This window comes from Pempheris klunzingeri, chromosome 3, assembly GCF_042242105.1.
Source record: "Pempheris klunzingeri isolate RE-2024b chromosome 3, fPemKlu1.hap1, whole genome shotgun sequence".
NCBI lineage: Eukaryota > Metazoa > Chordata > Actinopteri > Acropomatiformes > Pempheridae > Pempheris > Pempheris klunzingeri.
The window spans coordinates 4,588,818-4,643,307 of NC_092014.1; the positions used below are offsets into that span (position 1 = coordinate 4,588,818).

At 41.6% G+C, this 54,490-nt stretch overlaps 3 protein-coding genes across 8 annotated transcripts; 2 read left to right on the forward strand and 1 right to left on the reverse strand.

The window, feature by feature from the left end:
• Window positions 1–2,909: 2,909 nt before the first annotated feature.
• ift27 (intraflagellar transport 27 homolog (Chlamydomonas)) lies at window positions 2,910–10,269 on the reverse strand. Of its 2 annotated transcripts, XM_070828250.1 has the most exons (7): window positions 10,129–10,269; window positions 9,640–9,719; window positions 4,452–4,511; window positions 4,079–4,138; window positions 3,699–3,816; window positions 3,406–3,515; window positions 2,910–3,261 (listed from the first exon to the last, which is right to left on the reverse strand). In XM_070828250.1, the coding sequence occupies exons 1-7, from the start codon at window positions 10,160–10,162 to the stop codon at window positions 3,106–3,108; spliced, it is 618 nt and encodes a 205-aa protein (XP_070684351.1). In that variant the 5' UTR covers window positions 10,163–10,269; the 3' UTR covers window positions 2,910–3,105. The 2 variants fall into 2 exon arrangements, with proteins under 2 accessions (XP_070684351.1, XP_070684352.1); XM_070828251.1 differs by lacking the exon at window positions 4,079–4,138.
• An 841-nt stretch (window positions 10,270–11,110) lies between these two features.
• On the forward strand, window positions 11,111–30,723 carry LOC139225789 (synaptogyrin-1-like). 2 transcript variants are annotated; one of them, XM_070856642.1, is made up of 4 exons: window positions 11,111–11,535; window positions 25,219–25,456; window positions 27,144–27,289; window positions 30,504–30,723. In XM_070856642.1, the coding sequence occupies exons 1-4, from the start codon at window positions 11,434–11,436 to the stop codon at window positions 30,717–30,719; spliced, it is 702 nt and encodes a 233-aa protein (XP_070712743.1). In that variant the 5' UTR covers window positions 11,111–11,433; the 3' UTR covers window positions 30,720–30,723. The 2 variants fall into 2 exon arrangements, with proteins under 2 accessions (XP_070712743.1, XP_070683551.1); XM_070827450.1 differs by lacking the exon at window positions 30,504–30,723 and adding an exon at window positions 27,527–27,766.
• A 2,869-nt stretch (window positions 30,724–33,592) lies between these two features.
• On the forward strand, window positions 33,593–49,354 carry tab1 (TGF-beta activated kinase 1/MAP3K7 binding protein 1). Of its 4 annotated transcripts, none has more exons than XM_070856638.1 (11): window positions 33,593–33,643; window positions 34,898–35,028; window positions 35,485–35,638; window positions 37,227–37,322; window positions 38,111–38,249; window positions 41,531–41,647; window positions 42,746–42,857; window positions 44,582–44,726; window positions 45,372–45,585; window positions 46,218–46,371; window positions 48,474–49,354. In XM_070856638.1, the coding sequence occupies exons 1-11, from the start codon at window positions 33,611–33,613 to the stop codon at window positions 48,697–48,699; spliced, it is 1,521 nt and encodes a 506-aa protein (XP_070712739.1). In that variant the 5' UTR covers window positions 33,593–33,610; the 3' UTR covers window positions 48,700–49,354. The 4 variants fall into 4 exon arrangements, with proteins under 4 accessions (XP_070712739.1, XP_070712740.1, XP_070712741.1 ...); XM_070856639.1 differs by having other exon boundaries at window positions 48,477–49,354; XM_070856640.1 differs by having other exon boundaries at window positions 45,372–45,564.
• The last annotated feature ends 5,136 nt before the right edge of the window (window positions 49,355–54,490 follow it).

The following is a 54,490-nucleotide window of genomic DNA, read 5'->3' on the forward strand; positions in this document are numbered from 1 at the left end:
TCACTGCAGCAGCTCAGGTTCTGCTTTCAGGCTAATTTATTAAAACAGTTTTAATTTATGATAATTGCCTAAGAATTTCTCCACTTGTGAGAACTGACCTGTCAACACCACATGAATGACGATTTATATTTCAAGGCTCTGCAGTAGGTATCTGCAGACGCTCGCCTGGCTCACAGATACTGGGACGCACCGTTCCCAAAGTGAACTGCACCAACGGGGACACACCATCAATGCACAGATTCATAATCCCTCCATACAGAACTCCTTTACACATTTTCACTACGCTAACAAGTATTTTTAAAAGCATGCTATGAGACGACTCATTATAATAATCTAGAACACTACATGACCTGTTTTTATGAAGCTGAATTACATGCATGACTTCTTTATTTACGCCAATCTTCCAAAAGCCTGGATATCCCCATGGTAACAATCAAAGTATGACCAGACAAGCTGCTGTATCTTCCTGCTGTATTGCTGCAGCACGTATTGTTAACACAGTAAGACAGCAGCAACAAAGACAATATACTCCTGCTGGACAGAGACCCCTCCATCACTCGCTTTAACAGACACAATGCTGATTTATTTGCTTGTGAGCTGCAGCAAAAATATAATGGAAAGTTTGAAGGTTTTTGATGTACGTCACATGATATCACTGCACAGTCCTAACTTTATTCCTAGTACGTAGAGTTTGTCGGTGCTAGATATTGCTGGTTCAGCTCTACTGCTTTCTCACCAGTGTCCGTGTTTCAAATACATAAACCTTGTGTACTTTTAGCATGGCATGTGTTGAAGTAGCTCTGAGCCCACTGGGGCCATGGCTGATCAAATGCAAGCACTTATGGTATGGTTTAAATAAAGCACTCACCTAATGGCACATGTAAGCATTAATATGTAAAGCATGAACAGGTTTGAAATATTCATCAGTGGTCTGCTGAGTACTGCAAAAAGACTGCATTAATTACTGCGTATCACAAGATTATCTTTAGCTCTACATGGTTATAATCAAAACTAACCCACATCTCCAATATGTATTCAACCAAACTATGGAGAGAAAAGTGGTTGTGGTCTGCATCGCTGAGTTTGACTGACATGTAAAGCATTTGATTCAGTATTAATTTTATCCTGACACACAGTAAGTGCAGCACCAGACCAGTGTCTGGCCATCCTACTGTCAGAAACACCACAAAGCTGACCTCTGTGAACCACTACAGACCTCTCAGCTTTGAATGGGAGTGGCAGCGACCACTTTTGCCCTCTCTTGTGGCTAAAAGGTGAACAGCAGTCGCTCCTGCTGTGCTATAGGTCTGCGCCAAGGGAGCAAACCTGTGTGGAATACTAATTATTGAGAGTGAACGACTGTGTTTAGCAGAGATAGACGACGGAGCACGCTGGATTTAGTACAAAGCCACCGAAACAGGCTTGCCTCAATGTTTCTATGATTGCTGACCGACCGTTTCAACATCTGAGGAAATGAAGTCTCTCCCAAAGCAATAAGCAACAGCCCACACTCCATCCTGAGATGTTAATAAGTGATATTCCCACGACATGATGCTCCATTTAAAATGAATAGAAGACAGGCTGCAGGATGCTGTAGAGTGATTTTGCAGGATGGTCAAGAGCTTGTGTTACACATTTACAAGAGTCTGTGTACAATAATGGCTCACCTCTGAGTCAGAGCTCCAGGAAACCACTGCAGTTGGCAATGCTGCACATATTACACACATTTATTTGCACAATGGTGGGCACAAATAAAGGGAACAGATGTATAATATACATGCTGGTGCACAAAACAGACTAATGTGACAGACTATTATTTGGATTTTGTACCCATATGCTTGGGGAAAAAAAAAAACAAGAACAACCAAACATAAATCACAAGCAGACACCCGAAGACACACAAACATACACACAAAAGACACAAAAACAACAAGGACAGAAAGAAAGAGAGGGAGAAAGATCATAATTGCTATAATTATGATCACCCACTCAAGGAGTACGAAAACACTGTGCTGCGATATCAATTACAAGCTGTTAAACACAAATTGTGTAAAGAGCCTCATTACAAATTAGTTTTCATTTTACAAGCTTCCCAAAAGTTTCCCAATGAGTTCTTTTATGCATTATAGTAGTGAGCCAATAAGTTTGTGAATAAAGACTTTTCAAATGTCATACACACCTCAACAAATACCAAAACAAAGCTGGTATGGAGGTCATAAATCGAATTCGGTGATTCGAGTCTGGTGATTATTACACACTGCAGTCACTTTCAATGTAGCACGTAATGAGAGAAAAACCATTGTGTCTGGCTGGAACCAAGTGCGCCCTCGTTTGAATGGTGGCAGCTGGTCTGAGAGGCAGGCAGAGAACAAGGACATGGCTTTGACCTGGTTTGAAAGGGAGACCGCTAATTAGAACGGTGATTACTGGTTGTTAGCGCCGCACCGGGGACATGTCTGAAATGATGGGAGAGGGCTGCAGCTGGGGAGTTAACACAAGAGAGAGAGAGAGAGAGAGGGGAAGAGATAGGACTGGAAAGAGAGGAGACAGCAAGCAGGAAGGACGAGTTTTAAAAAAAGCAACAAAACATTTTTTTTTTTTTTTAAACTGACGTGGAGAGAGATAACGGAAAGAAGGCAGACAAGAGGAAGATGAGGCCACGAACGAAATGACATTGAGATTACAAGAAAATAAAAAGAGGAGAGGACAGGAGGCAATAAATAAGGGTGAGCTGGACCGTTTGTCCTGCCTAAAATCAGGAAGAGACATCTATGCAGATGAGAGGAGGAGAGGTACAGGCTGTGCTCTTTCTGCCTTATTGTAGATTTGGCAGTGACCCAAGCATCACTGTGATAGTAAACCCTGCTATCTGTGAATAGGGATGGAATGAGGAGATAAGAGGCAACAGCTAGCTGCTGATTATCATAGGAAAACAACTTTATTCATGGTCACATCAAAATATCATTCAGAACAAGCCATTCTCCGCTGGGCCTGCAGTGTGGGTTGTACAAAAGAACACAGGGTTTCTTTGAATCTCCACAAATCCTCACATGGATTATCCATAAAGCTTGGAAATGGATGAATGCAAATCCTGTGTCTGTTATCCTACGAGTGAAAAGTCAAGGTGTGTGTGTCTGTGTGTGAGAGACCGGGGTGGGAGCCTGGACTCAGGTTCTGGATGGTCTCAAGACGTTCTTGGTAAAGAGAGTGGAAGGTCCGAGCTAAGCTGAGGAGCGGTGCGTCGCAGTTGTCCATCTCCTTCTGCGAGAGACAAACATGAACACACAGTGATGTGGGTGATGTTGGTCTTTACGCAAACATGAATACGGGACAACACATTTGCTGCACTTAACCCACAAAGCCAAACAAGAACACAGTATAGTGTCCATTTTTAAACGCACTTACAGCCGATGTCTCGTGGTACTCCAACCCCTGGCTCTGGGCCCATTCCTGGGCCACGGACGCCTGGACCTCCCTTCTCGCAGACAGGTCAGACTTGTTGCCTACCAGGGCACCTGAGACACACACACACACACACACACAAAAAAAATACAAATACCAAATGTTTAAAGATTGCTATTGCATTAATTTCAGCCTGTGGGTGTTCAAACTTTACAAAGACGATGAACATTTGATTCTATTAATGTCCATCCATTCATCCATAACTCCATAATTCTTTCGGTCTGCCAGACTGTTACCTGGCACGTGGAGACCGTGGCAGTGGGCTCGAACTCTCTCCACCCATTGGCCGCAGTTGGCAAAAGACTGCTCACTGGTCAGGTCGAAAACCAGGCACATCAACGACAGCTCACCCCACTGTGAAAGGGAAAGAGGCGACAGGTGATAAGGTGGGAAGGTGTAGGTGTCACGTGGAGGGAATGAGGAGAGGAGGACAGACAGTGACGGAGACAGAGCCAGCATCACATCGGTTTACCTTTTTCTACATCTGTGACAAACTAAATAACACTTCAGCAGCTCCCTTGGGTTTGTACTTTATGTGATGTGGGATGTGGCACCCTGGATGGTGACTCTCTCTAGTTTCATGCAAATGGAGAAAACTTGTGAGAAGCAGCCTCACCATTTTCTCACAGGCTTCCACTAATGTCTCTTTCCCTGCAGAGTCTATGATGTAGAGCTCCTGGAGGGGGAAGGTGAGAAGATAAAGGAAGGGAAGAGGTGTTGGACATACAGATTACGTCAAATTACATGGGTTAAACTTCCTATTTTCTCTAGCAAGAGCATTAATGTTCTTCCTGCTATGCTGTCCTATTCACTACTGAGTACAGATGAGAAACTAACAATATTAAATGTGTGGGAAAGCTTCTTCCACACTGAGTGACACATTCCTATTCTCACCACCCACCTTCAGTGATTTAGCGACTTTTATAACAAAAAGAAGGCCAAAACGTTATAGCCAACATGGCGGACATAGAGAGACCGGCTGGACTCACCACGCTGTCGTTGGTGTCTGGGATGTTGACACATTTCATCAGCAGCTCCACTCCAGTTGTCTATCAAACAAATAAAACCAAGATATCAGTTAAAATGCTGTTTATGTAATGTAAAAGACCTTATCGAGCCTGTACTTCATGTCTCCTCTGTGTGATGAACAACAAATCTGTCAATGTGATTGGAAAAAACATCTGCTATTTGCTGTGTTTTTGTACGATACACCTCGCAGTAATGAGGGCATTTTTTGGCCACATTTTCTTTTGAGTAATTGTTTTTTTAATCCTTCAGTTTTCTTCAAAAGCTGCGTTTACTCCAAGCAGATCATAACTGTTTACGTCAACATTTTAAAGCTCCTGCAGAAGAGAAGAGAAGAGAAGAGAAGAGAAGAGACACTTGGCTGTCACACAGTTGACACTATGCACAGTAGCACAACAAACTGTCTGGTTTGATTTATTGTTAATGTCTAAACATAAGCATCTCTAATTAGCAGCTTGGCTTTGCTTGAAAGCAGCTTCGCCGCTCTGATGTTCAAATCCTGACCACGTCTCCTGTGTCTCCATTTCTCTGAGTCTTATCGTTCTTAATGTCTCAATAAAGAAAAATGCCTTGAGGGAGAGGACCAGCTTTGTTTAAGTTTAAGAAGGATACAGCTATAGAAACAATTAAGAAAAAAAAGAAAGGCTTAATGGTTAATGAAAATTCAAGAGTAGAGGTTTACACTTATACAGAGTTGACAATTAGCACAAGCTAGTAGTTTGGCTGTGGTATGTAGCTTTGGCAGATCACTGGCATTGCCTAGGAGTTGTCCACTACACTGGTACCATGAGTGTCCTCTTCCACATACAAGCAGTCATATGATAAATATAAAATATGGATTAACAAGAACAAATCATAGTTCTCATATGTTGGATGTTGTCCATGTACAAGCAGCCATTTTACCTGAAAAATAATAAACTAAAATGGGCTAAATTTGGATTAAAATGTGCAGGAACTATGTGAAGAACGAGTTAAAAAAAAAAGGAATCTGATCAAACATATAATGCAATTTTTGGAACTTGAAAGTTGTGGATTTGGCTGGTACATTAAGTCTCTGTTGGCAGAATAACATCAGCAGAGATGCAGTTTTCTCTGCCATGTCAGAGCAGTTCTTTGAGCTTTGGTGCAGAAGTTGTAGTTGAGATTTTTTTAAAAATTAATATAGGGCAAATAGAGGAGGAAGATATAAAAGGGGATTAGAATGCGGGCAGTAGAGGGTAAGGAGGATATGATAAATATGTTCTTATCACAGATACATGTTCTTCACAAGCCTCGAGATCTAATGAAGTCCTAACTGGACTGGATGGCTGCAGGCTGCCTTTTGCCACTATGTATCCGCTGGTATGAGATCAATGGTGACCTTGAAGAGGCAAGTCGAGGTTTCTTCACATCAGCACCAAACTCTAAATTGATCTGATCTCCTCCTGAGCTCACACTTAACTGAGCTTGTCAAATTCCTGAGACTAAAACTCTGAAAACACACACACTTTTCACACTCACTGCCTCTGTGAAGCACAAACACACACACACAGTGTTTACGTGATTCATACACAGACACGGTATATTACAGGGAGCTAGTAGTACACACACACACACACACACACACACACACACACACACACACACACACACACACACACACAGATGATGCAGCGGTCCCACATTGGAGTGGTCTAATGAGCTGGTGTGATGCATAGGAAGCCTCTCGCTGGAATGTCAATGAGGGCCTATTAGTAACAAATAAGCTTGGAATATTGCTAACGGGCCGTCTGACATTTTCAAAGGAGGACGTGAGGAGAATGGCCGACAGCCTCCGCTACCCTTCAAAATCAAAAGTTGAAGAACATGAGGGATGACTTGGGTGTCTGCACAAGGAATAACTCTTCACAGTGCTGGTTTCTTTTGCCCATTAGTCACAATGAAAAGGACACGCTGTTCCCTGTTGTCGTCTGCAGTGAAATCTTAAAATAAATCCAACCTGATGAATTTAACACAGCTTAAAACTGCTCTTGGTAATGTGCCTCCAAGTCATGAGTGTTAGGTGATGTGTATGTAGTGATGTAAGCATGCATGCAATGGTATACACAACATAAATACAAAGTTGCTGCTCTTACAGCCCAACCAGAGCCTTACTGAACTGTGGGTAAGAGTAGATTAATCTCTAAATGAAAGGGTTTATCTCCTTTGAAGCATGAATTGTGCTCAACAAATGATGGCAATCCATGAAGTAGAACATGGGACATGTCAACATTTTAGCCGGAGAACGGCACCAAATTAAAGCTCATTGAGGGATTGGAAGATGGAGTTCCTCTTACAAGAAACACTTGATGCCAAGTGAGCAAGAAGTTAAAAATATTTCAACTAATATCAAGCAAACAGCTGGCTTCATGTAAGTGTTTTAACAGTTGCATAGCAACAGCAGCGCCCAGGACCAAGACTTTCCCATGAGCATTTGTTTCAGGGCATCCAGCTAATAAAGTGGCATCTGGTAGACAAAGGGCCTTGATCTAAAGGTACACATGCTCGCCTGCATGTGTCTCCCCTTGTTTTCAATGTGACACCTCCTCTTATTTTCCTATTTGTTACACAATTTCATCTGTATGTTCTGTATGTATTTCATTTTTTGGATACATTTTCATATAGTGCAGTAATACAAATGCGTTACGGCTTGCCTGGAGTTCAGCGAGCACACAAGAGTACAAGGCCAGTGCAAATTAAAAAATCAGCACTATAGCAGCATCTTTCTACTGTATTACTACTCTACCAGTCCAACATGAACAGACATGCACAACATCACAAACAAGTGGGTATAGACCTATGCAGTATGGAGAACCTCAACACTGTTGAGTTTCACACACACAAACACACAGTACGCGCACACACACACACACACACACACACACACGCTGTTGTCGTACAGTGTGTGTGCGTGCACTTGTTAAGTACCTGTTCTGGTGACTTTCCAGAATCCTGCTGTATTAATTATCGACGTTCCTGTCACCTCAGAACCCCCAATACTGCTGACACAACAAGAGCTGAACAAACACACACACACACGCACACACACGGCTCTTGTCCAGTATTTTACACACCAACCTGCTCTGTACCCTAACTACCTACAAGGTTTCATAGTAAACTCACGAATGAGCGTGCACAAGCTGCAGTAGTGAATATATTTATGAGTGCATGCAGTGCACCTGCATTCACTTGCATGTATAGTTTCTTCAGTCAGTAGCCCTTGAAACACTGACAGAGGGAATCAGTGAGCAGCCATGACCCCATATATCACACAGTCAGGTTAATGACACAGTTCCCTCACTCATGCACATTAGCATAAATAATGCAGATCAGCCTTCTCTGCATCAGCATTAATTGGTACATTATGCTGTTTTGCACTTCAGTGATTCCTGTACTAGATTTAAGAGACCTCTGCAGGTCCTTGTAAAGCTTGCAAGAAGTTCCACTAAAGAATCTGCATATGTAATATGATTATCAGTGACCGTTGTTGGTGATGATGATTTGCAACTGATCCATAATTAATCAAATTAAATATTTCAATGATTGGCTTATTCTAAAATTACTGACTGATTGAATACCTTTGAAATTTGTGACAATGTATGCTTAATTATGCAACCCTGTTCCACAAGTACTTTACAACTGCTAAACTGCACAGTCTACATATATTTATGTGGGAAGAGACCTCGACAGCCCTCTGAGGGTCTCCTGTACAACTGTACAGTCTGAACAAAGACTAGGTAAAAGTGTGCTGATTAACTCACTGATTAGCTGTTGTACAATCAGGCAGGAATGAACAGCTGAATACTGGATAAATATTCAAGTTATTCCCAACATACTGCTGTCTGTTCTGGCTGGCAGTGAGCCAGAATTCAACTTCAAGACTCGGTTCCTCAAACCCAATTCAGCTACCTTACCTGAATGTAAAAATAAAAGCCTGTTGCTAGTCCCTGACTCACAGCACAGCCCAATCCCTAAATCCCTCAACCAGTTGTTTTACAAGCCGATCTGTCTGTTATGTATCCTCATTACTACCAGAAATGTAACAGTGGTACACGGGATGCTCCACATGCACAACAGAATGTTTGAAATTACATGCAGTAGAGCTGTCAGGGAGAAGTCAGAGAGGTCCATGGCCCCACCAATAGAATTGCTGCCCTCTCCCCTCTGTTAGGTGGGTTAAGGGTTTGAGTTTGACATCACTGTCTTTCAGAGGCTGAAGCAGGCTTTTAAAGCTACAGAGGAGATACTGGTATCATATGAAAGTAGACAACCTAAGGCAGGGGTGTCAAACTCATTTTAGTTCAGGGGCCACATACAGCCCAGTTTGATCTCCAGAGGGCCGGACCAGTGAAATCACAGCATAATAACCTGTAAATAACGACAACTCCAAATTTTTCCCTTTGTTTTAGTGCAAAAAAGTACAAGTACATTCTGAAAATGTTCACATTTAATGACACGTTTAATTTTTACAAAACATTATGAATTAAATTTGTCTTCTCTGTCATGTTTACACTTTGTAAAGTCATCCCGCGGGCCGAATTGGACCCTCTGGCGGGCCGGATTTGGCCCACGGGCCGTATGTTTGACACCCCTGACCTAAGGCATGAATTGGTACCAACGATTTTATGCTAGATTGTCGGTAAGGGGGCTAAATTTCAGCGAGGGAAGAACTGGCATGGCCATTGCACCTCAAGATGTCTGAATGAAAATGGGTTTTATGCTTATCGACCAGTCTCCTCCCCATGACAGACATTCCAACTTTCTGCTAAACCCATGCACACAAACAATGCTGTTTTTGCATGCAGCAAGGATTTTTGCCTATTCTAAAAATGCTGTGCTTGAATATTTCTGCATACTGGGATCCCTAAACAGTGTTGGACACATTTGACCATTTTTATGAATTCAAGAGTGTTCAAAAATGGTAAAATCTGCTTTCTGATAATGTATTCCAAGCCTAAGTGTCATGTGCTGTTGACCTCTCTCCCCCTTAAGATCCTTGTTCATCCCCTACAAAAGACAAAAATGGATCTGCAGTTGAAAACAAATCGTTTTCACATGGGTGGCCAAATGGGGATTACATGTCCTCAGTATGTTACCAGCAATCTTTTATTTCCTGCGTGTTAATGGTCTTACCATGCTGTAGTTCTTCTGGAAGAGAGTGCCATCACTGTGGAACATATGGGACAGTGCACTTTTCCCCACTGCAGCATCTCCTGCACACACACACACACACACACACACACACACACATATAGACAGACATAATTTCATAATCTGTGTGTGCATGAGTGCTTACAGAGTAATCTGTCAAATAAAGTCATCATTCACTTTGGGTTTTTTTGTCAAGCAGAGTATGAAGGTGATTTGTTTGTGATGTCAATTATTGTTACAACATGTAGCTATGTGTATTGTAAGTGATACCGAAGAAAAAGGAGCCGGCAAATTGTTGTGAGTTGCACTTCAAATCTCACGATACATAAACACATTTGTTACATTTTTAGGAAAAAGGTAAAAATGACCATTTTAACGCCGAAGTTGAACTGACTACAGCGGGTTTAGCAGCAGGCTGGTTAGCTTTAGCTCATGTACCGTTAGCCTGAACCACACTTGATAAAACCTTACCGACAAGCAGACATCTCGCCCTCAGCTTCACCATTACTATGGATAACCTCCAGACACTGTATATAAGTTCTCTTGTGTCATTAATGAAGCTCTACTTTCTGTTATTAGCTGCACATGCATCTAAATATCTTCTTCCTCGTACCTCGGTAACATGGACACAACGCGTCTCTTAGCAACCAGCCACAAAGGTGTTTCATTGGTCCAGCCAGCTAGTACGTAGGCAGCGTAGATGTGCTGTCATTGGCTGGCTGTGACGACTTAACCGGAAGTATATGGAGCATTAACCCCCTCAGTAAGTTTGTCAGGTAAGATTTCTCGAGCTGTATGCAATAACCGGTAAGTTAATAAGTGATACTTCACTCATTTCAGCCCCAGTTAGATTAAGATTGTTGGTTAGCCACGACTGTACGGCACATAGATTTGGAGTAAGAACTACCGGAAAGACCAAGTTATGGTGAGACAGACCTAAGCAAAGCCTTGTGGGACCACCAGAGGGCGGACTTTGTAGCCTCAGCATCACAAATCACTTATTTTGACAGTGTTTGTGGTGGTTTGCTGTCATTTTATTGCTTTTAAACGTATTTATAGTTTGATATAGGGGTTTTCAGGCAGGAGTCAATGTCCTGAATCAATATTAAGTCACCTTAGACGAACATCTAACATTTCCTTGGCCCAATGAGGCATCTTAGCCATGTGACTATATATAGCTTTATTGAATATAATGTTCTGCTTGAATTAACTTGTTTTCCCCGCATCCTTCTCTTCTCTGCTGTCCGTTTGTGGGGGAAGAAGAAGCCCATCACACAAATGGGAAAGCGCGTGACTCCTTGTGGCAATTTTGATAGAAAGAGCGCGCCCCCCCCCCCCCCAAACACCGCGTGCGCGTGCTCGCGCTCCGTCCGAGGCGTGACAACGGAGGCGCGTTCACGTGTCCGCCACCGGCTCCTGCACTGAGACAGAGGGGGAGAGAGAGAGAGAGAGAGAGAGCATCATCAAAACAGTAGCATCCAGCCTCCTCTGCCCGGATATCGAGAGAGGACAACAGGGAATTTAGAGGTTAAATTAAAAACAACAACAGGAGAGAGCACGGGAGGCTGCGCGCCCAGGAGCCAAGGGGAGACGCGCATCCATCCTTGCAGCCGCAGCAGTGGTCGTAGCAGCAGGAGCAGACGCGGGGATTTTCCGTGTCGGTTGCCCGGTTGCTCGGTTGCTCCACACACCCTGTGCCTTTGAGCCAGCAGAAGGGGAGGAGAGGAGGACCAGAGAGAGAGAGAGAGAGCAGGCTGTGCAGAGAGGAGGAGGACCATGGAGGGGATGCAGGCATACGGAGCCGGGAAAGCCGGAGGAGCCTTCGACCCCGTCACCTTCTTCCAGCAGCCTCAGACCATTCTCCGCGTGGTGTCATGGGTGAGTGAGACAGAAAAATGACATATAAGTTTGTTGCTTCTTTGCTATGGAAAGGCTGTAAATACCCGTATTACAGTTTACACGTGCATTATGTCAAATGTGGGTTTTAATTACCTTCTTTTTATTTGTTTATCTAAAAAGACAGGCTTCATGGCAGTGTGAAATAATTAGGATTCCTACAGGGATTGCAGGATGCAAGAGACATCATATCCTACTCTATGGTGGTTTATTCTTATGTTTAGTATCAAATATACTGATATTATTTGTCTTGGATATTCACATTGCACGTATATTCTACTCCATGTGGAGTTTATGTCAGGCTGATGTAGGCCCAGAGTGGGTCCTGATTACTGTTTCTAACATTCTCTGTCCTCTTCTCTGATAATATATTCATCCGCAGTTAATGCTTTCTACGAAGCATTGTGAGAACATGAAGTACAAGCACACTCAGATGATTTCATAACAAATAATTTCATAATTTCATAATAACTGCCCACCCTCCCTTCCCCAAGGAGGAGGAGCATTAATGAAAAAGCAACAGTAGGTACCACGTTTAGGAAGGATGGGGAAACAGATGGCCGCTAAACTCAACTAAGTCTCCAAAACTCCTGGTGTCCCTTTCATCCATAAGCGTGGATTTATAGGAATAATATGATATCACTGTAGATGATCATATTCATTTATTTTTTATAAACTCAGGGCTTAAATCTGTATGCAGGAATCCTGACACCCACATTTGTATCCTGGCTTCAAATATCTTCATTTGGGATGAAGAATACATCATAACAGACAGACAAACAGATAGACAGACACTCTAAATATATGCCACTAATGGAGAATTATGAATCATGAAGCTCTTTTTTCTATCAAGCAGAATCTCTGCCGCTCCTTTCCACCGTCTCTCTCCTCTTACATTGTACACATATATCTGGTTAAATATATTATATTGAAGAGCACTTTCTTTGTAGTACAGACTGAAGGCCACAATGATTTCTCATTTACTTGATTCTCTTGTGAAAGCGAGTTAATGGGTGTGGAAGTATTCTGTGCTGATGATGTTCACTAACATCTTTAGACGTCTCGTGTTTAGACTGGCAAACAGTGTCAAGAGATGTTTTCTATCAAGTATAGTTATAGAAATCACTTTTAGGGACCAAAAAGTGCTCACTAACTGTATCCTTGTGCCTTACACTGCCACTTCATCACCATGTTTGCATTTCTTCACAAGGAATGTGCAAATTTACTCTTTAAGTTAGCTGGTTTTGTTAAGTGCACTCACAAGTCTGTTTGCCTTTGTAGTCCTGCTGCTAAATACAGCAGCTAGCATACTGGTTTGTTCTTTATGGTGAAGTGTAACATATTAAAGGAGGGTTAGTTGTGATGACTTCTTATTCATCAAGGTTTTGCACAACAAAGTGCAAGTTCTGGTCCTTTCATGCTACACACTCGTAGGACATATATACAAATGATTAATTATTATTTGTAGGATTGTGTCTGCATGGCTTTAAATAATGCCAAGAGCCTTTTTACTGAAAGGATTAAGAGGCAGATTAAATCATGTGGATGCACAAGTTATACTATCCATTAAAGGGCCAGTTTTCCTGGCATGCCGAAGACATCAGGTCACAAGGGCTGATCTGTACTTTAAACTTACTGAATAACTAATTGGCGTGAAAGGGAACTTTTTCGGTGTGTTTATGATAGACCGAACTAATGCTTTGTAGTTTTATGTCATCCAGTGATGAAAACAGGAAAAGAGTTCATAGATTGCAGTTTGAAAGTTGTAATTTACCATCAAGCGTCGTCACACTGTGGTTCCGTTTCTGTCCCTTGTGACTGAAGCGAGCGTGACTGATGGTATTTAACTTAAAGTTCACGTAAAGCATGAACTGTGTCATTCAAATCTAAACCACGTGAACGAGGTGTGAAAATAGGCAGAGTGCGTGTTAACCTCTCAACCCTACTTGGCTTGTCTTGTGTTGCTATTCGATGAACCATGAATGGCCTCGTAGTTACGAGGTCAGATCTATGGTTGTAGGCAAGTACATACACTTATAATTACATTAATGTGATGAAGCATTTTGTTATTCATTGGCTTTTGTTTTGATATGGTGTATACTGTATATGAATCATTTGTAACATACAGAAAGACAATCACTGAGTGAAACGTGACGTGACAATATGATGGTGTACCACTTTTCAGTGGAAATATAATAATATAATTTTGAAAATAAATGATATAACTCAATTGAGGGCTTAATTGTTTGTGTTATGAAATATCAAAAAAAAAACAAAAAACAGTGAAAAAGGCATTCAGAATCTCTCCATTTCTAAGAGTCCAAGGTGATGTGTTCAAACAAAACATCCAATATTCAAACTGCACTAATGTCAAACAGAGAAAAAAAGCAAATCTTTGAATTTAGAGACTGAAACCAACAAATGTTTGGTGTCTTTTTACAGATGGCTTAAATTGTCATTGAAAGTGCTGTCGATAAAATGTTTAGTTGATCAGCTGATTGATGTCCAACTATACTATTAATGTCCTCCAACTGTACCCATCATTTCCCCCACTGCATTAGACTTTGAGAGACGCGCTAAGCTGGGTGAAAAAGACAAACCTGCACGTATGCAGGTATGAAGTGACTTTATGGGCCCTCATGAGATGCCTCGCCCCCTAGGTGTCACCAGAGCAACAACGTGTCTCCATAGTAACAGCCACAGCCTGGGCTGTGATGTTTTGTGTGAAGGTGTTAAAACTCAGTCTGCTGTGGTGGAGGGAAACTATCAACGTTTGGTGATGGGGGGGATGTCAAATGTGTTTGTGCAGGTGTGTGTGTGTGAGTGTGAGTGTGTGCGTGCATGCACTTCAGCCTCAGGGAGTCAGCCCGGTATGTTTGTGATGATGCAACGTGGATGGAGGAGAGAAGAAGAGTGAACATAATCACAGAGACAGGGAGAGCACCATGTGTGTGGCTAAAATAATACAAGCAATTGAATTAAACTAATCAGAGTGAACTTGTTTTGTGAAGTTAACATGAAATCTTTTTGTCGAGATCTGTATTTTAAAGACTTTTGAAGCTCGGATAGTTGCTTTCTTTGCTGTGCTGCTGTTCGAGGATTTGGGTTACCACCAGGGCAACTTTAAACATCTATCAAATCATAATACACCGAAATGTGGTGTTGGGCTCAGCTTAGTGCTTTACTCCACCAAAGGAGCATCTTTGTTCTCAGAAGTCGACATGCCCAAAGCAGAGTTTCTGTCGGCTGAGCGAGCGTGCGGATCAAAGTTCACCTCTAGACTCAGCACCGATGCAAAGAAAGAAAGTGATATTTTCTGTGTGTTTCTCTTTGAAACAGAAAGACTTTCAATGTGACCGACTCTATAGTCTGCGATAGCCACCTTTGCATACATTGATAGTGATAATAGCATTCCTCTGCATATTACAGTTCGTCAAAGGTTCTTGGTTTTCACACCATTTTCACAGACCTGTAATAATCTGTTACTTTCCAAGTTGGTTAACTGAGAGCCGCTGAAGAAAACTCTACTGCTGTCTTATTTTCTCTTTCATCAAAACGCTCCTGTTTTAATTTTAGCTATGATGATATTTAGCATTTCAGAGGTCAGATTCTGTAATTGGTGAGTAACTATTTGATATTAGCAACACAAACACAAACTCTGCAGTGCAGCACATTCTGTCAGCTCCATGTAAAAACAGGAACACGCTCACACACAAACACTCACAGTTTGTTAGTGCCTACATGTCAGAATTCAGACACAGTGTCAGAGATTTTAATATGCGAGTTGCATGTTTGCATTGTGTAAAAGCCTGTATGTGCTTGTGGAAGTCATGTTGTAATGTGCTAATGTAAATGTCAGTGGATCTGTGGTGAACTAAACTAGACTTTCTGTTGTTGCATTAAACACATACAAATGTAGAGTAACACCCAGCTGTCTGTCAAACAGGGTTCTTAATACATTTTGGTATTTTTTTACTGGTCAGTGTCAGTTTATCCCCAAACTCTCCATTGATATTGCAATAGGGATGCATTGTATTGTCTGTTGTGGCGAACCTGTGCTCACAGATCACTGCTGTGTTCATTTGACTTACGTACATTGGAGACTTTAAGTAAGTTTGTTGTACTTCTGTGTTTTGTTTGGCCCGCAGGTCCCACAAATCCCACAAAAGATGTTGACAGCACAGGTTTCCGAGTGCAGTGGGTTGTGGGAGCAAGGTGGTTGCTGTAGAAAATCCTGTCAGTTAGTACAGACAAGTTAAAGAACTAGATATCTCAGCTCTTGTAAATATAGCCAGTATCTAAATGACTACACCAGTGTGTTTGCACGTGTTAGCTCCCTAACAATCTAACGGACCATTGTCAGTCCTCATTACCATTCCACTTAACCATTGTAGGGCTGTAGCTAACAGTTATTCTCATTACTGATACATTTCATTCCATATTATTATCTCAATTGTTTGTTTGTCTGTAAAATGTTAGAAAATAGTGAAAATGCTGTCACTTCCTGCCGGCCCAGGTGGCACCTACCAGATGACTTGTTTGGTCCAATCAACATTGCAAAGCCTGAAGACATCCAGTCTGCAATCATGGATGACAAAGAAAAGCATTAAACCCTCACATTTGAGAACCAGGAACAAGCAAAAGTTTGGTATTTGGACTTAAATGACATAAATGATTATTCGTGATCAACTAATTGATTAATCGACTAGTTGTTGTAGCTCTACATCATTATTTTCAGCCCATTAAAATTATCAGGCACCTGTGATTAAGGTTTGATAGTGTAATCTGAAAAGTCAACATCAAGTTAGCATTCGAGTCACTGTATTGTTGTGCAGTAATGCAATTTAAATAGATTGATTCATCAGTGATGATTAGAATGATAATGTAAGATTGACAAAGGGTAATGATGAAGACAGTGATGAAATCAAGGAGTTAAGTGAGGAAATGGAAGGGCACTTTTCCTAGATGATGCGTCAAGTTATCATTGTATACAAGTCATGAGTTGTGCTATGGATCAGTATCGGGGCCTATCTGGGGATAGTTTAATGGCAAATGCAGATCCTTCCTTCACTCTGCTGTGTGTTGTCCACCTCGACCTGCTAGAGCTGCCCTGCTTTACTACAGTCGGCCTCTACAGTGCAGCATTAGCATTTTGCTCCATATGCATGTAAAAGTGAAAACTTGAGTGTGAATGTGAAGCGTTATTTGCACATACTGGGAAGAGTGACTCTGAAATGTGACACCAACGTAGGCAAAGTTGTTAAAAGGCAAAAATGGATTAACTGTTGCATGATTTGTGTGTCTGTACTCAACCAAAGATCATTTGTGAGGAAAGAAACTCCACTCTCCACCAAATACATATTCAGTTTTGGTAAGTCTAAGTATTGGATTGGTATTGGCAGATACCCAGTATTAGAGGATTTTTGTCAGGATCAGGGCCAAAAAAAAATAGTTCAGTGTGATAGATTATACATTTAAAGTTAGCTTTAAGAGGTTACAGATTTTCATTAAGTAGAGGAATCAATAGAGACGTGCCCGTGAGACACGGCTGTGATAAAAAGGGACATGTAATATGTGGTAAATGGGCTACATCATCCTTTCTGACTGATATATCTTGTGAAATTTCTCTGATGAACCATACACGATGAACACATCACACTAGTCATAAAAGCACATGCAGAGGAAGTAACCGAATGACCGGCAGTCCAGACCGCACTTCCACTCTCACTTGATTCTGTTATGCTTGGGTTTACAAGATTGAGGAAGCGTCTGTTTCCTTACGGAGATTCAACCCTTTTTTTGCTGGAATCATCTCATCTCACTAATTACCTCCTAAATTCATATGGTGGGGGATAAAAAAAAAAGAGGGGCACGTTGAGGAGAGCAGAGTGTGTGTGTGTGTGAATGAGTGAGTGGGTAGAACAGAGTGTAAATGTGTGGATATGAATGTCGCCGTGTCCTGGACTTGTGATTATGTCTGTCTGTCTCATTGTGTACCCTTGGTGCTGCAGTGGCTCTCCTTGGATTGTACTCTGACAAGGTCTCCTCTCTCTCTCTGTCTCTCTCTCTCCTATCTCGCTCTCTCATTACATGAGCAGCTGCTGCCATGGTGACAGCAGCAATCAGGTATGCCCAGTACAGGCCAACACACTGCAGCAGACAATAAGCCCCCCCCTCACACACACACACACACACACACATACACAGTATAAAATATCTTCCAGCATTGATCCTGTATTATTCAGCAGTCCAGCTAACTCACTGTTGACTTGTCATGAGCATCGCTCTTCTGTCACGTCTGTCTCCTTTCACAAGCACGTTTTCCTAATCATTCACCGCACTTGATGCCTGTCATTATGTTTTTGGTTGCTATTGACTGCAGCTCAAACACAAACCCCTTTAAATCACTCATTTTCAGCGTGTTTCTATTGAGGATCTAGTTCAAACTGATCCCAATTACAGCTTTGTCTTCTCTCAGTAGTGAGTGCATCATCACAGTTGGCTGACTCGGTTAATTCTTCCAGTGTTGTTGTCTTGAATTGGATTTTTTGCATATGCATCTAGAGCGACTTATAATGAGTCCAACAAAAGCTTCAGATACACACATCACAAAATATTATAAGGACCTGTGCAGTGCAAGATGAGTGGTCAGAGTGGAACAAAATTATTTATCAGAAACCAGTTTTTTATGTGGCTCTAATCCTTTTCTTTTACATTACTCCATGTCATTGTTTTTTGTAGTTCTGCAGCTAGACGTTAGGGTAAAGAAAAGGAGGTCAGCAGGCTGAATGCTACACACTTGATGTGTCAGAATGCACCAACCACAGTTCTTGTTGGATGGTTGAACAGCATGTGGAGCTGTCTTATTCTGATATTAATTCGTTAAGATGTGTTTTTAAGGTTAAGGTTTAGGGTAAGGGCATTAGGCATTAAGTTCTGATGGTAAGGGCTGAGGAATGCATTATGTCCTCACAACTACTGAAAAACAAGAATGTGTATGTGTGGTTGGTTCTGATACAGGATTTAATATAAGGTACTGTGTGTGATCGCTGGGGTGATGTGAGGCCAGGCTCAATTGTCTGGTCTCCACAATGGATCCAAAAGGCCATTGAGCTCGCACAGCAGCAGCTTTAAATCATTCACAAACAGCCAGACTGGACTGATATGATTTCAGTCTACCCAGTGGCTGAGATGGCTGTTATAAATGTGTGTGTGTGTGTGTGTTGTATGTAGCAATCAAATAATTTTGTTCAAATTTAGATGAAAAAGCATAAAGGTACATATGAAGGAAGTAAGGTAGAAAGACAGAGGGACATCCTGGAGGAAGCACATGCAAGTATGTACACACATGAATATACATGCAAACACACACACATGCACACACACTTCTGGCAATCGGCATCCTTGATGTGCAATTTGTAAGTGACCCTCTGATGGTCACAAGATCTGAAACCCACGTGGTGTGCTTCACAGTGCCTGCTTTCATCACCACCGAAGCCTTGTGATCTGTCCACGGATCAGAGGGGCGAGGGAACACACACACACACACTCTCACACACACCTAAAGAAGTCATGTACCGACAGATTCACAGCAAAAAAGAATGGGGGAGGGTGTGAAGGAGAGTCATACATGAAGCCATATCACATGCTCCACTTTTCATGGCTGCCAATGCAAGTGAAGAATGTTTAAGGGCAGTCAGTTCAAGTATTCACCCCAATTCAGTGACATTTTTGTATCCAATTCAGTATTTTTAGGCTGAAATTATGGCTTAGGTGCAGATATACATTTCTAGGGTAGAAAAATGGGTGATGCACCTTGCAATATGCAGTTGGCGTGCATGTGAAGGACACACTCCTGCTCCAGCCATCACAAACCTCCAAGCAGTCAGAGAAAAAGCTCAGTAATTCAATCTGCCCCTTGCCATGTGACAGCAAATATAATTGTGACCCAGAAGACGATTTGTGTTTTCAAACCCAATGAACTGGGTCATACCAAAACCAGTTCTTATTTCGAGTAAGAGCATTCGGGTGTTTGGTGTTTGTGTCACTGGAACAGGCATTGAAAAGGAGGGAGTGTGGAAAATAGAGGCCCATAGAGAAAGATAATCCCTGGTGAGTGAGTTTATTTCCCAGTGGGGTTTCTCAGGGGAGCATCATAAAACCAAACTGTGTCACATCACTAAAAACTAGTGGCCCTGCAGGTCCTGCTGTCCTTGTTACAGAAGCGGACACACTCCTTTCTGCATCCAGATTTTAGAGGAAAAAAAAGTAAGTGGACATAGATGTACATGTACACCTGAGTGGAAGGAAACACTCTGGGCTTTAGTTGTTGTTGTCACTATATGAAGCAAACTCCTGTCACAATAAATGTGTTCTGGGGCATTTTATGTGTTTGTTCATGCCCCTAAGAGGAAAAGAGGAGAGATAAAGAGCTGAGGAATGGCATATAACAAAAGCTTGAGCTTCCCCAGAGCTCCAGTGCAGAAATGTGGTCATGTGATAACACCTGATGCAGTTCCATTTGCTTAAGAAAGTGTGAGATACATTTGAAAGTTGCAAAAAAAAAAAAAAAGGTACTAAGTGATGCTTTTGCGAAGTCAGCAATGAACATTCCTGCTAAATAGTTACAGGATGTTTTCAGACTGGTACTAATTGATTTATGGAGGCTTAAGCTTGTGAAAGCTAAATCAGGTTAGCATTAGCAACCTCTCATATCTAAAATAAGCTATTCTGTATTCTCTCTGCAAAATAAAAGAAAAAGAAATGCTGTTGAAATGCTTGCTTTGATATTTGCCGCAGTTATAATCATCAGAAATAATCCTAATAGTCCTGTGGATGTAATCCTAAAGTAGTTAGTAGCATTAGTGAGCATGAGCTGTTCCTGTTTTGGGTGTTTTTCTCAGAGGTCAGAGCGGAAGCTGCATCCTGTTCTCCTGTGGTTATTTGAGTGTTGTATGTGCTGCTTTTAAGTCAGCTGAGAGTTTCATTCATCAGATCATCTATCTTGTGTGGCTATAAATCTATAAATTGATGCTGTTTCTGTTGACCGCATTTCCACAGTCAAATCAAAGAAATTGAATAAATGCATCGGAATCGGTTTGTAGGTAAATGAATCATTTCAGTTGAGCTAGTTAGAAGACTTTCTATGCCCATTGCTGAAAATGATAAGAAGCTCAATAGTATTACACATAATGAATAACTTTAAAAGTGCTGACATTTGTGTATTGAAAGACAGTCAAGGGAGGAATGGAGAAATTCAATAACTGTGAAACTCTTGAGACTGTATACTACAGGTTCAGTGAATTCATTATTCTCCTCATCTGATTGTTGACGTCTAAAAAAAGTTTATGGAAATTGGCTGGGAAATCCATCAGCAAATGGCAAAGCACTCTAAATCAAACTATTCTATTGAAAAAAAAAAAAAATATGTATATATAATCTCCGTGAATTACACAATTCTACAACCGTGGTTTGTAAAATGTGTTAAAAAAATAGTTTTTTGTTTTGTTTTATTATATTTGTACCCTATGCTTTACAAGCAGAGCCACAAATCTATCTAAAATATTTTCTAAAGAGGCAAGGGAACAAGAAATCAAGTGAAAGACCACTTTTCTTCTCAGTAAAGTATCTTTAGCATAGGTTTGTTTCATGACTAGTCACCCTACCAACGTCATGTGACCGACTGTGTGCGCGCATTTTTGTGCGTGTGTGCATGTGACTTTGTGTTTTCTGACCTGAATCTTAAAGAAAAGCATGTGAAGCAGAGTGTACGAACTGTGCGGACGTGTACGGTTGAGTGTGTGTCAGAGTGCGCTCATTTTTCTCAGAATGCTCGTGGGCAGAGGCAGGGCCAGTAATGAGGGGAGAAGGGAGAAGACGAGAGGGAGGGAACGAGCGATGATGCAGCCGGTCTATAAATAGCACCGCCTCCATACCCCTTCTGCCCCCAACGCTTCCCTCCATTCGTCCCCTCCACAATCCCTCCATTTCCTTCCTCCATCTCTTCATCATCTTTTCCCTTGATGAAAAAGGCTGCAAGTGCATGGAGGAGGGGGGTTAAGGTGTTACTATCCTCCTCCTCCTCCTTCGCTCTATAGAGAGTGGAGTGCATGAGGCTAAAGGCAGACCAGAGAGCAGAAAGGGGATACAGGGGAGGGCGAGGGGAAGAGAAAGGTTGTGCCTGCTTGCTGACAAACTGTTCCACTTTGACATCAAGATGCAGACTCCAAATGCCAGCTCAGGTTTCCTCTTCATGTGGTTCAAAGAGCCGCATATCTTCACTCAGTTTGTCTTTAGAGTGGAAATTGGTTGCTTTTTTTAGAGCCTATTTGCACAAAATGATAGTGTATTACTACATACGTATACCATTATACTGTGAGTCACATGCATTATTGATTTTTTAAATCTAACGAGCCTCAGTTTCAAGCCAAATCAAATAAATGACAAAACCTACAATGGTGGTGGTTCTTAGCGTTGTGATGATGGTGTCAGGTGCAAAGTCAGATGGCCACCAAAGGTATTGTAATTCACCCTGAGGGGAAAATAAAGGTCAGTACAAAATGTCACGGCAGTCTAATAGTTGTTGAGATGTTTCAGATAAGTGGCGTCTTATCAGCTTGTTCTGGAGCTTTCAACTGCATGTCCCTGTCTTCCTCAGCAGATGGAGTTTGCCCTACATAGCCACTTACTCCATCCACTGAAGAAGACCACCAGATATGGTGGAAAACTTCAGAAAAAATAGTAATTGGACCTTGAATTATTTATTTATTTCTTTACTGATGCATTCATTTACACGCTTTTAGGGATTTTAAGGCTTTTAACGATTTCTCTGTTCTGATGTTGTTCTTTGGTGGAGCTACAAACACAGTAACACACATACTGGTGTCAACTGGGCCAGCACTGGGAAAAAGGAGAAGCATGGAAGGGAATTCCCTTAAAGGGTGACGGTGAAATGAACTGTACCTCAAAAAATCTCAGTCTGTGTGAAGTACATTTAACAGACTTATATTCTGCTCGAGCTCGCGCTTCAGATGTTGAGTACTTGGTGTCAGCAGTGAAATGTGGTTTCCCAAGTGTGGACCAGGCAGTGAAAAGAAGGACCTGAAAGCAGATAAAGACAGAAAGAGCGGAAGAGAAAAACTGTGCTGTAATCCCCATCATGACTGACATCCGCATTTCCTCCCGCCCTGGTTGTTGGCCTTCACGGTCAGGGCTGTCAGTGGAAGCACAGTCTATTGTGTGTTCTCCCTTTGAATCGCTGTCATTTATCACATTAACACAGACACAACAGCTGGGTAAACCAGCAAGCAGCTCACCAACCCAAGCCTCACTTCGTCTCTCTTTTACTCTCTCAATCACACACACACACACACATTCAGAATCCATCAGTCACCACAGCGAAATCCACACACAGACTGCAGACAAACATAAACACACTCAGCGTCGGTCTTATCCAGACAGAACTAGCTCTCTGGAGGTTTGGTCTGAGGGTTTGTCAGTTGGATGGAGTTGTCTGATCTGCTGTTATCAACTGAAGTACGAAGTCGACTGCTACACTGCACTGCAGGCTGGAATACTAACACTGTGGGCGCATGTACGTGTGTGGTCTCACTTATGGCTGCAGAGAGGGTGTTTCTATGATGCTGCACTGATTAGAGGAGAGGAGAGGAGAGGAGAGGAGAGGAGAGGAGAGGAGAGGAGAGGAGAGGAGAGGAGAGATGGACTAGATGGTATCTTAGTAACCTGCTCCTGTTATTGACTCCATTTTGTAGCCCTTTGTGTCTCCACTCCTCAGGGCAGACCAGAGAGGAGAAGAAAATGAGGAGGAGGAGGAGGAGGAGGAGGAGGAGGAGGAGAGGAATGCACAGGAGCATAAATTAGCGAGGGAACAGATGCTATCATAGTAACCTCCTCCTTCTGCACGATTGACTCCATTTCATCGCTGCCGTCGTCTCTCCAGCACCTTAGACAGACCGGCCCTGTCAGGCTAACTCGGCATCGCATTTCAATGTGCCGTCACACATTGCTTGAATTAAACACTGGGTTTAAAAAGGATTTCGTGTGGCCAAGAGTCACCAGGGCCATGTAATCCACCAGTTCAATTAAATACATAAGCAATTACTGCCAAACCCACCTTCACAAGATTTCAGTCAAAACAATACGCAGACTTAAACATGTCTTTGAAATCGTTACTAGAAAATAATTACTTTTCATGCATTAGTAACACAGACTGTGTTCACATAGGCAGACACACCAGGAACACACCAGGTTTATGTGTAGTCCCTGTGTAGGCACGGGATATTTAAGTGATTGAACCCTCCGTAAGATTTCTCCAACGGCATGGATTTTTGTTGGTGTTTCTGTGGTGGGCAACGTGTGACAATGTGAAAAGGAACCCACAGAGTGTATGCTTATTCCTTATATGAGGCGTTTAGAGATATAATGATGCTGGCATGCGAAGCACCCGTAGGACTGTGCAGAACAAATGGTGCTAAAACACGGTGGAGCTCACCTCACAATAACATTTGGAATTAGAAAATGTGTCTGAACAAATGCAGTTATTGGTTCCTCTTATTAAAGATTATTAAATCCTGTTTTCACATGGCTTTACCAGACTGTGACTTTTACCAGACTGTTTAATGCACTGATTTTCCAAATTGCACATAGCTTACATGTCCTCATTCACACAACATTTCATCTTATCTAAGCATTGTATATGGATAATTCACATAATTGTGTTTTCTGTAGCTGTCATACTAGATTACAGTGTGGAAGAGATTTTTTTTTCTGCAGTCCCGCTCCATATTTGAAGAGAAAACCCAGAGGCGCATTGAGCGAAACTCTTTGAAAATGACATGGGGAATTATTCATAAAACTCCCCCTGCGGGGTTGTCGTGACATCATGGTCTGAGTGTCACGCTGAAGTGTTTTCTTATTCTTAAATTACCCGGTCAGTCTAAATATGCCATCTGACTACAGCAGGAGGTAATCTTTTGGGCTGTAAATGGCTTTTATGAACTATCTCAAAACATGCAAGTGAAGAAACGTATGAGATGATGGTGGATGAATATAATACTGAGCAGGGAGTTCAGATTAGTGAATGAAAATACACATTCTATGCACAAACACACAGGGACAAACAATTGGATCAGAGCAAGGAGACTCCAAACCGTCTTTTTAAAGACTGAAGAGAGCAACATTTACACCATCAACTTGGTCAGAAGAGCCCAATAAAACTGTATAAATTAGATGAATTCCCAGATGGTCTATGGTAATGTGTTTGAACTGAATGCACTACGTTTACTATTGTTTTAAGCAATAATCATTATCTATTTAATCAATTTATCATTTTTTCCTAATGGGTTTTATCATGAGTTGAAATGAGAGTTGAGGTGTTTAGTCTCATGACAGCTAACAATTAGTGCAGCAAAGTTACCGGTTATTTTTGTAATTTATTGGCTAGTTGTTTCTTTTGTCTCTGTGTCTTTTCAAGCAAAAATGTCAAATATTTGCTGGTTCCAGTCTCTCAAATGTGAGAATTTGATGCCTTTAGTAATGAAAATAATAATAAGATAAATAATAAGACAAAACGTCTCTGGATCTGAGGCAGCAGTGGAATTGTTCTCTTCTCTCACAGTCCCATCCGTCTTCTTTCCTCCTCCGCAGCTCTTCTCCATCGTGATCTTTGGTTGCATCGCCAACGAGGGCTACATCAACCGGCCCAACGAAGTGGAGGAGTACTGTATCTTCAACCGCAACCAGAACGCTTGTAATTATGGCGTCTTCATGGGCTCCATGGCCTTCCTGTGCTGCATGGCCTTCCTGGCTCTGGACGTCTACTTCCCCCAAATCAGCAGCGTCAAAGACCGTAAGAAGGCCGTGCTGGCTGATATCGGACTGTCAGGTAAACCCATTATTGATGCGTAGTTCATCTACCGTTCATCTTGTTTTCCTATGTATTGTTAACACTTACTCAAACTTACATTTACATACTAATCACTGACTGGCCTATTAAGGACTGTAATAGTTTTTTTAATACCACATACAGAAGAGTGAAGCCTCTAAAGAGACAGACCAACGCATGAGCAGCAGTGTAAAGACGTTGTCTGCTGGCGAATTGACGCAAATGACAAATGATATCAACTTGAACAGCCCCTTTAAAACTGATTCAGAATCAGAGAGTACATGTTCCATCAAAGCAGTTTCCCAGCTTGCTGTAGCACCCAAAGACATCACATACTAACATACTCCAAACACCAGCCTAATCTGATCAGTCATTCAGTGGCCCAAGGACTTTTACATTTGATGGAAATGTGTTTGTAAGGTTTTGAGATACACACGGACCTCCTGGGACCTGCAGTACTATTAGATTATCCAACTAATATGGAGAGCCTTACAGCAAAGTCAGCAGATACTGTGCAGAAGAGACTAAAAGAGCTGGCTGTTTATTTTCAGTGTGAGCGGCACTGTGAGCGGCCCTTCTCAAATATCACAGACATTTGATGGAGATTATGTGTGAGAAAAATTGTTTGTTGTGAATGAGCTTGATTAATTTATTTTGTAATGAAAGCTGGGAGAGTTGGGAAATCAGATACATTTCTGATCTAATTTTTTTAGAAGAATTACTGTTAATCTGTTTAAAATAATTTGTCAGAGGCAGTTTATGCTCACCAGTTTTAAATCCACTCCAAAGAGACAGTCCAGTTTTGGCCAGGTTTAACCAGTTCTGTGCTGTCAGACTGCAAAAGAGGGGCAGAGGGTCAAGATGCTTCTCTTATTAAGTAAGTTATATAAGGTTGTAAGGACAAGAGAACATTTTTATCCCCTTTTTCCTTGACAGATTATCCCAGCTAATCAAAAGCTTGAAAATATCCCACCCGTGGAGAAATATGAGCCCTTTTTTCAGTCTGTAAAAATGACATTTTAGAGATTGGTAGTTATCATCTTAACAAAAGGAGAGGGATTGGAAGCAGAGGAGTTCCTCTGGCGCTAAGACGCCTCTGAGACGCTGTGCTTTGGTGTCTCGGACACTTGCTTCCTCTCTGTCTCTGCTGCACTGCTACTGCAGTGAATTCAGACATAATGACAAGATAGTCAAGCGTTGAGTCGCTTAATGAGGCCGTTCCTGTCACAGACAAGATTCTCCTTCCCAATTTTCATCACTCACACACTTTCTGTCTCTGTCTTTTTCTCACACTGTCTCCCTGCTGTAATATGAAATGCTTTGAGCCGTGCTGAAACAAGAGAGCAGCTGGTAACAAGAGTCCAGACCAGACCTGGATGTTTCTGATTAGGTTTTGTCTTTTGTCTGTCACAAGTGTGGATGTTATTGTGTGGACTTGATGTGGACTATTATCATTCCAATGATATAGTTGTAAAAAAAGTGCTTTGTAAGGTTTCCCTGCTCATCGTCACGCACACAAATACACACGCACACACATTTTTACAGATTAAACAAGCAACATATAACGTGTTAATCAGTGAGACTGAAAGGTGTTTGCTTTATCTCCAGGAAAGTTGTATGAAAATGTTATATCTCCTGTGGTAGGTTATGTTTTGAACCCTGTCTATGTACCTGTCTCTCTTCCCAGCGTTCTGGTCCTTCATGTGGTTTGTGGGTTTTTGCTTCTTGGCGAACCAGTGGCAGGTGACCAAGCATGATGACAACCCGCTGAGGGAGGGAGGGGATGCTGCCCGGGCAGCCATCACCTTCTCCTTCTTCTCCATCTTCACCTGGGTAAGGGCCTCCACATCTCATTGGTTCCCAGTATAGCACAGCATGACGTAAGATCTGCCATTAGGCGGCTATGGCTGAGATTATGGATCAGCTTTCAGCTCCTCCTGTTCTTGCCAATGAACCATTTAAAATGTGTCTGCTTTCACCTCCATCATCTTTTCGGTTACTGAACATGAACATGTTAATTTGTCTGTATGTACGTGTGAACTCATAAGTTTGTGCATGTTGTCCCAACAGGGAGCTCAGACTCTCTTCTCTATGGAGAAGTTAAAGAATGTGTCGTTTGAAGAGGAATACACCAAGCTGTTCCCCCCTCAGCCCAGTCAGCCTTTAGTCTGACTCTACTCTGTCTTCTCCCCCAGCTGCTTTAACCCTCCACACTTGTTTAATGGTGCCCGGTAACATCAAATAGTGCTATAAGTGAGTGTATTTGTAGCCCAGCAGTAAGAAATACTACACATACATTGTTGCCAGTAAGATGTTGCTTAATGTTTTTGCCTTCTGTAGTTAAATAGCTTCTTTCCTGACCAAAGCTCATTATAATAATAATGTATGTGCAGGTGGGTTGATTCAATTAATCAAATATGCATGACTCAACAATTACAAAGCCAAATGCTGAGATTTCTGGCCTTACTTAACACCTCCTTAAATTCCTGTAATCCATTTTGGAATGAAAGCTCCCTGCCCACTGGAATTTTAAAATGCCAGTAACCTAAACTAATATTGCATATTCATGTTTATGTAAAATTGTGATAGAAAAGGCAAATTAAATTAGAAGAAAATAAGAATTATTTTTTAAGATGTTACGCCACAGCCACTTGTGAGTTCACCATCTGCTATGTGGTTTCCTGTTTGGTTTGTGGCCAGTTTTCACTTTACTCTACATGCTCAGAGCAGGCAGGTCAGCAGTTTGTTGCTGAGGTAGCTGGGTGTGTGACAGGTACTTACTCTGCCCAACTGTAGCTTCACCACCAAACCTGGCACCCTTAAACAAGTACAATCTTAATGCACAGAAGAGGCCACCAGAGTGACTGATGCCTTGTCTTTTTGCTGTAGAGTTCACAACTATGACAGTGGTGACGGTTTTTGTATGGAACGTTTTTTTCATATAATGTGTTTATTTGAAACATGATTTCAGTTTTTATAGATTTGTCAGAGTGCATTGGTGGAAATGTTAAAACTTCCTTATTTCTTTTGTTTTCTTATGGAGCTACGTTCAAAGGATACGTCCATTCCTGCTAGATTTCTGACCGCTCCTTCAACGTGTGTGTTCCACTCCTGTCTGCAAACATTCTGACTATTCCCTCCCGCTCAATCGAGTTTCATTGATTTTGTGTCTTCTCCCCTCCGACAGGGAAAATCATTACTCTACAGTGTAGTATGAGTAAGGAGATGCATACCTGTCGGTGGTAATGTAGCAACATAATGTTCTCCCCCTCTGCATTTAAACAAAACACATTGATTTATAGTTTTGTTGATCATTCGGCTAAACGATCATCCTGTTTGTTCATTATGAACCTCTGCACGTGTATCCATAGCAACAAGAGTGAGCATCAGGTTCAGTCTCATGTAAAGTCATGTGAGAGGACTTGCTTAATATCCGATCTGGTCACATGCTTATTTCAAGACACAGTCGATCATTAACTCCCACATCAAATTTCTGCAGTTTTTATTCCTCGCAGTCCTCTCGTAGGACTCTTTGGCTCCCACTAAATGCAGCCCTCTACTCCAAACCTTAAAGAAATAGTTTGGAAAATACATTTATTCAGTTTCAGGCCAAAAGTGATAAAAGGATTGAAACGACTCTTGAGTACGTTTTTCAACATGAAGCTTGAGCCACCAAACTATTAGCTTAGCTTAGCATAAAGACTGGAAAACAGGGGTCACAATCAAGCCAAGGTAACATCATGTTAACTAATGAGGTTAATTAGGACTTACCTTCAGACAGAGACAGGCTAGCTAGTGTGTTGTAAGTCTTTATGCTAAGTTACACTAACTGGCTGCTGCATCCAGCCTCATATTCAACAGACGCATCAATCTTCTCATCAAACTCTGGGCCAGAAAACGAAGAAGTGTCTTTCCGAAGTATCAGACTATTCCTTAATTTCTCCAGCTTTGTGTATCAAAGTGTTTCCCTGTAGCCGTCCATGCAGGTCCAGACTTTCCCTTTGACTATTTTATGAATTTAATAAGTAAATGAGTTGGGGTTTTTTTATAGCTTTTTGAAATGGACTTTTTAGGTTTTTAGATGATTTTAATTGAAGTATCAAACTGTTTTATTGCATATTCATATAAATTTCAATGGCCTGTAACTGTGTATTTTATTGGGTCATAAAAAACTTATATTACATGAAGTCTATACAAAAATGTTCCACTTCCATTTTGACAGAATCATCGGAGATATTCAGGGTTCAGTGTTTAAACTGTGTTATCACTTTAGAAAACATAGACAACGGTAACGTCAATTTTCCTAATGAATGTGTTGACTTGTTTTGGTATTATGCAATCAACCAACCCAATAAAATATCTGATGGGCCCAAGAGAGAGTGGTGTGTCACACTGAAAGAGTCAAAAGTGTTCAGCCAGATTCGATCTGTCTGCACCATCTGATCGAGCTGAGATGAACCAGTAAATAAAACCCTGATGAAACTTCACTGCTCTGAGAGTCTAAATTAGCTCAGCTCTCTCTGTGGCTTTCTGCTTCCCTCTGTGAGTGTCTGTGTTTGCTCTGTGGACTCAAGGTATCTTTGGCTTTTGTCCACTGTTATGTTGAAACATCACTAATTATTGACAAAAATTAGATTCGTGGTGTTTTCAAGTGCCTCAGCTGTTTAATAATGCACACAGACACAGTTTAATTGCTTAGTGCCTATTCCACTGTGGGCTGGAGTGGCGCTGAGGCGGTGTTTCTCATTATGGAGCTGAACAATGGATTAATAGCCTTTTTGCACTGCTGCCTGGAGAACTAACTTGCTGACTGACTAAATGACTCACTCAAACTATCTAATAAGCTTCACAAGCTTTCCAAGCCAACTAATCAATGTTTCCTTCTCTCTCTCTCTCTCTCTCTCTTCTCTCTCTTCTCCCAAACCCTCCGCTCTAACACTGCTGCATCTCCGCTTCTACACCAATCCGTTTCTCCACGCCTTTCATCCATCTCTTCATCCTCTTTGCCTTCCTGTCGTCTTCCATCTCCGATCCCTCCGTCCCCAAGGCGGGCCAGTCCTTCCTGGCCTTCCAGAGGTACAAGCTGGGGGCTGACTCGGCACTGTTCTCCCAGGACTACACGGACCCCAGCCAGGACGCAGCCGGAGCCCCCTACACCTCTTTCGGTGGGGATGACTTGGAGAGCCCTGGAGGAGGAGGGGGCCAGGCCAACAGCGACGGGGCCTTTGACGGAACTGGAGGCTACCAACGGCAGGACTACTGAGATGCTGGGGGGATGTATACAAGGGGGGAAGGATCTGGGTGAAGTTGCCCATAGTTCACAATTTAGAGCGAGGTTTTGTAGTTTCTATCTCACTAGGTTATTTTGACCCAATTTGGGTCAATGTAGGCCAGGATCAATGGGCTGATTGACCTGGTGTTAGACCAAACAACATTAGGTTTTACCTTAAAACAGTCACAAATCTATCATTAAGAGTACAGAACAAGGTGCATATGACATTTAAAACAGCAAAAGATATGCATATTATTACCAACCATCAGAGAGAAATAGTGACATGTAGTTTTATTGACCCAAATTGGGTCAGTTTTGACCTGGCATTTTAATTATTGGGCAGATTTCCATCTGTTTATGTAGGACAAAAAGCTAAATTTATCTCTAGGTCAAAAATTGTTTGCAACTTTCCAGATTTTGGGGCGCACAGGTAACAACCAGGAGTGGGACATGATGTCAGTTAGGTGCACTACAAAGCTGCACTGCAGCAAGGGGTTCAGGACGTCCATGGGAAGGGGTTTGTGGGGCTCAGGGAGACAGTGGGTGCTGTTGAAGATGTCAGAAATGTGTTTCTTGGGGGGGAAAAAAATGAGGGTGGGAAGAATTAAGAAACGGTCACCCTGTTGTAGAACAGTGCTTGTGACCGCATTGCCTTCATCTTCTGACGTCTGCTGTCAGTCAGCAAAATGACTGCAATCAGTGTTAATTCAAACACACACACACACACACACAAACAAACACACATGCAAACACACATTCACTACGTATCGACTTTGACCAGACAACACAAGTCTCTGCAGACAGACATTCATAGGGGTGTTTAAGAGGATCTAAGCTTAGACACAGAAGCAACAGTGGCATATCTGGCAACTAATCCCCTCAGCTGTAACACGGGAATGTGTTTGCGTGTATGTGGTGAATAGTCTCCTTTAGGTGTTAATGATGTGTGGATGAGGGACAGTATGTGTTTTCCCTGAAGAACCTGCTTTTTCTTTCCTCTATTGTTGCCTTAGTGCTGACTGCCAAGCAAAATCCAACGAACACAGGGCAACACATACCTGACATGCACAGTATCACAGTTCTCTTTCACCATCTCTAGAGCAAAAACACCGCTAATTGAATTCTGTCCTGTTTTTCTTCATTAAGCACGAAAACAAACCCTGAACAAAACAAGCACTTGTCATCATTATACAGCATCCCAAACGACAGAGAAATGCCAGTATCACATCAACAGGCCTACTGATAAGTTACTACACTGAAGAACTGCAGGTTATTTGTCTATTGTGTTTTCCACTTTATCTACAGATGAGGCAACCATGAACATCCTGAGTATTTATGAACATGCATTGCTCCATTTTCTTAAAGAATAAAGTATATCTATCTCTCTATAAATATATGTAAATCTATAATGCAGTATATTAAGAGTGTTTGAAAAAAGTTTATGCTTTATTTTAGGGCATTATGCTAGTTCTGTATAAAAAAAGAAAAGAAAAAAGAAAGAAGATCTATGTTCTGTTGAGTGTTATTGTGATAAGATATATGGTGAGGTCATCCGTGCCTCATCCTTTATGTTGCTTTCAGGGTAAGGAGATGTTTTTATTTTGGGATAATAATAATACTAACTTAAAAAAAAAATACAGCAACAAAAAATGTGACCAAATTATCAAAGTATGTATGCACATATATACTTTATACCGTACAACCGAGTAGAGTAGAAACGTGTGACGTTCCTTTGTGAAATCCGTTAAAAAAGCAAGGTAAGATTTAAGACAAAGATTGTGTACAAATGTATGTTTTTGATGTGTTTGATTTTAACCAATAAAAATAAAGAAAATACTGTTAAAGATATCAATGGCTGGTCTGGATTTTATCATGTTCAGTGCAGTAAATGTGGCACATGTCTCCCTCCACTGGCAAAACTTTTACCTGCAGTCACACTTAATTGCAGATTAAAAAGAAAATTTGATTTAGCAAAATGATAAAGCATATATGTAGCTCTTTTAGTTCCTTTAACTAAGTGCAAGAGAGTGACGCTGCTCAGCAGTGTGTTACTGGCTTACTTCAGGATCATTCAGATTCATTTCCTAAATTCTAAGCATGTAATAAATTTATTTATCTGCATCACCAAATATACATTTTCTCCAAGAAATCAATGTATCAATGTTAGGTTATAGGATACTCAAATACAAATAAAAGTAAATGCCCTTAAAACAAAATTATGTTAAGAATGATGCACTTAATGCCTCCAACAACATAAAGGTGCAGTTACATTGTAGTTTATAATAAAATCCATAAGGTGGCGATATTGTCCAAGAAATCTATCATAACAATAAAACGGAAGTGTGGCTTGTTAGGGTTTATAAATGAACTAAATTAATATTTGATCAGTTATTCTGCATTAAACGTTAATGTTAGTAACAATTCAGAGAACTTCGCAATAAAAAACATACAAATTCACAAGTTCAACAAAAGTTACACGGATGCTGCCTTCAGGAGCTGTTGGAAATTTCGACGACGTCAATCGACGATTGGTAAATCTAAGTATATTAAACACTACAACACACGTTTAGGGAGGACATTAAGAAGATAGAATAAAATCCGTATTAACAACTTGACTTACACTGATTAAATCTGATTAAAATTGATTAAAAATGGAAACAATTGCTAAAATGCTATATTAAATAAAAAAAAAAAACAACTTTTCAGGTTAAAAAATCATGGGTTATGATACTAACCACGAAGGGTGCCTTTTTAGTATTGTTTCCATGTCGATTTGTAAGCAACTATTTCTCGCTAAATGCAGTGGCAGTTGTGTTTACCATCTCGATTCTTAAACTTTTTACTTTGCGATGAATCCCTGAACGCAACGAGTACCGTCCAACATGGCGGCGCAGCGCAGGAATTTGATGCAGAGCGTGAGTGAAAACTCAGCTATTTACAACTCCCACATAACATTAATGTCACATGAACTGCTCCCGAAGAGTGCTTTTGTCTCGTGTATCACCCCCGGTGGTCGTCTTCGTTTGTTTTCCTTCGTTCGCTGTTGTTTCGTGTTGTCTGGTGATGCTAGTGCTAGCTAATTTAGTTGAGCTTATCAAGTGTTTGCTGGCTAATAGTTAACGCCTGGTTAGCAAGCTAACCCAACCTTAATCTCCAAGCATCGTCAGGGAGTGAGAGATTAGTGTCCAGTCACCAGGGCAGGTAGATATGGGCAGGTGAGATGTGACTGCTACTAAATTAACCTGGTGTATCTGTCACACACACACACACACACACCAAGGGTTAAAGTGCTAAGGCTCTCATTAGCTTTAACGTTAACGTTTGTATGCTTTGCTTTAATGAATCCCCACAAACTTTATTGAGTGTGATTGTTAAACTTTACTCTTTTTAACTGTGTATCTGCTGCCCGTTGGGTCCCTGTTGACACCCGTGTAGCTGTTATTGTCAACCGTGTGTTGTTTTTATGTTGATCCAATGACAACTGCGGAAATGATGAGGGTCTGTAGTGCATCAGTAGGTATTGAGAGTTGTTATCGAAATGATCGTTTTGTTGAATATTAGAGGCTGTAGTGGACTACATATTAATATGTGTTGCTATAATCCTGTGACACTTAGAAGAACACCTGTGCTTCCCCAGCAGTGTCAACCTGTCACACACAGTAGCATAAAACATGCTTTTATGCAAACCAGGCCAAGGCAGATTTGTTTAAACACAAAACACAAATGCAAACATACAGCAGAAAGTGTCATGTGCAGGAGGAAACAGTGGCACTACTTTATTTGCATAGATAAATACAGTTTGCAGTGTTTATTTATCTTGAAAGCAGTTTCTGGTTTTCAAGCTCCCCATCTATCTACTGGTATGACTTGTACTTGTTAAAACTTTTTAGTTGGAAGTTTCTTGGGAGAAATAATTGCATTTTTTCATCGAAAAAAGTGGATGTCTGCCTTTAGTATTTTAAAAAGTTTTAGCAAAGTATTTGTAAAGGCAGTTAAGTAAATATCTGTATGAATTGAACTAAACCGAAACAACGAAGTGAGCCCCTTAATCAGTTTGAAATAAATATTGCTTTTATTTACTAGTTAATCTGCAACAGATAATCCATGTAGATCATTACTTTGATGTACAGAGAAGAGATTTTTCCTTATTCCTGTTTTTACCTCAACAGCATCAGAGCTGGACAGATGACCTGCCGCTGTGCCAGATGTGTGGGGTTGGCACAGCACCCAACTGTGTGTACGGCTCCGATGGTAAAGGAACTCAGAGCCACACCAACGAGGACGGACACCTCAGGTTCAGGTGAGACACTTTGAGAAAAGCATGAAATCATGCCTGGAGTGATCTCCTGCAGAGACAACAGCATGAGGAAGAGTTTTATTGAGGCATCCGTGCTTTGCAGTAGTTAGTGACAAACTCACGAACTGCAGAAGTGAGCTACATTAAATATGTACGTGCCTTTGTTCTGTGTTTGAAGGACGTCCACTATTCAACATATAACGTAGCTTTAGTAAGATGTACAAATTGGTTTGACTATGATCTATTCAGTTATTCTCAAACAAGACATGTCATCTAACCCCAGATAGAAAAGTAGTATGACACCCATTCCTCTGAACCTACCAGTTTACACAAAACACACTACAATCCCCAGAGTTTTGGATGAAGAATGTTTTGTTTTCTGGTTTCCAACTGTCATCTCATATTGAAGTGGAAATAAAACAACATGTTTGTTGTTGTTTTTTTCCCTCCGCCCACCAGAGGCGAGGATGGCTGTTTCCTGTATGGGGTTTTTAACGGTTATGATGGCAGCAGAGTGGCCAGCTTTGCCTCCCAGTGTCTGACAGCTGAACTTCTGCTAGGACAGCTCAACTCCAGTCACACAGACAACGACGTCCGCAGGATCCTCACACAGGTCTGTGTGTGTATATGTTACATGTTTCACATGTTAGTGACTACAAAGCAAGTAGTTAATGTATTTATATTCCAGGAAGAATAAGAAATAGATATTAGATTTCTTGCCCTTCAGGGTAACAACATGCAAGCAAAAGTGTAGCCCCACTGCTAAAATTCAACACTGTGGACATGTCTTTAAATGCACAAACTAACTGACTAAGACAAACCTATATTTATGCCTCTGTGCCAATGATAGCCGTTGTCTGTCTGTCTGTCTGTCTGTCTGTCGGTCTGTCTGGGACGGATAGACAGACAACGGCTATCGAATTTCTTCAAATTTGACACCAACGCCCGCTTGGACCCGTGGAAGAACTGATTAGATTGTGGTGGTCAACGGTCACTGTGACCTCAAAACACCTTTTAGGCCATAACTCAAGAATTCTTTAGTTAATTCTAATCACATTTCACACAAACGTCTAATAGGATCAAATGATGAATGACATATGTGCCAAAAAAGGTCAACTGTGACATCATAATGTTTTGCAAAAACACTTTTCTGAACAGAAGAGGCGATTGTGACCACATTTCACATTTGGCTGGATACTGAATCACTGGAACTAATCTAAGGTCTAGACAGACATGGATGTCAACTACAAACTTACTAGTTGGTGGATGCATACAACTGTAAGGCGGTAATTCTAGTTTCAGTTATTATTCATCATCTTTATCTGAGACCCGTCAGTTATGAGTGTAAAGGCGGTTCATGTCAGAAAAGATCTACTTTATGTGACATATGGTCCAAACACTTGTATTTGTTTCAAAGAAGACATGATAATTGGCAGTAATGGTGCACATATCTTTCCTCTTCTGGAAAGGATTCACTCAGTTTTACTCAGTTGGCACAAATGTTGGTGTTTCTATTTCAAAAGGATACAGGGACATAGTGTCACACTATAGTACAGCTTAGTGCTTGCCCATCTGATATGACTTGTGTTTGCAACAATAACGAGCCCCAGGCTGCTTCCAGTCAGTCAGTCCTGCTCTGACAAGCTAAACTGATTGGCTGCCTAGCTTATTGTTTCCTTACACTAGCAGAGCACAAGACAGAACATAAGCATCACTATGTGAGGCCGGCCTAATGAATGCACAAAACAAGAATGTTGCTACGCCGAACTAGCCTCTGCTCAATTATATTATTTTTTTCAGCATTTCATTGGTTAAGAAATACTGTTTATGTATCTAGATGTATTTCTTATATGCAATTTATTTCTGGTGGTCAGAAACGTGGTCAAAACAGCATCCCATTCACAACCTGACCCGATCAGAAAAGATGGTAGTTTACTGCATATGTGGATGCTTTTATTTAAAGACTGTGCACTTGAGTACAAAGTGCCCTGGCTCGTACCCCTCCTACCCTCTCATTCTGGTGATGATACAACATTATCCACACTGTAGCTCAGAAGTTATGAACCCTAAAACAGCGACACTCCTATTTACGTGCATTTCTACAATATTTAGAGCATGTACTTGGCAGTGATGCGCTGTACAAACTGATCTGGACGACTGCCAACAATGTGTCATCCAGATTCGTGTTCTTGTCGTTTCAGGCCTTTGATGTGGTGGAGAAGAGCTACTTTGAGACAATAGATGATGCTCTGGCGGAGAAAGCTCACCTGTCCAACTACCTCCTACCACACAATGAGGTACACACACACACACACTCTGCAAAGCATATTGAGAGATTAAGCTGAAAATTGAGAAGAGGAGTTCTCTGTGGGTTTCCATAGCAACCGCAGATTTGGGCATTAGTGTGAGCTAATGCTCGGCCATTGGAGAATATGCTTGTTATGTTCTAATTGGGCTCATCAGCCTGTTTCATTAGATAAGCTGGTCTCAGTTCGCCTTCTCTGGATCCAGCTCCCCCTTCTCCACCGTCTCCGCCACCTCCCCCCATTTCACCCCTCCAACTTTTTCTTCTCGTGCCACATCTCCTCATCTGCTATAGTCTTACATTCAGTTCTAATAATGTTTCTAAGATGATGCTACTGTTGCTTGAGTCGGTTCAGTTAGAACATCTAGTCGTGATCCCCTTTTCTCTGTTCTCACACGTTGTCTCGTGTGTTCATCCACCTCTTTCATGCTCACTATCTCCTGTGTTCTTACTCATCCCATGTCCCTTTTTCATCTCACCTCCTGCTTGTTTTCTTTCCCACCTTCACCACTCCTCCCTCTCCTCTCATTTCCACTCGCCTTTCATCTCATGTCATGTCTCTTGCTCAATGCTCTTTTATTTCACACCCCCTCTCTTATCATTTGTCTCATTCACTCTTTTCCTCATTTAATCTGCCTACTCCTACTGATTCTTTGCTCTTTCCCTTCTCCCCTCCCTCCTCCACTCCCTCCTCCCACTCACTACATTTTCTTCACTTGTCCTCGTCACTGCTCTTTCCTCCCCTCCCTCTGTCTTTTTCGTCTCATCCTGGCTGGTCAGAATGTGTCATTCCACCAGCTTTCCTCTCAGAATCAGAAAGTGCAGGAGCGTCTGAAGGAGGTGGAGCAGGAGGTGTCGGGAGGAGCTACAGCCGTGGTGGCGCTGATCCTCAACAACAAGCTCTATATTGCCAATGTTGGTATGGACACACACACACATCTGCACAGGCCAGAGTTGTCTTAATATCCAAACTCTGACTTTGACAGTACCATTCCTGAGAGGTCGATTTAATACCACTATGAAATCATCATGCTATTAAAAATTTTAGCCACAGATATTGTGATTTAGTTTCAGCTTGTTTTTCAACTATGTAGTAGTGCTGGAAAATATGCTTCACACCATAGACCTTCTGCCTCTTTAGAGTCTGCTTTACACCAGTAGATGTCAGACTTGAATAGGTTTTGGTTCAGGGCTTACCACTCTTTGAAATCCCAGTCAGAGTGGAGTGGTTGCTTGATGTTCACAAAAAGCAGACAGGGACTTGAAAGTTAATGAGACCACTTCCACCAAAGGAATTTTGCCAAGTGACAGAGAGCCTTTTGAGGATCTTTGAAACTATGTTTGACTAGTTTGAGAAATGTAGCACTGTAGGATTTCTTTTGTGGTTCCTGGTGGGGAAAAAGTCCTTGCTGTTGATGGAGTACTTGCTAAGGGTTTTTGTGTAAGGCTTCACCCATAAAACAAGGAAATACTGTAGTGTTGACTTTAGGACAAGGTTCAGACTTCCAAATGCAATTTAAGAATAAAACACTGAGCTTGTGTGAATGAGCTCAGGGGACGAGCAAATGAGAGAGAGAGAGAGAGAGAGAAGGAGCAGCGATTCATTGCAGTTACATTCAAATCAGAAATAAATAACCATTAAACTCTCTATTTCTCCTTTTCACACATCCATAAATGCAGCTCAAATATCAGAGTGATGCAACAGTAAATACAAACAGCATGAAATCATTCTGGTCATTCAGTCGGCCACAGAAACACACTCAGCAGGCACTGAGGTAGTGGTCTTGCACATATGATGCCAGATCTGCTGCTTCGGAGCAAGATTTTTCATTCTGTCTCGCTCTGAAAAGATTTAACCCAGGAAAACCCTTTTATGAGGGCTTCCATCTCCCTGATACTCATTTTGCTGCTCTACCAAGAGAACTCGGGTGCTATTTTTAGTAGCATGTCAGCGATCGCTGGATGCACATCAGGTACAGGCAGAGCACGTACGTGCAGGTATGACTCTGAATGACTTCACATCCTGATGCACCAAGTATCAGTTATCTAGTTTAAGCTTTCTGTCTGATTTGTTCATTTTATTCCACAACTTTCTGTAGCGTTATATTAGAGGTGTTGTATCGTTATAGTCATTGGTCATGTTAAATGATGTCCACTTTAGGAAAACAGCGGGATTCAGCTTCAGCAAACACACACAGATACTGACTGATCTTATCCACCATAAGAAGGATTGCAAAGCTGAAACTTGAAATACTACAATCAGTAGTTCTCACGTAGAGTACATGGAGTGCCCTGCCAGCAAACACATGCTTTACATACTGCAGAAAGTTTATTTCTACAGAGAACTAGAAAATTGTTCCCACAGGTTCTGCTTTCTGTGGCCTTCAGACAGATGTTGGAATCATATTGACTCTCTTTATTCAAAACATACCTACAATGTCATTATTTTTGAACCCCAGGTGCCAAATCAGGCTCCGTCGGACAACAGCTGCAGGGGCAGTAGCATGATAGCTTGTTATGAGAATGTGTTTGCGTGTACAGATTCCCACCTGACTCCATGTGCTACTGAACAGAAAGGAAGCATTTGTGTCATCAATATTTTACTATACCGACCAGCCAGGCCATTGTCGATCCTGAACTGTGAGGAAATTCAAATAAGACTGTGGGAGACAGACATTCACTCTCACACACACACACACACACACACAAAGACACACACACTAACACTGAAGAGCCGCAGTCATTCCTTAGAGGTATTTTTCTTTTGTGAATACAGTTAATCATGAAGTACCAGACTCCAGCTGCTGGAGATGAGGCTTGTTTCAAGTAACTGGACACTGTGGCTTTTCTTACCTCAACGGTATAAATCTTATTGTAAAGGTGCAGTCAATCGCAGTGTAAATCCCTGGAATATTTTTGTGTCTTTTTCGCTGGAATCTCAGATTCTGCAGCAGGCAAAGGAAAAGAGCCCCTCACCCCCTCTCTCTCTCTGGGATTACGTTTTCCTTTGTCCTCAAGGACGTGGCACAGAGCACAAAATGAGGTGGTAGTAATTAGTAGGGAGTAGAAAGGAGGACTGTCTCCACACTGGCCCGTTGAGTTGAGTGAGAGGGCCAAGAGTTCAAAGTTGACAGAGAATGAATCCCAGGGAGGTTTAAACATGAGGGTAAGTGTGCTCTAAAAAGCAATTCCAGCTGTGTGTTGATGTGAAATATATTTGACAGTTAAGGTCGTATGACCCATAATTTGATATGCTGGGAGTGGGAGTACATGTGGGGGGGGGGCAGTCAAGGGTATATGAACATACAACAGGCATGGCTGTTCTTCTCAGATATGTAGCAATCGCAGCTTTGCACATTTGAACATGAGGATTATACCCAGGCTTATTTTGTCACCAATGGATCAGTTTGTAACGCAGCACATGCGACGTGTCGTGTCAGCGCTGCCTGATTAACCGATTAGGCTCCAGGACCAGAAGCCAGGGGCCCCACAGAGAGGACAAAGAGGGGCACATGGGCCCCTGTCTGTAGTTTCAGTATAATGTAGCTAATTGGATGGGCTTCTCTGTACGTTAGAGGAGGAGCACACATGACTTCAGGCATTTACAGAACTAAAAATTTGGGTTGCTGTGAGGGTGGTGTGGCACCACATCAGGCTGCTCCTCACTGGCCCAAAAATATTATGAGTGAATTAATCATTGATCTTCTCCGAGTCATCTTTTGTATCACCAACTGGCTTCATCATCCAGTGATTAATATTTAGCTTTGTAAAAAGGACCACAGTATCTCCACTGATTCATTGGCGTAGGTTTGGGCCTGCGAGTCACCTCAGAGCAACGTCAGTGCATTTTTGTCTCTGCATCGTTAATCTGTGGAAAAATCAGAAGGCAAAATGTCTCTTCCTCCTCCTGACACTAGAGATGAATGAAATCCTCTCTGACACATTGTCAACACAAAACTCATTAAAGCTGTGGACATGAAATGAAAAACATGAATTAATTCCATCTTCATATTTCCCCATCTGATGTCTGACCCGTTAGGTTTTACAAAAGGAATTTGAATGTTCTTCAGAATCTACTCCTACTTTGTGTAAATGATGGCTCACCAAAAATAACCAGATAATTAGTTTAAGCCATAAACTAATGTCACCAGTCCACATTCTCGTTTTGTGAATCCTTTGTGTCTTTGTCTGGGATTCCAGGTACAAACAGGGCACTGCTGTGCAAGTCCAGCAGCGATGGCCAGAACCAGGTTCTCCAGATCGGCCGACCACACAGCACTGACAATGAAGAGGAGCTGCAGAGACTGGTTGCTTTGGGTGAGATGCACAGTGCACTTTGGTGCACTTCTTAACTTTGAGATTTATTTTCCATACTGTTTTAGGAATTGTTCTTGTTTTTAGTTTAGTTTCAGATAATTTTGTCTGCACTCTTAACTTCTTCTTTGGTTCCTTCCACTTGTACTCTGCTGGTGTCTTTTTCTGGAAAATTAACAAAACAGCAGTTAATCCTGAAAACACAGAAAACTGTTGAAAACACTGTCACCATTCAGAATTCAAAAAAACAAGATTGTGTTAAGTGTTAAATTTTGTTTTTGGTCATTTAAATTCTTTAATTTCAGTTTTATCTGTGGGAAAAAAAAGCTTTTTGGTTTATGTTTTTGTTTCTTCTTCTTGGTAACCTTGGTATAGAAAGCAGAATAGCACCGTACATTCAGACATCACATCACATCACATCACATCACATCACATTACATTGCATTGCTTGTAGGATGTACAGGCAGACAAAGAGACAGCCGTTAGTGAAGGCTACCTGGCATGGAGCCAAACTTGTCACCTATCCATGTCATGCTAATGGTCCAGTATTGAGGGTCGCGTATGTAACAGGAAATATATACATTGTGATTAGCTTTGCAGAAGAAGCATTAGGTGCAGCCTGGCACCTGTAATGAATAGAATGGGAGAATTAGCTGCATTGTTTCCCAGCATTTGACACCGCGCCATTAGGAGAGAAGGCAGAGCTATCTGTCTCTCTCTTCTCTCACCCCTTCTCTCTGTCTCCAGTTGGGAGTCACATAATTATTCTGTTGTTCAGGCTCTTCTCTGAATGATTTAAATGAAATGGCAGTCATTCCATTAACCCAGCTGAAGGTGACCTCCTCCCTCATATTTTCATCCACCCCCCAAACACACACACACACACACACACACACACCCCTCTCCTCCCAGCCCCATCTCCTGCCTCTACTTATTGTTCTTATCTCATTTCTTTATCCTCCTTCCGCCATACAAAATCTCTCCCATACCCTGCCTATCATTACACTGTAATCCTCAAGCTCCTCTCCTCTGTCGGTCCACACATTCCACCCGTCTCTGCCCTTAATATTTTTCCACCTCTCTCCTCCCTCTTTCATGCAGGCGTAGATTCGGCTCGTGTTAGGCAGGCGGGGCAGATTGCCGGTCAGAGCAGCACCAGGAGGCTCGGAGACTACCGAGTTAAGGTCAACTACAATGAAATCGACCTGCTCAGGTGAAGTCAGAATACATTTCTTGCTTGCTTCTCTTTCTTGTGCTGCTGTTTTCTTTTTTCCAGGGATGCATTGATCCTGGAGCTCGATCAATATTGGCAACAAATAAGCACAAAATATAGGTTCTTTGTTGATATCATAAAATCCTTTGAATTAATGAGCTTTGTTCATTTAGACTAGGTGAGTAGTTTCTACTTCACCAGTTCTCCAAGGCCATAGGCTACCTTGTGTAAAAATAATTCCATTGAGTTCCAGTGAGTTCAGGACTTTTAATCTGAAAAGGAGCAGCGGTATCAGGTCAGTACTTGGTATTCACATATACCTCGTGTTGGAAATGATATCTAGAGAGAAAATGATGGATCGGTGCATCCCTACATTCCTTCAATGTATCTATAAGTGCACAATTTTGTAGTCATCGTGAATTATTGTGTGCAAAGTTACCATAATGTACGTGTTTGTTTCTCTCTCCCCATTTCTCCCTCCACAATCTCTGTCTTTACAACATGTTTTCAAGTTTGGAAGAATAATTGTAGCAGTGTCGTGATTCAACAGTAAGAAGTAGGTTATGAAATAGGTAGGAAGTACAGCTTTGATGAAAGGAATACAGAACATGTTTCTTTGTTTCTTTATTGGTATTTTGTTATTTGTATTTTTGTGGAATCAGGAAGTTCATCTTCAAATGTTAAGTTTTAAGTTTTTATTGATTAAGTAGTTAAGTATTAAGGTTCTTGATGAATTTCAACATTTTGGAAAACTTGCTCACAAGTTAGATAATAAGATCGATACTAGCCTCAAGTATGGACCTAGCCAGGAGATGATTAGCCTAGCTTAATAAAAGTTTTATTAGCCAACATGTCCACTTAATCCATAGACAAGCAGAAATGTAACAAGTTGTGGTTTTTTTGAGAAGTCATGTGCACATTGAATTCCTGCAATCTTTTCCTTACCGTGATAGAACCTGTGGAGAGGACAGGAAGTCACTAAATCCGTCTTTAAATTAAGCCAAGCGAGGCAATTTATCTGCTGGATCTAACGTCGTATTTTGCATACAGAGAGAAAGAAAGCGAATAAGTGTAGTTCCCTAAGTGTCGACCTTTTCCTTTTAGAGCTGTGGTACAAGTGAAACTGGGCCAGCTAATGCAACATTTTAAAGTAGAATCAGTGTGTGTGTGTGTGTGTGTGTGTACATTCAGCACTACCTGGACAGTGGAGGCTCTGTCTCCATATTATGGTCTTTATTATCAGATCTGACTCTGTTCCAGTTTCTTTTTTACCACAGCTGAGCGTCTTCAAATTCCACGATCTGGGGCCCCTTCTCTCACACTTCTCATTTCCTGTTCCTGTCTGCGGTCCAGGCCAAGCAAATCAGGCTCAAATATCTACGAGTCATTCCAATTATGATCCTCAATAAAACACACAATAGAATCTCATAGAATTTCCTCCTTAGCGCCATCAAAGAGAGTGCAGGAAATTTGATGTGGACAAAGTATAAGCAATTCTTTGGATCTATGAGATTAGCTAGGTTTATTGTATTTAGGTCAGGTGCACTTATGTCTCTCTTTTCATCTCAGTTCCTCTCTCTCTCCCTCTCTCTCTCGCTCTCTCTCTCTCCTCCCACTTCCTCTCCCTCTTCCAGTCCTTGTCCCTGCTCGTTTTCCTCTTTCTTTCTCGGTTATAAATTTTTCTACTCGCATATCCATCTTCTCCTGTCCTCCTCCACCATCAGTGCGGCCAAGACAAAGCCAATCATCGCAGAGCCAGAGATTCATGGCAGCCAGTCTTTGGACAACGTGACAGGCTTCTTGTTGCTGATGTCAGAAGGTCTCATCAATGCCCTTGAGTCCGCCCACGGCCCCGAACAGGCCAATCAGGTAAGCAGATTCGTAATGATTTCTTTCCACCTCAACACTTCCCCTTCGCTTGTTTTTCTGGTCTTTTTTTTTTTTAATCTCTGCATTAATGCCTCTCTTCCTTCTTTTGCAAACCACCTACTCAAACCACACATTTCATTTCTTTCTTCGATCTAAATCCGCTTTCTCTATTTCCCTATTCCTATGCAATATCAATGTGAAATGCAATCACGCCAAGCCTACGGACATGTAGAATTTTGTACATATATTTTTATATTCCTTTTATTATATTTATTCTATTCTTATTTTATTTTGTAACTTTTCTTGCACCAATTTGGAGCAGCACTCCTCATTTCATTGTACCGCAATGACAATAAAGGCTATTCTGTTCTATGATTCCTGTCAAGTCTTTTCTCCTTTCCATTTTTGTCATTTTTCTATAGCTGTTCCCTGCCCTCTCTTGTTCTCTTGACCACTTGTCCCTTGCTCTTTTCTTTCTCTCACTTGTTGTCTTTTCTTGCTTTTTCTTGTTGGCGTCCTCTCCTGTCTTATCTTCTTCTCATTTTCCACTTTCTGACTTATCTTCGTCATCTTCTTAAGTTCTTCAACTCTCGACGTCACTCTTTCTTTCTTTGACTCCTCGTCTCCTGTGCTGTTCTTTTGTAGGAAATCGTTGCCATGGTAGCAGCAGAGCTGGCCCAGCAGACCAGTCTGGAGGCAGCGGCCCAGTCGGTGGTGGAGCGCGTGAAACGGCTCCACCATGACGTTTACGTATCCGGCCGTCAGAGGGCAACTTACTGTTCTAGACACGAGGACATGACCCTGCTCATCCGCACGCTCAACTACCCTCTGGCTGACGGTGCGCTCACACCCACACAGGGTAGGAAAGGGCATTCTGGGATTGACTCACTTAAACTTCTGAGGTTTTAATATTAGTCACAGTCACATAGAACGTTGAAAATTCACAATACTTTGAATTAGTGGTTCTCCACCTTTTTGGCTCGCGACGCTGAAGAAATAAAACAATTCAGTATTTTATTGGACAATAGCAAGTTTGAAAAATTTAATTGGATTTGGTTTATATTGAATCATTTTTATTGATTGATTTAATGCCAGATCTTGAAATAATTCTAGGTTTATCCACATTTGAGCAGCCAGCCTTTACAAAAAGGAATCAAAGATTTTGAGAAGAGTAGCCAAGAATACCACATAGAGCTGAAATAACAGTCCAGGCAGAAAAAAAATCCAATTTACTCCGGTTCCCAAGGTGCTCATTTTATGCTCAGGCTACAAACTAGTTTACTTTTTTTTTTTTTTTTTTTTACTGTTTTTCTTTATAACAGCACTTGTTCAAAGTAAAAAACAACACTGGTGTGCTGTTTTCATTTTAGAACAATTCAATAGCAGCCATTAACTTAATGCTTGGTGAACAGCATTCACACTTAGGACTCAATAATTGAATGTGATTTTTTTTCAAGCCATTTTCATTTATCTCCTGTGTTTTTCTTTCAGGTGGGCGTATCTACCCCGTGTCAGTGCCCTACTCCAACAGCCAGAGCACCAGTAAGACCAGTGTGACCCTCTCCCTGGTCATGCCCTCTCAAAGTACCCTCACCAATGGGACCAACACTGCCTCCACCCTTGAGGAAGGCACCCCCACACCAGGGTAAGCTTAGATTGTCTCTTGCCGATCATTGCTCTGGGTAAGCTTGTTTTTCACTCCTGGTTCCCTCCCACTCCTATGTTTGTTCTGGGTAAGCTCGATTTTCTACTCTTTTGCATATTTCCCCCCTGCTGTGCACGCTCTAAATGGGCTTGATTTCTAGCCTTTTGTTGTGTTTTTGCTTCATAAACTTGATTTTCTCTCCCCTGTCCCACTGCTGTTGTTTTCCTTCTGGATGAGTTTCATCCTGACTCCACTCCGCCCTCCCTACTGTTACGTTTATTTTGGGTGTATTTTAGATGAGCAAGATTTGCAACTCCCTTGTTCCTCCTTTGCCGTATTTATTTTAGGTAAGCTTGATTTTCGCTCCCCTGCGTCTCTCCACTGCTATGCTTATTTATCTCTAAGCATAGTTTTCACTTCCCCATTGTTCCACAGCTGTGTGTTCTGTGTGTCAAGCAAGGGTCATTTTTACAGATTGGGCAGGGCAGGATAAAGTACGGCTTGAATGTACTGCATGGAACTTTTCCATAGGCATACAGTGTGGAGCATATCCTGCAATCAAAACATACACATTTTTACTGTGATTTTAGACATTGTTGTACAGAAACAAATTACACAGGAGCATATTAATGTCCAGGGAGTCCAGTTGAAGTATCTGATTCATGTTTTTAAAGGCTTATGAGGTGCCAAACACAATTTGTAATACCCACAGACAGGATTTTTACATTTTAGACTCGTGATATTAAAGCTAAGGTTCACTACCAGGATTCATGAAAATTAATTTAAACACAACCTAGTCGTAGCCCATCCGGAACTAATTTGCTGCAGTTCTGCAGTGTTTCCACTGCCTCACTATCTTAATCCACAATTTTTCCATTAAGATATTGGATCAAAAATGCTTCAACACTTTCTGTTTTAAGATGGTTTGGTGGAAAGAGTATTTGTTCAGAAAAACCATGATTTCTTAGGTTTCTGATAGGGGAGCGTTTGTTACACTGAATTCTGAGTTCAGCAGAATAACTAGTAATTGAATATTTCATTTTTTCCCCTTGTTCAGACAGTAGTTATATAATTATATATACATAGTTAGATATTAATATTGGACATTTGCTCTCTTCTTCACCATTTGAAAATTACTTTTTGAGGTGAGGGAAACAATCACGGCTCTCATAACACCACGTACAATGGCACAGTGGATACTGTGCAGAGCAGAGGACTTTCTGGACCAAAGGCTGGATATAAACACAAAACATCTCTGCTTCCTTTCATATGAAGCCAAAATATCCCAGATACAGCTGCCGCCATCTTGCACTGGTGATGTCATTTGTAGTCACAGTCTGTGCAGACTCTGACTCTAAATATACCCATCTGACCTAATCACAAGTTAGAGTTGGCTGTCAAACAGTATGTATTCTCCTCCTTTTTGTAGCCTATAGCATATATGCTAATCAATCTAATATATGCCATCAGCATGCATGTTGTGTACCTTTTGCTCGTGAGCTTACCTGCCTGATTTGTAGCGTAATATCGGTGAACATGCTCACGTGGCTCCTGCTTTTTGTTTGAATGTACGCAATTTCTTTCTCAGTTGTTTTCCCTCTGCCAGCTCATGCACAAGGATTGCTTCTCTCTCTCTCTCTCTCTCTCTGTCGCTTTCTGTGTGACTCACATTTATATTTCTCTTCCTCATGGGCCTCGGTCTTCCGATATCCATCCTGTGTCCTACACTCTGTCCTTGCCTCTCCTTTTCTCCTCTCCTTCAGCACGGTTCACCCCGCCACCTGCCAAACTTCTGTTAACATCCTGCAGCCCATAATTGAACTCCCTCTTTCCCCTATTTATCCCTTGTCTCCTCTTCCTCCCCTCCCCCTCTCCACCTCCCTCTTCTCTTTCTCTACCACCCCTCCTCCTCCCCGTCCTCTCCCTCTGTCCACCTCTCTCTTTGGTCTCTCTACGCCCTACACGGATCTTTTCCTCTCCTCTGATGCCCCCACTTCTTCCTCCTCCGTTCCCACCCTCATACCTGTCTCCTCCTCTTCCTCCACCCTTCCCAACCAACTCCCCTTCTCCTCCTCCCTCCTTTATTCCTCCACTCTCCCCAGCAGTCAGAGCCCTACAGCCACGCTCCAATCCACCAACACCCAGACACAGAGCTCCAGCTCCAGCTCGGGAGACGGAAGCCTGTTCCGCCAGAGAGGCAGCCAGGCGGCCCAGCCCGACGAGACGGGAAGGGTCCCGCCCTACGTGGACTTCAGTCAGTTTTACCGTCTGTGGGGAAGTGACCACAGTGACGGCCAGAGCACCCAGGGAGGACTGGGACCCCAGTGAGGAGGATGAGGAGGGTCCTGGGTACCATTTGGAAAGGACTGGTTCTCCTGGCAGCAAGGGGGCTAATGGACTGAGAAGGGACAAAGATTTTAAGAGGTGGTTGGGGTGATCGAGTAAATGCTATTAATGTATCATAACAAAAATAAGTGACTTAAAGGTGCATGGGGACGTGTGGAGGAAGGACTGGGGTTCTCAAGGTCGTGCTATCAAATGGTGGGTGAAGCCAGTGGGCAAAGAATAACTCTGAAACAGTGAGAAACCTACACCACCAAATGATGTTTGCTCTTGTGTAGTAGATGCTGGTCACGAGTGATTGTGAATATATGTTATCCAGATTGTAGCCATTTATTGTCAGATGTAAAAACAGGAATCTTAAAGACTTGACAGTTTGTGGAGTCGAGAATGATTACATACTGTAAGGCCTTAAAATGGAATGAATGGATGCATTTGAAAGTACTTTTTTTTTTTATTTGTAATGAAAAATGTATCTCCACTTGACGTTTCACCACCTCTTGTGTAAAAGATTTCAATTTATTTGGCTTGATTTTCACCCAACAGGACCTGAAGATTGGTGGGTACGACAGCACCTGTGGTGACAGGTGGTCACATAAGATGTATTTTAGTAATAAATACACTAGAATTTCATTCAAAATCACACTTGTATCTTACCCTGTGGAGGGGCAGCAGAGCAACTCGTCAGTAATTCAGCGGAAGAAGAGAAACACCTCTGTGCAGCTACACTAGAATGGTTAAAACTGGAAGCACATTTGTTTTTATTTCGTGTCTCTCAAAAGGAAAATGAGTCACAAGCTAATCCTTTTCTTAAAGGTTTAAACATCAGTTTTATTTACCAGCTAATGCATGGGTAATTTGGTATAGTTCGAAAGGGCCACAAGCATTTAGAGAATTACTTAGTGAAGACAAATGAGTGGCTACTAGTGACACCATCAAATATCAGCATCATATTTTGAATTAAAAATTTAAAGGACTAACACACAGACTAGAGAAGCCTAAAAGAATGAATGTGATGTCAGACTAAGTGTAGAGACCTTGTTTAAGAACTTTATCTTCCAAGAATGATCCAGACCAAAGCTGAACCTGGAGGTTTTCAAGGATCAACGATGATTTAGTGGCAGCACAATACAAGATGAGCTACAGCGTGAGAAGAGTGTGAGATGTTGGAGAGGTGGCTTACTGAAAGCTGCTCTGAACCCCAGAGCTAAAGTGCACCATGGCTTTCCTGTTTGAGTCCTAGACTATGAATCCTGGTCTGCTCTTTCAACATGGTGAGGAAGATGAATGGACAAGAACCTCTCTGGCATCTAAGCCGCTTGACATTGATGGATGGGAAGCACAGAGGCTTGAGCTCCAGTAGACTGTGTTCACAACGCAGTGAAGTAAGAATGTGATCGGTCATCATGCGATGGGTTGGAGTGAGGAGGCTCTGCAAGGAGGAGCTGAGTGATTGTTGGCAGCAAATGGAGTCATCCATCAACGTCGAACAGAGTCATCACTCTTTGGGTTTGAATAGTCCTATGCCATATCTGTGCTGCCATGATCTCCTTTGATTGAATGAAAAGCTTTGTTGTTGATATTTTAACACTACTGGATTTCTGTTCTTCAAGTTCAAACCTCTTCAAGGTGCATTTTACAATGAAACTTAAATTTCTTCCAAATTGTAATTTTCTGTCTTACTCTAGGAAGGAGGAAGAGGACTCTCCAGCTGCGAGGACACATTTCACATGCTACCAAGAACTGATGTACAAATGCGCAGGCTGTGACTGCGTGGCTATGTGGTGTATTAAGGTAGCTGCTGGTGAAGAAAACTGTATCCCTGTATCTTTTTTGAAAGGCTGGCTGACATACCAGAGATGTCTCTCCTTTATGACTGTTGAAAGATTGAAAGATACATTTCCAGCTGTTACATTTGGAAATATCTCAGCATGATTTTTTTTTGGCACCTGCACCATCCAGAGTTATTTCATTTCCACAGCACGTTTCTCTTGGAAATCGAAAGGGAATCTCATTCCCTAAATTAACTTCACACTGTTGTGAAATCCTAATTGGCTTAATCAGGGACGTGATTAGAAACACAAAAGTACAAGATTCCCTGTTAAACCCTCAAATCAGCAGTTGGAGCTGCAGCGTAACACAGTTGTTTACTGTCAAAGCAGACGCAGGGCGTGTTAATAATTGCTCAGTTTAGGGGTAATTGGTGTTTTCCTCTTGCTAAGGCCATGACCCAATTCTTCAAAAGTCTGTTCAATTAACTTTATTGCTCGCTGTAGTAAATGAAGAGAAATGAAAAGTCAGGTGAATGATGAGAGGCTGAACCAAGCTGCCAGCATCACTGTGCTCTTCTAATTAGTCGTCTTTCTGTGTGTCCCTGTCCTAGTTTAGGTGTTTTTGAAGCAGGCTTTTATGAGGTGTTCAAGCAGGCACAGAATCTAAGCAATGACGCTGACGTTTTTCTGTGAGGTAAAATTACTGTTTTTGTCAATGGAGTCTGGTGACGTTTAAGAGCAAAGAGAAAGAGAAAGTGTGCCTCAGGTTCCTCGTTGGAATGGGTTGTCTGGCAATGCAAAGCTGTGAGAATATTGTAAATGTAGCATACACTCAGAATGATATAGTTTTACGTGGGCCTTTTTTTCCTAGTTAGAATACATTTTTCTGGGACCTCCGGGACTCCTGCCTCTCCAGAACGGAGGCGTCCTGACCACCAAATCTGAACTATCCCTTTAAGGGAGTCAACTGTATGCACATTGTGATGCAAATGAAGAATCCAGCATTCTTATCGTGCTGTATGATATTAATCTGCTGTGCGCTAGAAGATTTCCATAGTGCCTTGCTGAAGTATAGTGTGTTCTAGAAACATGCTGTGTGCATGTGTTGTTGTGATTGATGGGCTCAGGGGTGAAGCGGTGTGGCTGTGGATCGTAACAATCCCGGGCTCTTTTCCAGGGCTGAGACATATAATACTTAAATATCACAGCCTCATTCTGAAAGCCAGACATCATGCATTTTGACACTAAAAGAAAAAATGCATATCATTTCACATAACGCTCTATGGTCAAACATGGATTGAGTTTTTCAGATTTAAAAAAAAGATTGGACTCCTGACCAGATAAGAAAACGGGGACCAAATTAAGTCTTGAGAGTTACATTTACATTTCTTCATTTGACAGATGCTTTTGTCCAGAAGGTCACTACCACTGCAGTCCAGAGGAAAGAGAGAAAATTCAAAATAAGTTCCCTTCTTTGTCTAGTCTATTTCTCGCAGACATCAATTTGAGATTTGGACCATAAACTCTCTCTTGTCTCATCCTAATTTAAGATCTTAAAGTGCCCTAATTTTTCTCTCAATGCACAGATCTTTATTTGTCTGAAATAACCAGCTGTTAAGATAAGAGGAACATCCAAAAGAAACCATGAAAGGCTTATAGATGCACAATATCAGGAATTTGTCTGAGTGGTCAGATTGGAGATCACGGCCCTACGTGACCCTAAGCCTGAGCCTAACCTTAACTCTAAATGCTCCCTTAATTAGGACAATTTCACAATCAGGGTTTATCATAATCACAAGGTGTATGTGGAGTATGGGGTTTGAATTATGTGTGTGTACTAATGAAGAAACCACGGGTCAAACTGCTAAGAATACATCTGCTTTGGATGGATGGTTCACTTTGTGTTTTTCAGCGCTGGTCGTGGTCCTGGTGAGTCTCTGCCCGGACGCTCCCTGTTCCAACACATGGGATTTAAATGATCAGCTCATCATCAAGCTCTGCACAAACCCGATAACGACCCATTCATCTGAATAAGGTGTGTTGGAACAAGAAAACCTCCCAAAATGTGCAGGCTGGAGGGTTCCAGGACCAGGATTGAAACACACTGGTTAACATGATTTATGCTTAATGAAACCTCCTCCTTCAGGTCTTATTAATACCTGCACTCATTTTCTCATGTGTTTCTTAAATTATTGGCCCCAAACCATTTACCAGACGTACATTAGACAGACCTGATACCAAAGTAAGCTCGGACTTTTATCTGTCTATTTATTGCTCCATAAGATTAAGGAGAACATTCTCAAAAGCCTATGAGCAGAGCAAAAGAACTCCTGCTTTTCTTGTGCTGCTACAGTTGTTCTCAAAATGGAAAGGATAATTTGTGTCAGGTTGATTTATTCTCTTGCTCCTTTATTTCTCCTGGCGGGGTTAGGAGGAACAGGTCAGAATTCAGTAATCACCAAATAGGAAGATGATTTATTTCTGCTGCGACAAGGAAAAAAAAACTAAAGTGAGCCGCCAAATTTTCCTCTGGGAATATCTATCTGTTAAGTAGGCTTCAGCCAGTATTTGGTTAGCTCAGTTTAGGATAACAACAAGATGCAGTAGAGAACAGTTTGCTTGACTACATCAGAAGTGGGAAAAAAAATCTGCTGTCTGACTGAAACATTATGTATCATCTTTTTTGATCCATGCAAAGACCAAAGTCAAAATCAATAAGTTGTGATTTTATAGGGGTTTATATCCTGGAATTGAAACCAGCAGCCAGGAGCAGTGACTATTTAGTTACTCTCCCTCACTAAGAATTGGACTGTTACATTTTTTTTTTTTTCAAGCTAATCCTAGGTTTTTTTTAAACAGTTTATCCTAAGAAATAGGGGGATAACACAGAATAAAGGAACACCTAATCATGCAATTAATCAGAAACACTTTTCAGAAGCAAAATCCCCTAATTTGGATATGCATATTTTTTTTAACTGGACAGGAAGGGACTAAAAAAAGGGAAATCTGTAAAGTAACTACAGCTGACAGACAAATGAAGTGGAACAGAAGTATAAAGTTGCATAAAATGGAAACTGCAGTGGGGTTACAAGGAATATGCTTAGTCTGGCACAAGATCTGTGTTTGTCACTAGATTCACCCGGTGTGACGGCCAGAACCCCACTTAAGGCCAGATACTCCGGAGAATAAATAAAGAGCTGAGAGAGGGTTGATTTGCTTAAGTTCAGGAAAAGATTGTGGTTTGGGACAAAATACAAAGTCGAATAAAAGGCAACAAAACACCTTCTGCACAAAATATCTTCTTTCCAGGAAACAGTTGTTGACTACTGACACCCAGGGGCAAATAGCATCTGCCTGATAGTCACTGCACAACCGTCACTTGACGAACCCGTGGACACACACTGCTTTTTAACTGCATGACATCAGTTACATTAGAACACCAGCGTGTGGGTTTGCTCCCCTGATAGAATTACCAGCAATCAATAAAACAGATGTGTAATGGTGCAAATACTCCCGTTAAGTACAACACATTCCACCTCTGCTGAGAGCCTTGTGTGACCATATTTTTACTCAGTAACTGAAAAATCTCCTTTGGTCAAGCGAGAGCAAGGACAAACTCAGATTAAATGGTGAGCCAATATACTTTGGGTGTGAAACATAATTCCTCTCTGCTTACTTCTGATAAAGAAACCCACCCCAGTTGCTGCCACTGTGACTTGTTTTGCTATTTGTTTCAGGCAGCCCATCAGATGGCAATGCAGAGCTACATTTCCAGACCTGTACCAGACCACAATGACAAGAGTATCTTCAAGTGGAAACCTGTGCCTTCAGGTTCTGACTCAATTTGATTTTAGCAACGTGTTGCACAAATGGTTGAGTAACCGATCACACTGTAACCTGAAGCTTACAGGCCTGTTATCACGATGCCAAGTCATTTTAAATGTTGTGCAAGACACAGTGCAGTCCTGATCCTGTTTTTTTTTTTCTGCAGAATCAGCATATGTGTA

Excerpts from the sequence above, each read along its gene's own strand:
- ift27 (XM_070828250.1), bottom strand. The coding sequence starts at position 10,162 with ATGGTGAAGCTGAGGGCGAGATGTCTGCTTGTCG. Across the intron at positions 9,720-10,128 it reads GGCGAGATGTCTGCTTGTCG|GAGATGCTGCAGTGGGGAAA; the intron begins GTAAGGTTTTAT and ends GTGTGTGTGCAG. Across the intron at positions 3,262-3,405 it reads AGTACCACGAGACATCGGCT|AAGGAGATGGACAACTGCGA; the intron begins GTAAGTGCGTTT and ends TGTCTCTCGCAG.
- LOC139225789 (XM_070856642.1), top strand. The coding sequence starts at position 11,434 with ATGGAGGGGATGCAGGCATACGGAGCCGGGAAAGCCGGAGGAGCCTTC. Across the intron at positions 25,457-27,143 it reads GGCTGATATCGGACTGTCAG|CGTTCTGGTCCTTCATGTGG; the intron begins GTAAACCCATTA and ends CTCTCTTCCCAG. Across the intron at positions 27,290-30,503 it reads TCTTCTCCATCTTCACCTGG|GCGGGCCAGTCCTTCCTGGC; the intron begins GTAAGGGCCTCC and ends TCCGTCCCCAAG.
- tab1 (XM_070856638.1), top strand. The coding sequence starts at position 33,611 with ATGGCGGCGCAGCGCAGGAATTTGATGCAGAGC. Across the intron at positions 33,644-34,897 it reads GCAGGAATTTGATGCAGAGC|CATCAGAGCTGGACAGATGA; the intron begins GTGAGTGAAAAC and ends TTACCTCAACAG. Across the intron at positions 45,586-46,217 it reads TGCGCTCACACCCACACAGG|GTGGGCGTATCTACCCCGTG; the intron begins GTAGGAAAGGGC and ends TTTTTCTTTCAG.